Raw genomic sequence first — 72,089 nt, 5'->3', positions numbered from 1 at the left:
GATAAGGATACCTCATGCATGATTTACCGCTGGCTTATAGAAATAGTCAGCTCCCTGCCAGATGCTAGAAACGACCACGAGCGAGATGACCTCTATTTTAGTTTCACATAAAGCAAGAAGGTCAGACTTTTGCTCCCTAACCCAATTAGCCAGAAATAGGCGTTTAGTGGGACAATTTAAGCCCCTAACATTCCAACAAACAGTCTTCATGGAACAAAATATGGAAAAACCCGTGGTTGGTGGCACTGAGGTGACCTTCTTGGGGACCTAACATCGGTAGCCGAAAAAATTAACGAAGGCCTCCTTCTTCTTCCCTGACCACCAGCACTGACAGACGATCTCAAGTGACCATTGAAAATGCCCAACTGCTCGCAATCTGCTCTACCAGAGTTGCAGAGAGAGTCCCCAATAATCGCAGAAATAGCTGAAATCGTAGAATCCATATCAACAGCTATCGCTTGCAGCTGTGAAGATGAGAGAGAGATATCCAGCAACTTAGCTGCATCGACAACCGTGACACCCAGGGGTTGTGGACTAGGATGCTGCTGACCCTGTGCTGGACTAATGTAGGAGACCGTGTTTGGCGGAATACCAAAAGATTTGGTAGAAGAAAAAACCTCAGAGACATAATGCGATACAGGGAAATGACGAGGAACCGAGGAGCCAAGCACCATGCATCTGATTGCCATATTGGTTCTAACATTAAACACAATAAGATTGATAACCAGATAGTCATAGCGTCTGGAGGGAAAAATAATAAGGGACGATAGCAGATTCATCCTTTGTCCATCACGCGCAAGCCTGCCCAACCGCGCCTCCAAGCTGAAATGACAATTGGTACAAAGAGAAGCAGATACCAGGCCCCGAGCTTGAGAAAAAGCTGACGACGGAACTCCATTAGAGAAAGCATTGCTATCATGGTCAAATATTTGTGGGCCCACCCTAGACAGAGCTCGTGATGGCGAGGATGGCAAAAATTTTCTCAGCTTCCCACGAGCATGCCTACCCAACCGCGCCATCAGTCGGCCACGAGAATTAGCGCAAAAAGAATCAGACGTCGAGCTTTGTGCATTATAAATAGTGAGCGGCAAATCTCCAAGAGAGAAAGCATTGATGGCAGACCCAAATTTTTTGGGGCCCACCCCTGACAAAACTTGCAAAGGTTGGGAGATGCCATCAAAAGCTGGCGAAGAGTCTAACATAGCTGGAGCAATAGACGGAAAAGATAGCCCAAAGTGTTGCGGCTGGACCGGAACCCAGATAGACCCAATCTTGACAGCATTGAATGAAATCGCCGGGTTGTAGAGATTGCCAATCTGCACCCATGGCGAGAAGCATAATTTTTGAGAAGGCCGTTCAGGATTCCGACTTGCCGGATGACACACCACCCCAGAAAAATCTTTAGAGACTAGATTGGAAGGCCAGAGAGGGGATGTCATCGAGTTCTGGTTTGAAGGTCCATTTTCAAAACCTTACCGAGCAGTTACGTACAAATCCTTAAAGGGGACCCATCTTTGCAACGTCTTAGAACCACATATTTGGCCGCAATGTGGGATTAAACAATCGGTTCTTCATATTGATAGGGCTGTGGTGGATGTTGTATAGAAGGAGAAGTGAAACTCACAAGAACTGGACTGTCTGATATGAACTGAATCTAATCATTTTTCTGCAAAAGTATGGCATCTGATCAGAGATAAATTGCCAATCAACTCAAGTTGGAAGTCTATATGGAAGAACATTATTTTCCCGTGGGCAACCATCAGTACACAGTTCACGATTGACAACAAGCTCCTAACCCATGACAGGTTAAAGAGAATGGGGATCCCAATTGGTGTATCCTATGCAACAGGGGAGGAGAGACGGTGGATCACTTGTTCGTTAAGTGCCATGTAGTTAAAGAATGCTGAGGAAAACAAGGGAGCTATTTGGGAAGAAGTGGAAAGGGGTAGATACAATATAGTATATGTTTCAAAACACACGAATTTCTTGGCCAGGAACCTAGCTAAATTAGCTAGGTGGGGAATATCAAAATTTGGAAGGATCACCCCCCCGATTGGCACCCTCTTAAGGAGTTTTTTTTTTAATGCAATTTGCTTTATAATTGAATAAACTGGTAGGGGCCGCCTAACCCCAGCTTGCCTATGGAAAAAAAGGTGACCAAATGGCATATGACCAGCTGGAAAAAAACCTCTCTCTCTCTCTCTCAAGAAGGATATGCATAGCTTGTTTGGATCAGGATTTGTGCATTTGGCATATCCAAACAGTATGCATGTGAATTTTTTCCCTTTTTTTTCGTATTTGATGCATAAAAATCATGTAAAATGTTTTATCCCTAAAGACGGGGAAGGCTTTGCCAAGATTAAAAAGAAAGATTACTAACTCGTTCCTTTCTCCATATGAAAATAACTTGCTATGAACGGGTTATTTCGAAATAATTACTCACTTCGTCATTAAATAGTTATTGGACACTATGGTACTACTAAATTTCTCTTTGGAAGCAGGTGTTGGAATGGTGATGAGAGTGAAGATGAAAATGGGTGATGGGAGTGAAGTCACTAGATGGGAGCCCATCTCCTAAATCTGGGCTTCCAAAAAGCAATGGGTTAGGGCATTCAGTGGATCTCATATCCCTCAAATCCGACTCCCAAACAGAGCTAGTGATGACATAGAAAGTTAAGAATGCTGACAATGTGCCTTCTTGTGGAACCCAACTTATTAGTGCAAATGGGTTGTTCATCATTGCATGTGATCATACACCACGTTTATGGAATACACTCCGGCAACACATAGCAACCAACTTATTTCGCTATATTTTGTGGCGGGATAGCAATTGCTACACTCATGGGTAAGGAACCCCCTAGTGAGAACTCATGCGGAGAGGTTGTTTTGACCAAATCTGACCTCATGGGATGTGTTCAGCATGGCCAAAATAGTAGGAATGACTCTTGGATCTTAGCTTTTTCATATAAAAATATGTTTTTTGAGTTTTGAAAATTTGGTAGATTGTAGGCCATTGATCATGATCTAAAGGTCACCAATGGGGGGATCCGCTTGTTTGGTAGGAGCTATTAGTGCATGTCCCTATGTGTTGGGACGTTGCAAGTTCTCAAAACCCAATGGTATATTGTGTAACTCGAGGGGTGGGTGGGGAGGTTTACTAACCCCAGCTTGCCTATAAAAAAAACATGATCTAAAAAGGTCTGTTTCTACTAAAGTTAATATGTAGATCACATCTCAAATGTCAGACTTGAAAAAACTCAAAAAATTAAAAATATTACATTTTTTCACTAGAGGGTTCCTTACCCACGAGGGTAGCAAATATTATCCCTTTTGTGGCCGTCTTATACATACAAAATATTGTGATAATTCATATAAATGAAAATATCGTGATTTGCTGCCAGCAATATTTATCAATAAAAGTGCAAGAAATAATAAAATTTCTGACAAAAATTTGGGAGCCCTTTTCAAACTTTTGTTCCTATGGGCCAATATCAGCACATGCACACGAGCTTGCAAGATGGCACACACTTTCACCGCACGTTCTGTTTGCTAATTAGGGAAATTAATTATGTGAGTCATCTCGATTTAGTACTCGCAGCACACGAGCCCCTTGTTAATTATGGTAATTAATTATAGCTTATTATGAGTTGCACTCTACCCAAACACGTTAGCTGTTAATTGCAGAGGTTGATGATAACTTATCGCAATCTGCTACTGATCAAAGTATGAAGCTGCAATTTAGCTAAAGGGAGTTTACTCCCACCTTTTCAAAAGCAAGCGTCCACCCCGATTTTTTTCTCCTCCAATGGTGCAATGACAAGTTGCAAAAAAAGTCATTGGTCTATAAGTAATGCAAGGCAACATTATTGGCCTTTTGGAGGAAAGCCAACAACCACAAGCCATCGTGATGATTGGAGAGGTTTTTGAAATCTACCAGCCATTTGTGCTTAACAGTCTAAGTCCATGTCACAAGGATATTCCATTTTCACCGTCTTGCATCCTATATATATATATATTGTATATATATATATAGAGAGAGAGAAAGAGAGTAGTCCCTAGGTGCTAAATGAGTTTTTCTGTTCTTTTCATATTTTTTTTAGTTCCTACCCCATAATTGTGTTGGACATGATCGATTTATGAGGAATCCACAACTGGATCATGTGTTTTTAATGAAAAAATGATATTTGAAGACTAAAAAATTTATAAAGATTTTGGACGGTTAATTTTTTGAACCTCATAAAAACCAATCCATGGGTCTAAATGAAACACTTTAAGAACTTATTCCTATAAAATCAAGTACATAGATCATATCTGTATGATCCAAATAAAAAAAAATGGAAAAAACCCTGAAAAACTCATTTAGTAAGTATCATTTAGCACCTACCCATTACTCTCTCTCTCTCTATATATATATATATATAGTGATTAGTGGCTGCTCACATGTTAGGTGATAAATGAGATTTTCAGTCTTTTTTCATTTTATTTATAAATTCTAACAGTACAAATGTATCTATATACTTGATTTTATAGGGATCAACTCTTGAAGCATTTGATTCTAACACATGGGTAGGTTTTTATAAGATTAAAAAAATCAATGGTCTAAAATCTTTGTAAAATTTTGAGGCTTTAAATATCATTTTTTCATCGAAAATACATGATCCAGGTGTGGAATCCTCGTAAATTGACCATGCCCAACACATTTATGAAGTCAAAACTGCAAAAAAAATACCGAAAGAGAAGAAAAACCCATTTAGCACCTAACTTTTGAGCAGCTACCAATCTCTCTCTCTCTCTCTCTATATATATATATATATATATATATATATATATATATATATATGAGTAATGTCTTCCTTAGGCCCTCTTTTTTGTTAGGTCTAGGTAAGCCCTCTCAAAATCATAGTTTTAAGTATTATTTCTCACGTCTACATCGTAGATGTGATCTATAGTTTTTGTTTATTGGAAAAAGGCTTTTGGATCTCTAAAATTTGACCTGTATATAGGTTTTTTCAGTGATCCAAAATCAATGGCTATGAAGGTACCAGTTTTTCCCAGATAAAAAAAATATGTTTTTTTGTCCCAAAAACATGATCCAAGAGTCAATTATCTAAATCGAGCATGCTAAACACATCTAATGGTTCAAATCTATCATAAAACACCTGAACCTTATGGGACAAATCAGGGCAGAAAGAGAAATATGGCCTAATATGTTCACTTATCTCTCTCTTTATATATATATATATATATATATATATATATATATATATATATATAAAGAGAGAGAGAGAGAGAGAGAGAGAGAGAGAGAGAGAGAAACCTATGGTGTTATATTAATGCACTCGTTCTGCTCCATTTTTTAGTTCTGCCTCGTTAGGTCCTCTCAAGTTGTTTTTGGTGATTTTTTTAAAATCTAACACCATACATGTGATCTATGGTTTTTGTTTATTGGGAACCGACTTTTGGATCACTAGAAGCTAAGATCCCTGTCCCGAGGTCTATGCAGGGTATCGACTTGCACAAAGGAATGACACTCGTGAGAATTGAACCTTGACAGCCCGTCTAATGGCCGAGCCCCCACCACCCCACTATGCCAACCCCCTCAAGCTATAATAGTCCTATTAAAAATTTCACAAAAACTATTATACCTTGTAACTGCAGCAGTATCCATGTGACATACTTTAATTTTTTATTTAAATTTCTATTTTATAAAAGAAGGCAAGACTTGGCTAAAGTTACATTATCATCTGTTGGCTAAATCATAAGGCTTCATTGTTGGCATCAACCGTCACAAAGTTAACAAACTACAAGTTAACATGGTTAACAGACACGGGCACGCAATATTTCTATATACTATATATGGGATAAAGCATTAAATTAATGATCAGAAATAGAAAGAAAAAAAGAATGTAAATAAAGGAATTAAGGGATATATATAAAAGTTCGATGATGTGCCTCAAGTTTTGTTGTGACCGTCAAAAAAGCCCCACAGGCATGATCTACATGGTTTTAGACCATATCATGCGATATATAAGAACATTTTCAAGGGTGTAATTATAGTGACAAATATCGCGAGATTTATGAAAATCTTATGATAATATAGCAAGAAATTGCCTGAAAGTTTAAAACGGCAATTTCTCTCAAGTTTTTCAAAATATCATGCGATTTATGAAAAAAACATAAATACTGTGATTTAAATGGCTATTTATCATGAAAAAATCATGTAAAATTTTTAAATATTTATTATTATTATTTTTTATAGAAAATAATTTATTTATTTATTGCCGAGGTTTTGCCAAAAAAAAATGGGAGAGTTATAAAAAAAAATTTCAATTTCTTGCAAGTTTTTGAAAAATGAGATTTTGCCGATAAAAAACGTTTGTCACTATGGGTGTAATAAATAAATGGATCATAAAATCTTGAGACCCACATTTTATTTAAAAAAAAGAATCAAAGTATGATTTCTAGCAAACAAACTAAAAGAGATAAGGATATTATATCCTTTGCTCATGCCGAAGCAAAGTAGATGCCCTAGGGCATGGAGTGTGCCACGGGTTTACACCACAGGCATAGGCAATGCAGCTAGGTCTTTGGGTGGTGGTGGTTTCCCATTCCTCATGAAAAAAACTAGACACAATGATAGAGTTAGATTGAATGAGAGATGTTATTGACCTCATACGGGGCACACCAATACTTGAAGAACAATATTCAATTTTTCATATATATATATATATATTCCACTTCCTATCATCCCCTTCATACTATGCATATTAGATATGGTTTTTGGCAAATCTGACCATATGAATGTGATCCCTACCATTGAAAACATATAAATAAACTCTTGGATCAAACTTTTTTGATGTGTAGATATTAATTTTAAAAGGATCTAAAAATCAATGGTTTTAATTTTTTTTTATATTTTCATGTTATAAAATCTTATTTATACATAAAAAAACCTTTGATTCAAAAATCTATTCATATGTTTTCAACACATCTATAGTCAGATTTGCTAAAAAACATACCTACTGTACATATTTTGAAGGGGAGGATGAGGGGTGAGCGATTTAGTGGGTGAACCATCCCCTTTTCTCTCTTTCTCTCTCTCTCTCTCTCTCTATATATATATATATATATATATATATATAAAGCTAGAATAAGACAGTCAATAGAAGATTTGCTTGAAATATTGAGGTGGCATGCCAGATTAGATGTATTTATGTATTAAAGCGTGGAACATGAATAGGAAAAGCAAGAGTCGCAAAGAGGCTTGACCATGATACTTTAAGGCTTTTATATTTTAAAAATATAAAATTGGCTAGCGTACGGCAGAATATATATATATATATAACAATGTACGAAGAATACCCTTGATTTCATGAAAAGTTTCAAAACAAGGATAAGGCAGTCATTTTTCAAGATGTCGTGGTAAAAAATACCCACGGCTTTTCATGCAGCTAGCCGGGCTCCTTGGAATGAACCAGTGAAAAGGGTCCAAGAAAAGCTAAAAGAAAAATAAATTCGAATAACAAAAAAAAAAAAACTTGAGCAATGGAGACCAAGTAAAGCAAAAAAAAGTAAAATTGAATGTCAGGAAAAAAAAAAAACTTGGGTAATGCAATTCCTTAATTAATGGCTTGTGCACTCTCCTTAAGTCAAGCAAGAACCGACAGACTTTCAAAGTTGCTGAATTTCATGAGTTAAAGTTGATGATTTTCATGAAAGGCTCCTACAAGCCCTACCAAGCAAAACCAACCTAGATAGTCATGCAAATTTTGTTTTTCTGAAAACTTGGGAAAAAACCACCTCATTCATTTCTTTCACATTGGTGTGAAAGGACCCCAAGTTCTCAGCTATCTAGTAGGTGTAACTTGTGAATATCTCCAAGTTGACGGGTTGTCATGAGTTCGAAACCCGCATGGGGCATCCTTGGCCATAAGGTCGAAGCTGAGCGTAGCGTACTCGCTGGTGAGCAAGGGGAACCTTAAGGGTTTTACCAACCAGAAGACAGTCAATGTGCGGTCCATGATGGGAGGAGGATTGGCTTATGGGTGGGCAACAAACTGGCTCACTAATGGACCGGGCCGGCCCATTGGAAAAACCCCAGCCCACTGTCCACCCATTAGACCCGTGGGCATAATCGGGCCTAGAATATATATATATATATATATATATATACACACATACAAGGCCGCACAGCGCAGCCTGTGTCGGCCCTGGTTCGGGCCAAAACACAGTTTGGGCCTAAGTTATAGGCCCAAGCTTGACCTAGTACCCACCTCTAGATGGGTGGCAAGGTGGAGAAGTGGGGGTGTTTTCCTTTAGCCTAGCCAAAAAAAAAAAAAATCATTGGTGAAAAAGATCAAGATTTCCCTGCTTATCAGGGAGTACACCCAACTTGGGTCTCATGGTAAGGAATGCACAGTTGTGGGTTTTGAACTCTTTACACCCCTTCAGCTTGGCGATATTCACCAATCACCCCTACCAAATAAGCAGAGCTCTCATGGGAGATAGCTCTATAAACTTAAGTTTACTAATTTAAGGGTTTTTTTTCTTTCATGGCGGGGAACTTACTTAGAAATATGATCTATTCCTCATTAAATCCCGTATGGCAGCCTAGCCCACAAAAACATACTTAACAGGCTAATCACAGGTGCAATCCCAGTGAAAATCGAACACATGATGTATGGGTGCAAACAGGCAATTGCAATTTGACATAACCACATGGGAGACCCATGGTAGGCCTTACTAACTTAGATTTGAACCTAAAAATAAACAACAACAACTACAACTTCATCCCAAAACAATTGGGGTCGGCGATATGAACCAACAAAGAAAATCATTCTGGGTCTTCCACATGAACCTAAAAATAAACGTTAGAAAAAAAAACAAGCTCCACTGAGTCCACAAGCTTAAAGTTCATGCCCAAGATCTGACCCCAAATTAACCCGAGTTACTTCGGTGAGACCTAATGGTGCTAGCTCAGCTTGCCATACTTACGATCGCTGTCCTGTCAGCATAAAACTCCGAGAGCTTACCCTTCGACCCCAGGGAGTCTCCAAGCTTCTGCTTCCGCCGGGGTGATGCCCATGGAATTTGAACCAAGGCTGCCCGTCAAACTGCCTAGGCCCCATCCCACTACGCCTGGGTTATATTGTGCAAATGAGCATGTAACATCCAAGAAAGCCCTTTTACATGTACAAGCCCCAAAAGATGGCTCACCAAGTTGACACTAATGAAAGAGAGAGAGAGAGAGAGATTTGAGGCCAACTTTGTCAAGAGCCCTAGTTTTGAGAAAAGATAACCGTTAAACCATGTGGCTGCCCCCCAAAAAAGAGGAAAGCTTTAGCTTTTGAAAGAGAGCAATTCAACTTTTCATCTTCTTTTTGGTCCATTGTTCCCCACTTATTGTTTCAAACATGGTTTTGTACGGGTCAAGATAAGATCCACGAGATGTCCAGATTGGATCCAAACCAAAGCACCATACCCAAAAGTCAGTCTTGGTTCCTGTCATGGTGGGGGCTTTTGTACGCTCGAGGGTAACGTACTCTCAAGTAAGCCATTGAGTTTCTAATATTTGCATGGAATGTTATGTATCAGATATGGGGGTTTTGGTGTATAAACAGGTTTTTTCTTTTTTCTTTTTTTGAAGAATGATAAACAAGTTTTTCAAAGAAACCTAAAAATCAATGCATGGCACAAAATACACCAAAATTTCACAACAAAAAAATATATTGTTACATCAAAAGTCTAGATCCAAAGCATGTTGGCTACTTGACAAATCATTCCAAAGACACCTTCATGGCCAATGTACAAAATTATTGAGTGAAGAACACCCTATTTTCATTTTTTTTTCAATTTCTTTTGCAGATATAACCTTACATATGTGATCTGCATAGTTTGTTTGGTAGAAAACATGATTTAGATCAAGTGTTTGCAACATATAAACAGGTTTTCTAAGGACTTCAAAAATCAACGGCTCATAATTTGCCAAAAATTCATGACTCAAAGAAACATGTTCTTACATTTTAAAAAACGTGATTCAAAGTTCGATACTTAGCAACCAAGCCATGTTGAACATATCTATGCAATCAAATTGAGTCAATAAAACTTGAACCTATGATTTATACTTGAATAGTTTTATACCTTCATTAGTACCAAATATTTACACTGACTAAATGATATCAATGCATTTATGCAACTTGTTGATAGGGAAACGACAACCCTCTATTTTCAGAGATCCCGGGTTCTCGTATTCATTAATTCAAAGGTATTAAAGGGAATTGTGAGATTAACTCATTTTACATGTGTATAAATCCAAAATATTATATTCAACTTGTGTGTGTATAAAAGCGGGTAACATGGCCCTTAGGAGTCGAACATCGGACACTTGTTGAGTATCCGATCTCCGCAAAATCAGTGGAAAATGCTTCTTAGCAGTGGTCACTGCCGCTAAAGATTGTATTTGCCAGAAAAAAAGTGTGTTGTTGGTCACGGGCATTCGATTGTTTCGAACAACTTGAGTGATGGCCAGCTATTTTAAACCTTCACTTAAAAATCCCCAATAAGTGGGTTTGGCTTAGGGTGGGCAGTGCGCTCTCTCTCTCTCTGCCAGCCGGTTCATTGCCACACATACATACACCGGTGCCCACCTTAATTTGGATTTCTGAAAGAAAGAATTGTCAATCCTATCTATAGAAACCACTCATTACTTCACATTTTCTTAATATTTTTTTATTACTCAAGCCCTATATATATATATATATATGATTTATATAGTTTATTTAGTCAAAGACATGTTTTAGACTATCTAATTGTATGGCCTAAGCAGATTTTTTTAAGAGTTATAAAATTTCACAATTTATAATATTTCAAATTTTCAATATTAAGAAAATGATATATTTATGTTGTAACCATCCCATTCAAAAGTGCAGTTCCCAGTAAATGAACAATGTTGAATGCATTCATAGATTCAAATTGGCCAAACAAAGCTTGCACTTACGTGATTCAACTAGAAAGTACCATGTATATATTAGGTACAATCTATTAGAGTCTCATGATGCAAGTGTTTTGACTCAATCAAACTAAGTAGATGTGTTCAGCGTGCTCGAATTTGTGGAAAACAACCCTTGGATCATCTTGTTTTTTTTATTAAAAATCATTAGGTTTTTTTGCCGAAAAAAAAAATCAATGCATTTACAACCATTGATTTTTGCATTACCGAAAAAATCAAAACACAGGTCAGGTTCTAGTAGGGCTGGGAATCCGGTCGGGTTGGCGGGTCAGCATACCTCAACCCGAACCCGACCCGTTTATTAAACGGGTCGGCTGTGGCAAACACGAACCCGACACGACCCGCCAACCCATTTAATAAATGGGTTGGGTCGGGTAAACGGGTTTTCAGGTTCGCGGGTCGGGTTGGCGGGTTGACGGATCGGGTTGGCAGGTAGTCAGGTTGGCGGGTCGGGTTTGCGGGTTGGCGGGTTGGCAGACGGGTTGGCGGGTTGACCCACCCGCCTAACCCGTTTATTAAACGGGTCAGCCGGGTTGGCGGGTTGGCATACCCCCAACCCGAACCCGACCTGTTTAATAAACGGGTTACACGGGTCGACCCGTTTATTAAACGGGTTGGCTTAAGCCCAACCCGAACCCGCCTAAGAGTCGGGTTGGCGGGTCGTGTCAGAAATTGCCACCCCTAGGTTTAGTGATTCAAAAGCCGGTTCTCACTAAACACATGTAGATCACATTGAACTAAAAAATATATAAAAAAATAAAAGTTGCTAAATTGTTTGAAGAACGATTGTAGAAACTATATACATGGTGTATCGTCAGATGCCAGAGGTATCGGACTAGGTCAGACATGTGGCCGAGCACCGTGCATAAAAAAAAAAATTTTAAAAACAGTTTTTAAAAGTGACAAAAAAAAAATACTGTCAGATTTGTATAGGTCAGTTAACCGTATGGTGATACACTTGTCTCTCTCTATCTATGTCACTTGGTTATGGATGAGAGTGTGGCTACGACATGGCAATTTCAAAAAATGTGAGTATGAGGACACGATTTTATATATATATATATATATTGTATATAATTTATATATATATGTTATATCCAAAATATATATTATATACTGAAAATATAAAGTTATAAACTAAAAATATAATTATAAATTAAAATATACATAAAATAAAATAGCATGTCCAAGACATATGTTGACATGGAAACATGCGTGTCTACATGAGTCCGGAAGGCAAAATATAGTGTCCCTGTGACAGCTCTCTCTCTCTCTCTCTATATATATATATATATATATATATATAGAGAGAGAGAGAGAGAGAGAGAGAGAGAGAGAGAGAGAGAGAGAGAGAGGTACATCCGTTTATATTCACAACTAGATGTTTTTTTTTTTTTGCGAATAATTTTGTTTTTGTTTTTTAACCAAACTAAAGATGAGACCTGTCGGATGTTTATTTGTGGCATTTAGTGCTGGATAGCTAGCTAGGGCATACCTCGATAGTAGTGAAAAGGGATGGAACTACTTAAGTCACGATGGGCTTTAGAGAAATTATTAAAGCGTGAAAAAGTGGTAAAGGAAAATTAGTGGTCCCCCTCAAATTCGAATCTTCGGACGCAGATCGGTCGCACCACCCCTGCCTCTTGAGTGCACCTTTGACACTGCTCCGAGGAAAAGGAAAAAAATCGCCGATTCTCGAAAAAAAAAAGAATTCCGGCAGTTTGACGGATTTGCCCCTTATAACTACGACATGTTGAGTACTGAAAAATTACAGCTTTAATTTTTTTTTTTTGACAATGACAGAAATGTTCTGGTTCCCTTGAAACGACGTGTTTGGCATCTACTAAATGCCAATAGTGATTACACATAGAGGTAACAATGGGTTGGGTTTGATCAGAACCCGACCCATACCATGTCAAGATTTAGTGATGAAGAAGAAGGTCCGATTAGAATCTAGGTCGGATCTAAAGAGTCCAATTAATATATGGGGCGAGGAATGTGTTGTGAAATTTTATACCAGACTCAGGCCCGACCCAAGTTTTGACTAAGATCCGTAATTTTTCAATGTAAAAAAGATAAAAAAAATATTATTTTAGGGGGTCTGGTTTGTGAAATCCTTATAGGATCCAAGTATGGTTTTTATTTTGGTGAGTCCGATTAGACTCAGGTCCGAACCCGATAACATAAGGTTTGGGTTTGGTTCTACATGAGTCGGAACCAAACTTGACAGGTTATGTAAATGGGCAAGTCTTGGGTCGGATCTAGACATTAATGACGTCTGACCCATTGACATCCTTAATGACACACTAGCCAGCTAATGAACCATTTGATCTTAAAAAGGGCTGAAAAATAAGAAAACAAGTCGAGCCGCATTGGATTTGGGTACGTAAAAAGAACTTGTTCGAACTCATAAGATAGTCCCGACAACACTGTCCATCCGTGGTGATGGATGGCACGGATGCACCCCGCACATGTGTGCAATGGATAGCACGCAAATTATTTGTGCACTAAATGACCTTTTAACAGCAGTCAAGACCGCCACTGAGACTCAATTTAATATGACTTGTTAAAAGATGGTTTCCTGACCTTGGGTCTTGCTTGAGAAAATACATGCCATTACAGCTAACTAACTATATATATATATATAACATGTTAGCACGAGCTGTCTAGCTTAGACTAATTATGAGCTTGAATTAGGGATGGCAGTGGACCGGGGGAAAGCGGGGCCCTGCCCTGCCTCGCCCCATTTGGACCGAGGATGGAGGGCATGAAACAGGGATGGAGGCGGAGATGAAGGTTAAAATTCATCCCCGTGCGGGGATGGAGGCGGGATGGATGGACACTTTCCCTTGCCCCGTCCCATATTACTAAAAGACCCTGAATCAAAAAATAAAATCTTACTAATCCTAACACTATGTTTTATCCGTCAAAGTCGTCGTCGTCGCCTCTTTCCCTTCCCCATCTGCATTCTCGTTGGAGTCGGGTCATCGCCGACCATCGTTGGCCGATGCCATCTCTCCCTCCTTCCTTCTTCTCTCACTCCATTTATGTCGCCGCCCTGTGTCACTGCCGTGAGCCTCGTATGTGGTGCCACCTCCTCCCTCTTCTCTTTTTCCTTTCCCCATCCGTGGCCTCGCTAGAGCAGCGTCATCGCTGACACCCCTAGCAGACCCCTCTCCTCACCTTCTTCTCTTTCCCTTTCGTCCGAACATCGACCATCGATGATGCCCCTCCTCTTCCCATCTTCCTCACCTTCTTTTTCTTCTTCCCCTTCTTTCTTCTTCTCCCCTCTCTGATCTGTCGCCACATTCCCCTCTGTCCGAGCATCGACCGGAGGCAGCCACCACCCATTGCGGCCGATCACTATGTTGGCCACCCCTACCATTGTGTTTCCCTGCGTATCCACCATCGACGCCAGGATTTTTGATAAGCCACTACCCCTATCCAAATGCCCCTATTTTGGTAAGCCACTACCCCTACCACTGTCTAAAGCATAGTTTCGACTTTGAAATATATGCTAGCTTGTGCTTGCATCATATGATTTATGGCTTTGAGGGTTAACTAAATGGAGGAAGTTTAAGTAGTTGAATGTCTTCAGTTTTGTTGTGTTAATTGGATATTTCTATTGTTTGGGATTTTATGATTATGCACCATAGCCTGAAGATTGAAAAGATGTGATTCATTCCAGTGTGATCTTTGCACATTGTACAGTGATGTTAAATCAAATGTAAAACTTGAAGTATTCAACTAACAAGTATGTGTATATTCCACTGTGGCGATTAGAACACTTCACAGTGAAACATAAATGACATAATATTAGTAGTTTGCTTTTGAATCGTAATGTTAGCCATAATTAGTATCTGTATGTTGCATGTTATTTTTTCATAACTATGTTGTTAGAATAGAATATGGGTGGCAGTCGCCAAACTGTTATTTGAGCATGCCAAATTTATCCTTACAGTACAAATACTTTGGTGGTTTTAGAAAATGTTGGTAACTACTAATTGTTTAAATAGATATCCAATATGTGGGTCGATTCTTGTGAATCGTTAGGGTAAATCATGGTTGCTCCTGTTTGTTTTGTTTGTCCCTGAAGTCAAACCTTTAAGGGGGAATAACTTGATATGTGATGTCTAACAATGCCATATTGGTTTATGAGATTAGTATTTTCTTTTTCATATTGGTCATATTGGTTCAAGTTGTTACTGTTTCTGTTTGTTTCCTGCATTTCAATTTGGGTTGGTTTCGTGTATGAAATTTCTTTTAGCATTACATGTGTGTGTGTATGCGGCCAATTTGCCCTTGCCTACAATCACCATCATAATCATAACTACCATCATCTGATAGCCATTTTTCCAACCACTGACTGGATTTGTTGGACTCTCTCTCTAACACCTTTACATCATAATTGTGTTGTGGTGGATGTAGTTTTATGTGTATGTTTGTGGAGAAATTAATTAAAGTCAACATCTGATAAGTAGTCTGAAAATTTGCTTATAGTCCTTTTTTGTGAATGTTTTGTAGATCTATAAGTTGGTAGGCAGTAATTTGATATGGAAGAGAAAAAACCAATAACCAATAAATTAATTTCTCAACCTTTAAGTTCACATAGTATGTCTCAAGCTCCGGTAACACCAGTTGATAGCAACCATATTTCAATGAAAGATAATAAAGATCAATCAACTAATTCAGGTAAATTTGCAATTGAACAGACAAGTAGGCATAAATCATTTGTATGAAAACATTTCACTAGGAAAAAGATTGGTGGAAATGATAAATCAGAGTGCAATCATTGTCACAAATGTCTTGTTGGTGGTGTCAAGGCTGGAACTACTCATTTGCATGATCATATTAAGATTTGTCCTAGGCTTAAGTATAATAATATTAAGCAATATATTTTGGCTACAAACAAAGCTACAGTGAATGCCAAAAAAATAATAGAGAATTGACAATTTGTTCAAGATGCTGGAAGAAGAGATCTTACTATGATGATTATTCTACATGAACATTCTCTTAGTATGGTTGATCATTATGGGTTTAGAAAATATTTTAATACTCTTCAACCCTTGTTCAAAATGATTACTCGAAAGACTGTAAAGAAAGATATTCACAAAATTTATAATGTGGAACGAGATAAGACAATAAAGTTGTTAGAAAAAACTAAGAGTAGAGTTGCCATCACTACGAACATGTAGACATCTTCCTATCAAAAAAAGAGATACATGGCTATCATTGCATACTTCATTGATAATTCTTGGAGCTTGCAAAGTCAAATCATAAGGTACTTGTCAAATGTCAACATTTTTTTTAAATTCTTACTAACATGTTTTTTCAATATCAATATTTAATCACCTTTATTAAATTATGTTCAGGTTTTTATATGTACCTTATCGACATACTAAAGAAGTTCTTGCTGAGTGTTTGATGGATTGTTTGTTCGAGTGAAACCTTGATAGAAAGTTGATAAGTTTGACGATGGATAATTGCACCACTAATGATGCAGTTATAGATATTTTATTGGATAAACTTCTATTTGGTTCATTAATATTACATGGATGATTGTTTCATATGCGTTGTTGTGCCCATATTTTCAACTTGATTGTCCAAGATGGTTTGACTGTGATTGGAGAAAGAATTGAAAGAATTCATGATAGTTGCTTATTGGACATCATCTCCCATGAGAATACAAAGATTTAAAGAGTCTGCTCATCAAATGCATATTTAAATTACCAAAAAACTTGCGCTTGATGTTAAAACTCGATGAAACTCAACTTTTCTCATGCTTTAAACTTTTTTGCTTTATAAAGATGTTTTACTCGTTTGACATATCAAGATCCCCACTACAAGCGTTGTCTGATAGAAGAGGATTGAGAGGTGGCACAAGATAATTGTGAGAAATTAGAGTTATTTTATCGTGCGACTGAATTATTTTTAGGTACAAAGTATCCTACAACAAATGCCTACTTTCCAACTATTTGTGAGATTAGAGTTAAGATGACTAAATGGCTATGTTGTTAGAATGCTAGAAAAATTTAATAAGTATTTGAGTATAATTCATGGTATTATGAGAGTGGCCACTGTTTTAGATCTAAGATACAAGTTGAGCATGTTGGAATATTATTACAAAAAGATTTATGAAGATAATGAGGCTTTAAATGAAATTACGAGGATTAAGAATCATTGTTTGGAGTTGATTAGTAAATATGAAAAATAAGAAAACAACTCCAATAAACCTCAACTTTTTCCTCCTCCTCAATCAAGTATTGGATCCAGATGTCCACTAATTGATGATATTTCTGACTTTGATAAGTTTATACAATCTAAAGATATTGAAAAAGCATATGGGAGATCGGAATCGGAACATTACTTAGAAGATGGGATGATGCCAAGAACTCCAGATTTTGATATACTATCTTTTTGGAAGTCAAGTGGTCTCAAGTATCCTCTTCTACAAATGATTGCAAAGGATATATTTGCTATTCATGTCTCCTCAGTTGCTTCAGAGTCTGCTTTTAGTACAGGCGAAAGGGTGGTGAGTCCACATCGTAGCAGACTTCTTCCAACTACAATAGAGGCTTTGATATGCTCTCAAAATTGGTTGTGGGCTGAAGCACGAGGTAATGAAAGTTTATTTTTTATAATTAGTGAATGCTTATGTTATAATATATAACTAATGCATTATTTTGTCATTTATAGGTTCATCATAATTGAAGGATCCACAATGTTACACATTCTTAGAAGATATGGATGTGGTAAATTTTATTCTTTTACTCACCCTTTTATTTGCTACTATTACTTGTTGACAAAACCTATTTTGTTTGGTTGATAGGAAAGTGAAGTAGAAGATACAAATGCTATCAATGCTGATGATATTTAGAGTTTAATGAGCTAATGGTAATTCTTTATTTGCAAGTTCATTTAGCAAATTGCTAAATTCATTATTTTTTACTTCTATATTGTGACATGTGCATTAATTCTTGTGCATTAAATTCATCATTTTTTACTTCTATATAGCAAAATGTGAATTTTTTCTTTTTTAGTAGATAAATATGGTTACACATAACATATTGTTATAGCCAAAGGCAAATGAAAATGCCGACCCTTTGTCAACTTACAACTCTCACACTCTTGCACAGAAACTACAAACTTCAACTTTCTTAAGCAGATCGAAGTAACTAATTCCTGCAACTTAGAGCTGAAGATATGTCCCAGTCTCTGGTGCCACAAAAATGACTCATCCAAATCAGTTGCTTCCTGATGAACAGAAAGAATGTAACATTGCAGTTAAATTTGGTTATTTGACCAACACAAATAAGATCCATGGCTAAGGATGGAAAAAAAAAACTAAAGGAGACATTATCAACTTTAGAAATAAACATGAAAGACCTGTCGGCAGTGCGAAAGACACCGCTATAGGGATGAAAATCGGTTAGAATGGACTCATGGGTTGTCATATGACAGGATGCTCATGAGTCTATCAACCAACCATGGGTACTACAAAGAATACTTGCGTAAGCATGCTATTGCACCTGCTCCAATAGCTAGTGAGTACTACTCACATGATGAAGAGAACTCTGCACATGGGACACGCCAATCTGAGGACTGATACTACTCAAATCAGTTGAACTGGCCTTAAGAATAGGACTTCCTTCCTCAGTGGAGACAAATACAACTTTGCCTTTCTTCTTTTTGAGGAGTGAGCAAGAGTTCTTCATGTGCCCAAAACCTTTGCAATAATGGCATTGGATAGAACTCATGTCTCCACGGTCTTCTCTACCACCACCTTGACCCCCAAACTGATATGTTACTGCAAGCACACTTATATTGACATTAGTAAGTTTAACTTGTGCATGTGTATATGTAGATATATCAACCATTCTATTTTAGTCGTCAGTAGAATATGATTGCAGTACGAAAGAGGAGTTATATGAATTAAGTAATGTGAATCTAGCTAATCTATGTCTCACAGACACTTCACTTAGCATGTGTATACCATGTCAACATGGTGCAACACAGCAGAATACTTCACAGACACAGTCAAACTTGTATAGGACACAATCAATCAATGCTGTCAGAATCGTTGTGAATCGGCCCACAATTGATTCAAATCGGCAATTCAACCCCAAATCACCTCGAATTGGGCTCATGTGGGGTTGAATCTACCTTTTTTTAATATTCTTAATTTTTTTTAATATGTTAAGTTAAAAAACTATATTGACTGATACAACTAGCTTGATTCAAGTCTGAATCAGTTGATTCTTTGAATCGTTTTGATTCTTAAAAATTGATTCAGGTCTGAAATTGATACTGACAACATTGCAATCAATAGTGTCCTTATCTATTTCTTTTTTGCCATCTTGATTTTTTGTTTTGTATTTATTGATATGATTTTTCTTTTAGATTTTCCATTGATTACATATGATTTCACTTTTCAACTTAGATTTATTTGTAATATTTTTAATCATAATGATTTTGAATCGTTGTTGAAAAATTTGTACTTAGGTTATAGTCATGCTTTATTTCTTTAGATCAAGAATTTTTTAAAGGAAAAAATCATATACTGACTTTTATATATATATATATATATATGAGTTTGTGCAAGTTAATTTGCGGTCTCTGGAAGGCCAATGAACCTGTGACAACCACTAGCTAATAAACATTCTGAAGCTTTTCATATCTTAGTAGTTTTGTTGGATAGATTGTCTATTATTGATGTTTAGCTTCTTTTTATTGGCTTTAAGTGGCTGTAAATCCATTGCACGTGGTCTCAGCTAACACACTTTACTTTTTATTTGCAGGTTTTCATGGTCATTATATGCATCAAGTCTGAAGTTCTTCTTGATCCATCTGTGAAAAATAAATTCCTCGAATGACCAAATAGATTTTATGGAAACAAAATATTCCTATTAAGTTGTTCATGCCTCTAGGGAAATTAGATATACAATAGCGATGATTATCACAAAACAGCTTTTTGGATGCTGTTTTTGTGTGTTTTGTTGCTTGGTTGAATCATATCTATCTGATGATTGCATTGTGGTTTAATTTGGAAGTGTTTAAGGACTCCCTAATCCATATGGCCATTCTGCATTTATCACAACCTGAATTCTTTTCAAGAAAATGGGACGGGGACAGGGACGGGGCGAGGGCGGGGATGGGGGACGAGACAGGGGCGGGGATGAGGCGGGGGTGGGGATTAGTATTTTGAGACGGGGCGGCGGTGGAGACCTTGTCCCCCGCCCCACCCCGGTCCACTGCCATCCCTAGCTTGAATACATCAAGCTCAGCTCATTTACTAGCTAAGCTTGCTGGATTTGGTTGTTTCATGAGAGGGTCCAGTTCTGTATCTAATCTAATTGTGGAATTTCCAATTTAAATATGATATTAGATCTTAAAAAAACATGTCAAATGTGTTGGTTTTTATGTCAAAATAGATAAAATGTGTCACGTCAAACCCAGTTCAAAACATACTCAATTATCCGATTTCAGCCTAGATCCAACTAAACCCAACTTTATTTGTTCTAAATCTGATCCATTTTATAAAGTAAAGTTGATTAATCATATATGCCCAAAGTACCTTCAAATGGGTCGCATAAATGACCAGAATCCAACCCACTTGCACCCCAGTACCAATGTCACATGGACAAGTTAAAAAAGGACTTGCGTTTGCAATATCAGTACATAAAAGAGACAGAACAGCGAGTAAACTGGAGTATCCTTGTGAAACGTGAGTTACTAGAAGGTACGTATCCGACTCATGTTGCTAACAGGTCCCTTTATATATATATATATATATATATATATATTAGTGAGAAGCTACCGTCTGGATGGTACCCGATTGCTTGGGACCATCAATTTTCGGCGTTTTATTGAAATTCTGACCTTACAAATGTGTTAAAAATGATTGATTGACTAAAAATTGATACTTGTATCATTTGATTTTGATGTATAGATAGGTTTTTATAGGGTTCAAAAATCAATAGTCCAAAATTTTCATAAAATTTTAAGCTTCAAAATTTATTTTTTCATCCAAAATGCATAATCCAAGTGTCAATTTTTAGTAAATCAATGATGCTGAATGGTCAGAATTTAAAAAAAAAAAACTGAAAAAATTCTTAGTCGGTAGGGTTGGTATGTTTTCATTTCTCTCTCTATGTATAGATATTCATGAGAGGAGGGGATGGCCTTACCCATTTTTTTTGTTAGGTCTATTGAGACTACCAATAAATTGTACTTTCAAGTATTTTTTGCTTGACATGAGCTGTTAGATGTGTATTATTTGTTAGTCAATAAAAAACACGGTTTTTATTAAGATATTTTATGCTTAGAATTGTATTTTAAAGAAGTAAAAAAAGTCAATGATTTATATTATACTAAAATTTGAAGATAGAATATATATATTTTTACATCAAATCAATTTAAAAGAAAACTCATTTCTTATCTAATAAGCAATAATAAACACATATGACGGTTCAAATTAGACAAAAAATTGAAAGTACAATTGTGTCAAGCTTTCAACCGTTCATTGCGAAACGGGGTTCGATGTGCGTCTCTCTCTCTCTCTCTCTCTCTCTCTCTCTCTATATATATATATATATATATATATATATATATATATATATATATATATATATATATATATATAACAAATGGATCTTTGAATTTGTCAAACATCGACCATGCATTTAATTTTAGACATTGACCAATTTTTAAATTGCTCAGGTTTTTATCAAGAAAATAATGTTGGAAAAAATTAAATAAACTGAATAATTTTCATAAAATATACTAAATCAAACTGAAAATTTTAGCAATAAATTGCTAATAAAAATGAAACTTCGTCATACCGAGGTGGTATCCCATGTCGTAAGCGACATCCTGTGCCAATCTGAAGGCCCAGGTTCGAATCCCTCTGCCACATGGGGCTTAAGAGATATCTGGTAGGGGTCTGACTAACTTGAGCATGCCTTTCAAAAAAAACAAATGAAACATCATTATTTTTGTGATATATTTTCAACTATAAAATTATAATATTTGCAATATATTGTAATGTAATCAACATCTATTTAAATTTTGTGACAATTTTGTAATTTTTATTTTTTCTAAAATATTGTGATATTAATCACAAAATTATATGATTAATTTTTTTTTGTTCAAACAACTTGAGTGTTGATACAGAAAGATCGCTCTTGAACCCCACAGGAGTTGATAAACTAACACAACTATGAAATTATGAAAGTAGAAAATGTCATGAAAATAACAAAATTCATAGAAAAACTAATTAAAAACATTATAATTCATCATGAGCCCCCTCTCTTCGTCTTTACAATGAGTGTTTATGGCAAACAAAAGAGAAAATCATAGAAACCTAAATTCTACTACTGCAAATGTGAGACAGAGGAGATATTAACTAAGATCTAAAACTAAAACCTAAACTAAATAATTAGAAAAACCTTAAATAATAAAAAAATAGATCCTAATGGACCTTATAGGCTCTGTAGTATGACTCATACCCCTGCATCATTCGTGCAAATTTCTGTTATTTTTTTGTCTTTTCCTAGTTCTATCATTTTGCAGATACAATGGTGTTCAAGAGTGATCCTTAAGTTCACTGCATCAAATGCCTCAATGCTTTAATCGCGAGCATAGCTTGTGAAACAGAGGTGTACCAATGGTGGCTCCGCTTGTTTGGTAGGAGCAGCTAGTGCACGTCACCTTTGAGTTGGAACAATGCAAGTTCAAAACCCAATGGTATAATTGTATAACTGGTAGGGATCTGCCTAACCCAGCTTGGCTTTAATAAAAAATAGAAAAAGAATCAGAAGCTAGGCTTACTCCATGGTGGACAAGAGAGGCCTAAGGTTTTTACACCAATAAAAACAAGACTAAGAAAAGTGATTTTCTCTTATTATCTCATAAAAATAAAAGATTGAGTTGCTCCTGGTTGCTTGGAAGCACATCCCATTCCTATCATTCAAACATACCCTTGCCTCAAAATCAAAGTGACACCCATTGCCATTCTAGTTCATTAATTTTTAGAACTATCAATGACACTTTCGTCATTAACACTTGCTTGGTGTTCAAATTGCAAATTAGAAGCAGAATTGGTAATTTAAGAGCGCCACTCCAAATCCAGCAGTGGACATAAGGACCTGTTTGGAATCTATGAAGGGGGACATGAGTTAATGCATTTTGCAAAAAGTTAGTCAAACTACCACCGGGTGGCTGTTTGGAAACTGGTAGCTGGATGAGAATTAATGCATTTGGGATGTGAAGTGGCATTGTATTTACACTAAGGGCACATTTAAAAGCAAGAAAAATGTAAGAATGGAAAATTCCTATGAATTTTGAGAGAAACTTTTTCGCTGAGAGTTTTCTAACAAGTATACTTTTTGATAGAAAACATTCTTCCATGGAGAAGGAGATGGAAGAATGCTCCGTACCAAGAAAAAATTTATTTTTACATTCTCTACCACTCATCTCATCACCACCCACTATCTCACCATCACCATCACCATCACCACCACCACCACCACCACCATCAATCTCACCACCCTCCTCTTCCTCTCTCATTTATTTACATTTTTTCACTCTATTTTTGTCATGCTGCACAAACAAGCTAAAAACTTTTAGTATTAGGCAAGACTTTCTTTTTCTATGAGAGTTTTTCTCTCTTCCAAGCATGCCCTAAAACATGCAATTGACAGCTACCACCTTCTTGAAATGCCACTTTCCATCTCAATTACTAGTTTCCAAACAGAGCCTAAAAATTTCCACCCTTATTGCCACCAACAGGTGCACAGAAATCCCAATTCACCAGGGGAACTTTCGGAACTCTCTCCTCGGCGATCTTTCGTTTGTACTGGGCGTCGAGAAGGGACCCCGAAAATCTCGCGTGGGGAGTGGTTTTCCCGAGTAATGGTTTTGCTGACTACGAAGCGGACAAGGTGCCGCATTCGAGGATTTCCCTCCCAACTTGGTAAAAATGAAAAAGGGTAAATGCAATAATAAAGTAAAAGTGGTCGAAGGAAAAAGAATTGGAAAAATGAAAAAGTGTGAAGGTGGTAAAAGGAATTCTCACTAATTTCCATATACATAAAATTTTTTTTGTTTCTTTAATTGTTTTTTCTCCTTTTTCCAAAGGCTAAGGCTGAAAGGATGAGTATATAAGTACGTGAGTGTAAGCTAAGGAAGAGAAAGGGAATAAAGGCGCATACAAAACCTCATTATTGTGTTCAGGAACGGCAGAGAAGAAAGAAGAAGAAGAAGAAGAGAGAGAAAACGAGGTGGGTAGTGGGTGGTGACAGTTCACTACCTACAGATGTATAGAAAGAGTGAGACTGTTGCCTATTATTGAGAGAGAGAGTACCCTCAACCCAGATCAGTGAGAGATAGAGAGAGGTGGAGGAAAGGAGGGACCTAAGTGATTACCCTGAGAGAGAGAGAGAGACACCGCTGCCCATTATTGGTATAGAGAGAGAGAGTGAGATGATGGGAGGGTGTAAATTGAAGGAGGCAGCGAAGAAGCTCGCAATGTCGTGCATCTCGATCCCCAGAAAAGAGAGTGAGGATGAGCCCCCAAAGGAAAATGTGGGTCTTTTTTGGTGTTTTAGTTTTAGATTGCAGGTTTTTTTGATGGATTTTAGTGTTTGCTTTCTTCCCTGACTGTTACTGTTTTGGGGGTTCAGATCTGTTGCCAAGAGAGTGAGGCGCATGCAGAGGAGAATGTTGGTGTGATTTCTCAGGAGGAAGAAGGAAGTGGCTCAACAAAGGTACGCTATTATTCTCTTTATATTGTTTCATTTTCTGCATTTTGTTGCTGAATCAGGCCCATTTTTTCAGATCTTCTGAATGGCGTTTTTTCCTCAGAAAATCACTAGAATCTTCTCTGAGATTGTCCTGAAATCTTAGAGAGAGAGAGAGAGATTTTACGTTCTGGTAATGCAAAAGAATCTGTTAAGCGTATAGTGACGCTTAGAAATGTGCGTTTCCTGTCAAAAAGAAAAAAAAAAGAAATGTGCGTTTCCTGTCAATTTCAGAATATGAAAGGGTCTTTGTATATCCGATTTGGAAGTGTGTAGCTTTTTTTTTAAATCTGTGAGGCGTTTCAAGGAAAATTCCAAACAAACGGTTTAAATTTTTATGCAATAAAAAACTGTTACTTTTTTTTTTCTTTTGCTTTTTCAGACATTGCCAATCGTTATCTTGGCAACTCTTTAAAATGACGAGAATATACCTCTAAATTTATCTTCTAGGGGCATAATGGGCATTTCCAATATCTCAGTGGTATGAATGCTATTATTACGAGGGTCATGTATTCGGATTCCCGGATCTTTCCATCTTGTTCCATTACAAATAAAGATCTAAGCCACAAAAAAAACTGGTATAAATGAAGGGGTATATCTTAATTACTAAATGTCTTTTTTTCCTCTTTAAAGTATTCGGGGGGAGAGGGGGGGAGAAAGGCTCATACTTCCCGCACAAATTTTTTTTGAATAATCTAAGGAAAAACTTGTGGGTTAACATGCCTTCGCTTGTAGACAAATAATTGTTAGAAAAATTGAAGTTAGGCATGGATTTATGAGTAATGGCAGATATGATTACTTCTGCTCTTATCTAAATGACATTCATGTCTCCCAACAAGCTAAAAAGCAGTCACGCCTAAAAAAAGAAAAAGGTATGTCATTTCGCAATTGAAAGACTAAGGGACCTCGAGGACAGATTAAACACTGTTTAGGGTCTCAAGATCCCTTCCTTTTGAATAATTGAACGAAAATTTCTAGTGGGTGTTAGTCATTCTGACGAGTCTCCAAAACTGCTTAATCTTTTATTGATTTGCAAAACGGCTCCTGTTTCATCCTCTGTTCTTTCCCTTTGATGCTTTGTTCGCTTCAGTTGCAGAACTTCTGTGCTATATGCCTAGAGCCACTGATACCGGGCCATCAGACCATCTTCACGGCGCAATGCTCCCATGCATTCCACTTCCTCTGCATCTCCTCGAACGTGCGGCACGGCAGCACGACTTGCCCTATCTGCCGATCCCAATGGAGCCAGCTCCCTCGCCAACTCGGACCCAAATTTCCCCTCCAAGTCCATGAGAATGACCCAATCCTTCGCATCCTCGATGACTCCATTGCCAACTTTCGTGTTCATCGCCGCTCCTCTCATCGCTCAGCAAGATACGATGATGATGATCCAATAGACCCAAACCCCACATCTGATCATCCCCGCCTCATCCTCACGCTCATGCCCATACCACCACCACCACCACCACCACCACCAGAGTTTTCTCCCTGCAGGCCTTCAGCTTTGCAAGTCATCCCGCTCCCCACACTTAGCAATAACACCAATCACACACCCGGTCAACCAATGCGGACCATGACAGAGATAACACCACATCAATCAAACATTGTTCCAGCTGCATCAATGTTCAGTACTTCACCAAGTGGGCAGAAGCTGTATCAGTACTCCAGTAAAGCTTACCTATCAGTAAGACTTGCAGTTGCACCTGCACTAGATCTTGTCATGGTTGCCAGCTCAAATGGTACACAGTTGAGACTTCTCAAACAGTCCATGGCTTTAGTAGTATGCTCGCTGCGTCCGATAGACCGTGTAGCTATAGTTACCTGCTCCACTACTGCAACCCGTGCCTTTCCGCTTCGATGCATGTCTGCACAAGGTAAGCGAGCTGCTCTACAGGTCATTGACCATCTCTTTTGCATAGGTGATGTAGACCATGCTGAAGGACTGAGGAAAGGGATGAAAATACTAGAAGATCGTGCTCACCATAATCCCCACTCTCGCATCTTGTTGCTGTCTGATGGCCCAGAAGAGCCTTTCTCATGCCATGACATACAATTTCAAGTGCCAGTCCATCATTTTGGGTTTGGGTTTGGTTTCAATTCCACAGATACATGCATCAAACATGAGTTTGAGGATTTCTTGGCTGGGTTGCTTGGGGAAGTGATCAGAGAGACAAGGTTGAGAATTGGAGAGAAAGGGCTCATGGTTTGGTTGGGTGATTTGAGGGGGGGAGAAGAAAGGAGAATCTTGGTAGATATAGGTGAATGTGGGATAATTCCTGTTGGTTACAATTATGTGGAAGGTGTGGAAGGTGAGGAATGTTTGAGAACAGGCGAAGTGATGGTGCGATTTGGGGAGACCAGTGATGGTGATTTCTCAAGGAGGGAGATGAGTATTGGTGGAAGAAGGAGCAGTGTTGAGAGGTGGGAGTATCATGATCCTTGCATGGCCAGAAGATGGGCTAAACACTTGCATGGATTGTTATAAAATTCAAGTGAAACTGCACATTCATATAGCTTGCTTTTTCTTATGGACTTCTCCATTTATGATTCTGTTCTCATTCTCTTTGCTTCTTGTTCTAAATCACAAGCTATGGAAAGTTAATGCAGACACGAGTTAAGAGCAGAGACAGTTCAAACTGCATTAAGCACTGAAGGTGGCATTTTTAAAGGAGCCACCCAAACAGATGCACAACGACAGCACCATCAACACAGAAGTGATTCAACTGCAAAAAGCTGGAATTGGTGACTGCCATTCAGGATTGCTGAGACCAGCCAAGTTTATTTTGGTTTCCACAAGATCTCTAGCATTTGAAAGAAGAATTTTCTTTTTGTTTTTCTATGGTGACAGCTTTTTTTTATTATAAATCATAGTACATATATTTTGGTGCACAAAAATTTGCTTGCCAAGAGAAAAGGTAACAGCAGATGCAGACAGACCCATTCAGAACATGCTTACAAGACAAAAACACACTTTCTTTGCCATTCATTGTCAGATGGTAACATATCTTTTGGCCAGCAAAAATTTACTTTGCAAGGCAATGCACATCTCCATATGGTTCAAAATTGCAGCACATTGACTCAGGTCACCACATCAATGAATGTTCTTGAAAATAGCTTGCTACATTTTGTTGAGTACAAAAGCAAAATAATAGTTCCAGTTGATCCCCTGATGATGGTTGTAATTCTCACCTGTAAAGAATTTCTTGATAAGCTGCTTTCTGTTAAGATCAAGCATTCTCAAACCCCATAACTCGAAATACACCTGCAGTAAAGACCCAACAAGATAGCATTTAATAAGCCCAGAACAATCCCAGAGAAATCAAAATCTGGTGTGCGAATGGCAAACCTTCATCAGCTTGATATTTGTTCTTGTCATCACCCGCATAAGCCAAGAGATTGTATTTAGGATTCCATTCTACACTGTTCATAGCAGCTCTGCAAGGAATCTGATGTACCGTCCTCCCAGTCTGAACATTGGACTGTTCAAACACAACAGAAACACTTTTGAGGGCACAGTTTCCTGGAACCTGCACAATTCAGTATATATATATATATATATATATATATATATATATATATATATATATATATATATATATGGTGATGGATACTGTACAATGTCAATAAATAGATCTTCACTAGCTGAGGCGATGTATTCTCCTGTGTGGTTGAAACTAACGGTCCTTACTGGCCACCTGTGAGAAACAGAGAAGGATCACTGGCTGCATGACTTGCTTCAAAGAAAACTAGCACAGCAGCGACTAACAACCCTACAACCCTAACCAGCATTGGCAAGCCAGACCAACATGGACCCACTCCAAGTCCCAGGTGGATGGGACCTGGAATTTGGAATCTAATGAAACTAAGCAAATTGTATCTGAATCAGTCATTTTTGTCTTATTGAAGTCTGAAATAAGACAACACAATTTAAACTTTGTTGAAACTTACTCAAGTTTTGTAAATGTTTGAACACAAAGCATCTCTGACATATCCCAAAGGCTGACCAGTGCATCGGCACTCCCAACGGCAAAGTATCTGTCATATCAGAAAAAATTATCCAAAATAAAATAAAAAGTGCTTTAGAGTGTTGCTTATAAATTGAACCTTCCCAAGCATTTCAATCCTTAATTTTGAGTTTACACACAAACAGCAAACATGAAGTATTGTTCAACAATAAAGCAACATAAATAAAAGCAAATGGTAGGAATATGAAATATAGCAGACCTTCCTAAGGGATCAATGGCAATGCAGTAGCAACCAGCTGTATGTGCAACGAGGGTGTGAAGCGCTCCAAGGGATGGATAAGCTAGCACCTCTACAGTACCTGTGTAAATTTTCAATTGTTAGTTTTCATAAATTGGGGACAATCCACTCATACAAAATTCACTGAAGCAACACCAAACAAATGATAGAAGTTCTCCCTTGCTAACTTAAGGGCTTAACAGCCACTAGAAAGCCTAGTCAACTGCAAGGTGAAAGACCATAGATAGAATACTGAATTCGGCTACTTTACCATTTCCTGTAGTGAGAAAGAAGACCTCCCCTGTCGTGTCCCATGCAATCTCATTGACCTGAACATAAGCATAATATGCAGGGCTTTACTGTCATAAGGATATTTCCAAAGAATAAGCATCTTGTTTAGAAAGAATCAGAGTGATAAGCATGATGAAAAAACTGGAAGTAAAGTCATAACAAACCTAAAGTTAATCTCACAATGAAAAGTCATATGCAGCAAATCCCCTTTGTGGAAGAATCTACTTTTTTTAATTACGAAAAAGAAGAAGAAAAGGATTGCTAGGGAAATACAAACCAGTCTGCAGTGTAATCCAGACAAGGCACAGATAGGGTTACCTGTGTGGGAAAAATGAAGACATCTCATCTATAGTTCGCCTAAGTGACTTACATGTGAGGTTATCTTGAGTGGATGACAATCACAGACATGGTTTCGTAGACTTTTAAGAACAGAGAAGAGCCAATGGGACCAAATGAACAACAACTGCAAACTCTTGAAAGGAGAAAAAATCAAATACTTATTAAATAACTATGTTGTTACTCACTTCATAGCTGAACTTGCGTTTGTGGATTGGTTTAAATTTACGAACATCCAGTATTGTCAGTTCATCATCCTGCAAGATAAATAGACACTTAATGAGCTCCTGCATGACAATACAATTGGATGCTAAGAAAGAAAATATATATTACTAACAATGAGTCTGTATCATGGTTGCCAGTTGAGGAAGCGGGAGCGGGAAGCGATACGGGAAGCGGGAGCGGGAAGCGAGGCACTTTCAAAATTTTAGGAAGCGGGGAAGCGTGGGACCACTTAGGAGCGATTCGGGAAGTGTCTCGGAAGCGACCTAGGAAGCGTCTCGGAAGCGACCTAGGAAGCGTCTCGGAAGCGAGGGGGAAGCGAAAAAAATAAAAATAAAAAATATAAAATACAAAAAATTTAAAAAAAACAGGGGAAGCGAGGGGGAAGCGTGGGGGAAGCGAGGGGGAAGCGTGGGGGAAGCGTGATGGGAAGCGCACTTCCCATTAAAGGGAAGCGCGTCCCCCATTAAAGGGAAACGCGTCCCCCATTAAAGGGAAACACGCTTCCCAAAAAAGGGGGACGCTTCCCCCCACGCTTCGGAAGCGCGACGTTCCGCGCTTCCGAAGCGCGCTTCGGGGAAGCGCGCTTCCCCTTTTAGCTAGGCGCTTCCGGTAACCCTGGTCTGTATAGCTCCAGAAGGAATAGTGTAATGACAAAATGCACCACAGCTTGCTCTTAATTATGATGGAAATAAGGTGACAGATTGCAACACATACCCTGTTCCCAACAGCAATGTGTGTACCATCAGGTTTAAATGTGATGTTTATATTCTCACCACTAAGTTCTACTTGTTGAGTGCATTTTCCACCTGAAATAACAGGCCAGAGATAACATCAACATTTATCTAATAACAACAACATAAGTTCAGAATACAACTGAAAAATCAAATTACACACCTGAAATATCAAACTATTTGTAACCCAAGGATTATGATACAGCTTTCATTAATATGTCATAACTTTGTGTCATGATTCTGCAGTTTCCAATGCTTTCAAAAGTCACTTCAATTTTCCATAGTAGTCATTCCCACATACTTTGGGAGATCTCCATATTTTGGGGAAAAATTAGCTTCCAAACATTGATGACAAATTTGTTACATTTTTTGTGTTTCCTAAAAAGTGAAAAGCCATGTGGTATGTCTTTTCAATAGAAATATGTAAGTGATTACAAACCCTATTATGACTGCACACAACCTATAAAAATAGAAAACAACCAAAAAGCAAATACGAAGTGGACAGAAATCCATATGGAAACGAATAGGGAAATGTTGTTCCATTAGACAAGAAGCAGGCTTCCCACTATTGCGAAGGTGCTGCATCACACTTTCACACTTCCGTTTTTCTGGGGAAGCATGATGTTTACAGCTTTAGAAGTGCACCCTTTGCCAGTTTTGATATCTTGATAGAGCTAAAATGAATAAAAGATTCCCATTGAAAGTTCCATTTCCAAATAAATGCACATGCATTTACACATATGTGTTTGTATGTCGAGATTGGGGATAATACATCTTGAATAGAGGATGTGGGTTACAGAACTTATGTGTGCATATGTGCATTTATATTATTTGAGCTAGGCGTAAAAGTTAGTACATTATTGTTTCTATTGAAACTTCACGATGCTAGATAAAAGTATAAATATGTAGTTCTTTGTGGTTTGCAGGTTGGGATATTGAAAACTAGTGCACTAGAAACCCATAGGATAGAAGATGTTCACAAATGATTCAAAGTAAAGAACTTGGTAAACATGGTCAAGAAATTATGTAGATCTTTTAGACAACAAAATCAAGTTAAGTAGACGTGGTCCATTTTGTTAAAATGTAAAACTGTACATATATGTATATATAATAATATTATATTATTATTATATATATAAATACATTTTTAATTTCTTTCTTTTCTGTATTTTTTTTCCTTTATTTTTATTTTTTTGTCTTTATGTCATCTAGTTCAGTTTGAACTAGAATGACTGTTGCTAGTCAAGTCCTGTCCAGACTTGACTAGCAATAGAGCTGTTGGACTGACACATTCCAACAGCTCTAAATAGAGCTGTTGGACTGTGCCCAACAGCTCTATTGAGTCCTCTTTCAGCTGTGTATATAAAGGGGTGCAACCCCTCTTGTATTTTACCCCAATGCTTCTTAAGCAATTGGTTTTTCATATCAATAAAGAATACATTTTTATTTTTATTTTGTTTCCAGTTATACCCTTTTTAAGGGTTGTGCTTTAGTGTCATTCTTGACACTTGCTCTTGTTAATCAAAGCACGTGTTTCGAAGATCCCCATTTCATTTCATGGTATCAGAGCCGCGGAAGTACTAAATCTTGAGGAAAAGCTGCCTCGATTTCCGTGCCCGTTTGCAAAAGTGTTCGCCACTTGAAGAGAAGTGTTTTATCACTTCATTGGAGAAGATTTCACATCTTGTTGTATTGTTTTTTTTTCTTTCTTTCTCATTTTCCTTCTTGTTTCTCTTCTATCCCTATTCTTTCTCTCCTTGTAATCGATGGATGACAATGATAAAGTCACCATCATGCCTATGAAACTAAGCGATACGAACTATGTAACATGGGCTTCAATCATGAAGCACCATATATGGGGAAAAGGCTTATGGGGGATTGTGGATGGTTCCGATTCGGAACCTAAGCTATCTCTTACTAAAAAGGAGGGAGATAAAGAGGTCCCTCTATCGGAAGAAGAGAAAATCAAGGCTATTGCCTCATACGAGAAGAAATGGAAAGAATGGAGAATATCTCATGCGAAGATAATGTCATGGCTTATCAATAGCGTTGACATTAAAAAATGCTCAAGTCTTGCCAAATTTGATCATGCCGATAAGGCATGGGAATACCTTAAGAATATGTATTCCCTTAAAGATATTGCACACGTGTGCAACCTCCAAGAAAAAGTTCGAATGATGACACAAGGAGACAAAACTATTCGTGAATATTACAATGGGTTGTCCGAACTTTGGGAAGAACTTTCCCTTTTAGAACCAAAGTGGCATTGTGCCGAAGACATCGAGCTTCGTCAGAAACAACTCGATGCTGAACATTTTTACCAGTTTATCACTGGATTAAGGCCGGAATTTGAAACCACTAAATCGGCCCTACTTCACCGGGGAAAAATTCCTTCTATTGTTGAAACTATTGAAGAGTTAACAATGGAAGAAAACCGTCTCCGGAAAGGTTCTTTAAAAATTGAAGATGATTCCGTTTTAGCCGTGTCTAGACCAGGGAATCATGTTCGATCATATAGGCCTCCTCACTTTAACCGACAAAATGGTGACTATGATAAGAAGAAAGTTATTTGTCATCACTGTCATGAACCGGGACACTACAGGCCACAATGTCCCAAACTTAAGGAGCTGAGAGAAAAAAGAGCTGCAATTGCTGGATCGGAGCCTAAAGATCAGGATGCACCAGTTTCCCTGGCCCAACTAATGGAGATTCTTCAACCTCTCATCAAAGGTGCCTCTTCCTCATCTGAAGCTTCAACCGGCGCAGCAGCCTCATCTTTTTCTGATTTAGGTAAAATTTCTTGGCTTCTTGACTCTGGTGCATCTTTTCATATGACCCCAAATAATCAAAGTCTATCCAAATGTGTTAAAAATAAAACAAGTGTGTCAAAGGTCTTTACTGCTGATGGGACTTCTCTTGAAATAGAAGGAATAGGAAATTTTGAAAAAATTTATAAAACAAAAAAATTTTTTATTCCAGAAATTAGACATGTTCCCAAATTAAATTTAAATCTTTTATCTGTATCTCAAATTTCTGATTATGGGTGTAATATTTCTTTTTCTTCTCATGGTTGTTGGGTACAGGATCGCCAGTCAGGCAAGCTGATTGGGGAAGGCCATAGAGAAGGAGGACTCTATTACATGGATTTTTTGGAAAAGACGAAGAAAGCTTTTTGTTATAATATTCAAAAAATAGAGTTGGAACTGTGGCATAAGAGACTTGGTCACCCACATATAGCCAAAATCCAACATTTTCCAAATCTAGGAAAATTTTGTAACTCTGAATCATTTGATTGTAAAGATTGTATTCTCGGCAAAATGAAAAGATTACCATTTCAGAACAAAACTTTTTTCTCTTCAAGACCACTTGAATTAATACACTCGGATGTTTGGGGTCCTGCACCAGTAATTTCTAAAGGAGGATTTGTTTACTATGTTATTTTTGTCGATGATTTCTCCCGACATACGTGGATGTACTTTCTCAAACATAAGTCTGAAGTATTTTCATACTTTCAAACTTTTCATAATATGGTTAAAAACAAATTTCAAAATGATATTACTATTTTTCGCACAGATTCAGGGGGAGAGTTTTTATCCACAGATTTTCAAAATTATCTTAAATTGCATGGCATCACACATCAAAGATCTTGTCCTTATACACCTCAACAAAATGGACTGGCAGAACGAAAACATCGCCATATTATAGAAACCACTAGAACTTTATTAATAGCAAATCAAGTCCCTAAAGACTTTTGGGCAGAAGCTGCCTTAACTGCCACCTATCTCATTAATAGGATGCCATCTTCTTCGTTACAAAATATCACTCCCATTGAAAAACTAATGAACATTTCTCCAGACTACTCTAGATTAAGAATATTTGGGTGCAAATGTTTCATATTTACTGACAAAAATGATAAACTTTCCCCTCGTGCGATTCCCTGTGCCTTTTTAGGATATGCTGAAAACCAGAAAGGTTATAGATGTTTTGACTTCAAAAATAATAAACTATATGTGTCTAGAAATGTTTCCTTTCTTGAAAAGGAGAGCTTCTTTGATTTTAGAAAATTAAAAGACGTCACTGAGTACTCCTTTTTGCTAGATCTAACATCAACATCTGATGAATATGACCTTGATTGTAACTTTGATGATGATCAAAGAATTATTGATCTTAATGTTGAAAATGAAGAAGTTCATAGAGATACTAGTATTCAATATTCCAGGCGACAAGAGTCTAATACTCCATGTGCACTTGAGAAATATTCTAACATTCCAACTAGACAATCATCCCGAATCTCGAGGCCTCCAGAAAAGTTTGTATCATACGAGTCTTTCTCACCCACATATAGGGCAGTTATTGCATTAATTCACTCATATGAAGAACCATCCACATATTTTCAAGCAAAAAATGATATCAAATGGATAGAAGCCATGAAAGCTGAATTAGATGCACTTGAAAAGGCTTCTACATGGAATATTCAAGATCTTCCTCCAGGGAAGAAAACTATAGGATGTCGATGGGTTTATAAAATTAAAACCAAGAGTGATGGTACTCTTGAAAGATATAAAGCCCGTTTAGTAGCCAAAGGTTATGCCCAAGAATATGGGATTGATTATGAAGAAACCTTTGCTCCGGTGGCTCGTATGACTACTGTCCGAACCTTAATTGCCTTAGCTTCTATCAAAAAATGGTCTATTTTTCAAATGGATGTCAAAAATGCTTTTTTAAATGGAAAGCTAGTTGAAGAAGTATATATGGAACCCCCTCCTGGTCTAAGTATTCCTAAGGGTAAAGTCCTTCGCTTAGAAAAAGCCCTTTATGGACTTAAACAAGCACCAAAAGCTTGGTATGATAGGTTTAGTCGTGTTATGATTGATATTGGTTTTCAATTCTGTTTAACTGACACTGCTTTGTTTATTAAGAATTCTGATGCAGGGATCATTGTGCTTCTTCTCTATGTGGATGATAACCGGAAGCGATAAACAGGGAGTTAAAACAATCAAAACACTTCTTAAATCTCATTTTGAAATGACTGATTTGGGCTTGTTGAGATATTTTTTAGGCATTGAAGTTGCTTATTCTCCTAGAGGATATTTATTATCTCAGACTAAATTTGCTTTTGATATTGTTTTCAGGTCTGGTATTACTGATGATAAGAAAGTTGACACTCCAGAAGTTGTTAATGTTAAAATGAAGATTGATGATGGAGAACTTCTTGCAGACCCTACTCCTTACAAACAGCTTGTCGGGGCACTTTCCTATCTATCCATTACCAGACCAGATATAGCACATGTTGTTCATACAACAAGTCAATTTCAACATGCTCCTACTTCTGTTCATATGGGAGCAGTCATGCGTATTATCAGATACATCAAGTCCTCTCTTTCACGAGGACTTTTCTTATCTTCCTCCTCTTCTCTTGATTTAATTGCATATACTGATGCTGATTGGGGAGGTGATCCCAATAACAGACACTCAACCACTGGCTTTTGTATCTTTTTAGGGGAATCATTAATCTCGTGGAGGTGTAAAAAGCAGCAGAAGGTATCTCTCTCATCCACCGAAGCTGAATACAGAGCCATGGCAACCACGACCATGGAAGTAGTTTGGCTCCGACGACTGCTTGCTGACATGGGAGTTGAAGCAACAAAGGCTTCACAAATGTGTTGTGACAACAAAAGTGCGATCTACATTGCCAGTAACAGAACATTCCACGAACGCACCAAACACATCGAAATGGATTGTCACTACGTCAGAGAGGAATATCTACACGGGATAATTGATCTGCCATATGTCACTTCAGAATATCAGTTAGCAGACTTCTTTACAAAGCCTCTCGCTGCTCCCCGATTTCACTTTCTCTTAGACAAACTTTCGCTCATTGTACCGTAAGTTTGAGGGGGAGTGTTAAAATGTAAAACTGTACATATATGTATATATAATAATATTATATTATTATATATATAAATACATTTTTAATTTCTTTCTTTTCTGTATTTTTTTTCCTTTATTTTTATTTTTTTGTCTTTATGTCATCTAGTTCAGTTTGAACTAGAATGACTGTTGCTAGTCAAGTCCTGTCCAGACTTGACTAGCAATAGAGCTGTTGGACTGACACAGTCCAACAGCTCTTAATAGAGCTGTTGGACTGACACATTCCAACAGCTCTAAATAGAGCTGTTGGACTGTGCCCAACAGCTCTATTGAGTCCTCTTATATAAAGGGGTGCAGCCCCTCTTGTATTTTACCCCAATGCTTCTTAAGCAATTGGTTTTTCATATCAATAAAGAATACATTTTTATTTTTATTTTGTTTCCAGTTATACCCTTTTTAAGGGTTGTGCTTTAGTGTCATTCTTGACACTTGCTCTTGTTAATCAAAGCACGTGTTTCGAAGATCCCCATTTCATTTCACATTTAGTTATGCTGTTATGAGCGTATTGTTGCTGTAGCAAGCCCTCATAATTATCTAGCTCCTACATAGATTATGTGATGGTTTAAAGGAAATACAAACACCATCAAGCACAAAACTAGAAACACTGCTGCTGTACTATAAACAATGCAATTCAAAACCCAAAGGCACTTGGTTTCTTACTACGAGCATCCCACAGGCGTACAGTCTTGTCTCCTGATGCAGTTGCAATCAAATCAGCATGTTTGGGGTCCCAACATAGTTGATCAACACTATCATTATGCCCTTTTAATTCGATGTCCTTGACCTTCCCCTACAAATGTATGAGATAAATAAACAGACAAATGAGTACAAGTGCAAGCATACTTATATTTGTGTAATGAGAACAACATGTCTGAAAAAACCACAGCGATCAGATGAATCTTAATTTTCTGAGATCTATAAACTTAGCCAATTTGAAGTCATTAAGCTTATGCATATGCGCCATGCAATTTTCCCCTTTTACCCAGCTTGTACAACCGTTTGTATTTCTTGATAGCCAAGCCAGGGGATAACCTCCTTTGGGATTTGAACTCAACACCCCTTGGTCCACCATAATTTTTGACCCAAAAATCTTCTATATTTGTATTTCCTCCAGTGACTTACTAATTCATATATGGATTATTTATATAACTTTGTAAAATAAGAACAGTTTAACTCCAACCACATATTTAAGCCCCCACAACATCAGAAAGGGTTTTGGAAGAACTTTCCATCCACCAGGGCCTTTTGGCACAAGTTTTTTCAAAGAACAACCCACACATCCAATAATTGGTACTCACCTTTTTCCTAGAGAAAGCTAACACTGACTTTGTTCATATGGCAGCTGGCATTATCCTATATATAAACAGATCTGGACAACAAGTTCCAAGGTAGTCCTGCAACTTTATTGCTAAAACCTGGGATTTCTAATCATTCAAAAAAGTCAAAGTAATGGTCTTTCATGACATTACACCACAGTTTCTATATTTTATTCAAGGATTTCTCTGGTTTCGTGAACAAGTTATTTAGAAATAGTTCAAGAAGCCTGAAGCAATATGGATATTTGGAGCCAAAGCACGGCACTCTTAAGAATTGTGAATTCTGTGATTTATCAAACCTACAAAGGAATTTATTTAAATTATTAGATTGACTGTTACCTTAGAACTGGTACAAATATGATATATCCCAGTGCATGTTCAGTTTGAATGATCATTAAGTCAAATAGTTCAACCTCAGTATCTGTTACTACAGCAAGAACAGAACTCAACGGCGGCCATCTAACAACAAGTAGAAGTTTGATATCCCAGATGACATTCAGTTTGGATAATCATTAAGTCAAATAGTTCAACATAATTATCTGTTACTACAGCAAGAGCACAACTCAATGGTGGTGAAAAGTCGCACTATGGAAAAAAACACCTGGAGTTTCTCCATTAAAATTCTAAACTCTTCATGCAAGATTTAGTTCCCTCTTGCCTCTGGTGAATGTTCAAGAAACAGTGCATCTTCTTATTCAGAACTTTTTGTCACACATGCAGGTTGCATGTCTGTTGCTTCAACATCTAAGGCTGGAATGATCATTTATATTTCACCATAGAAAACATTTGTCATAAGACCCACTGCATAGAGTCTATATGTTTGTATGGACATCTATCACATTGGTCCTCAACAATGCAGGTACTACTGTGGCCGGTGCAAATGACGTTGAGATGGAAGATTCTCCTCATATTTTAAGGGTAAGAAGAAAAAAGAAAAAGTCAATTTCTTGATATCACAGAAGACGCTGCTAGACAGCTAGATATGTAACTTACCAACCTAATCTAGAGTTCATCCATATAAGAATAAAGCCTATTTCCCAAGACTGATGTGTTTGGTCAGCTGGTACCAATTCATTAATCATAATTAACAAACATGTAAATTATGGTTATTTTTTAGCTAACAAGTGTCTTATGCATCCACAAGCCTCCTTCTGTCCAGTGAACTTCTATTTGAAGCCCTTCCCTTGCACCTATATTCCAACTGATGAAATGGAGTGCTGGAGAATAGAAAAATACCTTTGGTGGCTCGAGACAACCCTGGACAACTAGCTGACTATGGAAGAGTTGAACGCTCAATTAGGCATTGAAATCCCAACTGAAACAGGCCTAAGCACTCACATTTTACCCTTATTTAATATGTTGCAGCGCCTTGAAACTACCCTAATGTTCGATCAAATGTATCTTTTCCACCCCTCTTAGCAGTATAAATTGTATCACCCGCTTGGCTGATCATCAATGCCCTTTTTCTACCTCTCTTAGCAGTATCACTAGTTTTTCACTTGATTGCAAATTGTTCAACACAACCAACAAACATATTGCGAAATCATGATAAAAGAGGAAGAAATAAAATGTTGGATATGAGCCATCATATAGTATGAGCTCCATGGTCATTAAAGATTAGAAAGAACACACAAAATATGAGCAATCATGCAATACCATTACTCAAACATGAAATGAACTACAACCAATTCACGAACTACCAACAAACAATAAATGGTTGCAATTACCAATTTATTCCAACTCCAATTCGGGAATACAGAAAAAATAGAGAAACAACAAGGTGGAAGAAGAGATTAGCAATAGATAACGGGCAAAGAGAAGAATAGGTAGAGAGAGAAAGAAGGAGTCACGTGGCCATGGGGTTCAATGTGCCAAACGCGCGCGGTCTGGTCGACGGAACCCGACGCGAGCTTCGTCCCCGTGCAATTCCACGCCACAGAGTGCACCTTCTCACAAACACAGAGTTCAATCATCACGATGGTTGCATATATATATATATATATATAGAAAGAGAGAGGGCTTTACCTTCTTCTTGTGCCCTGGATACTCTCTGGTGTGAAGGCCTTTGAAGGGGCCAACGGGCTCCGCCATCTCTCTCTCTCTCTCACCCTCTCTCTCTCTCTCTGTAACCTGCAGACAAAGAGAGAGCGCCCTCAGGGGGTGGGCAATGGGCCGGGCTGTCGGGTGGGCTAAGTCATGGCCGGGTTTGGGTCAAAATTTTAGGCCCTTACAGGTCGAAATCCAGCCCATTATGTACATGGGTCAGGCCGAGGCCTGCACTACATAATTAATTTTTAGTAGCTAATGCATAGTAATTACTATTTATTTAATTAGTTGCATTGATTATATAAAAAATACATAGATAATTAGATGAATACGTTAACCTTTCATTTAATTCATTATTTTTCGTATCACATAAATTAATTTATAAACTTCATTTTATTAGAAAATAATCTATAAATGAGTTTAAGTCAAGCTGAACCGAGCTGTTGAACATTGACCCATTGGGCCAATGGATTGGGTCATAAGTTGCTTTTTAAACCCAAACCTGTTAAGAACCGAGCCATCTCTTAGCCGGGTCGCACTTAAAACCCTATAGCCCGAGCTCTAAACGGGCCTTGGCCGACTCGATACCCACCCCTACTCCAGAGTAGCGGTGTCAAGGGATCCTAGGGCAGGGTATGACCTAATCCTGATCCATAATCGATCCGATAGGGCCAGGGGTTTGGTGACGACAAAGGGCCCAATTAATTATCTAGGTCGGATACGTAAGGTTTGATTAGCATACAAAACCGGATATGGTTTCTAGATTTTATAACAAACCTGGATTGGACAAGTGTCCTGATTAAGATCTGCATTTTTAATGTAAAATGTATACAACAATAAGATTTACTGGGTCTGATTTGTTACCCTTATAGGACCTGGATATGGTTTTGGCTTTGGTAGGTGCCACTCAATTTCGGTAAAGGTCTGACCCATTGACACCCCTGCTCCAAGGTCAGGTCTATTGCTACAACCAATGAGTAGGGATGCAAACAGATCCGATTCGGATCAGCTAAATATATAGGAAAGTCTTATTTGGATCGAGTCGGAACAGCCAAAAAATCATAAAAGTAGCATACCCTTGTGAGCCGGTTGCATCCCTACCAACAAGGCAATCCTTGTGAGCCAGACCCTGTAGCACCAAGGTAACTAAGCCTATAACTATAAGCCTGCCCATACGTATAAAAACTAATCAAATTAGATAAATCAATTAAATACAGAAATAAAATAGGGTTTTTATTTCGAGATATTAACAGTAGAAGCAAATATATGGTGATAAAGCCAAAGCGATTCTAAAATTAGGATGTTTTTTAGTATATTGCGATTTTCAAGGCATTCTTAACTTGTCAAATTATTTCATTTTATGATGTTTTAGAAAATATTGTGAGATTATTTTCCTATATAAACAAGCTGGCTTAGACAGACCCCTACTTAGTTGATTGATAGATTTATAGATTGTCAGCACCGTGGGGTTCGACCGCGTGGCCGTCCGGGTGGTTATGAGGGTGTTGAAATGAAGCACCGGAGTGTCTATAGCTTTTAGAGGTGGGCTAAGTAAGGCTGGGTTTTGTGAGGGTTTTTCTTCATAAAAAAAAGATAAATTTATGATTGTCAAATTTATAATAAAATGAAAACTAATTCGTTGGTTTTTATTATAATGTGATGACATTCTTTTAAGGGGACACTTGTTACTTTCAAATCAAAACATGAGAAAGAAGAGGTTTTTTTTCTTCCTGATAGATGCTCAAACAAATTTTTCCTGAAATTTATTTGGTGGGGCAGACAATGTTTTATAAAAAGTTGTAACACCTCAATCCGGGACCTATGAGGTTCAGATTTTAGGGTATTACTTTTCAGAGAGAAATACCAAAATATCGCAGAGAAACATAGCACCAATTTTTTTTTTTTCTAAAAAAACATCATTAACTAAATTCAAATAAAAAAATCCACATAAACCACAAAGACTAATCATTCAAATAAGGTTTTCTTCTCTCAAGTTCAATAAGCAAAGAAAAGAGAAAATTGCTTTATCAGAAGATGAGGCAACCTACCTTTTACTGAAGGCGGGTAGGGTCCTACATCAAGTTCTATCTCATAAGTCATCTGAAACCTAAAGTTGTAATAATTAAAAAGGGATGAGTCTAAAACTCGTTAAGAATTAAATTATAAGCAAAATAAACTCAAATTAAAATTGTAGTGGGCTCTAAACCTCTAAAAGTACATTTGCTTGCTTTGATGAGGTAAGGGGCATCCCTAGGCTTGTAGGTTTCAATATTTGGCTAGATCTCCATGATTTTTTTTGGATAATTCAAGGAAAAACGCTCCTATCATCGACCACACATTGGCTGACTTTCCATTAGTAAAACCATCGAGGTTTCCTTGCCCACCAAAGAGTAAACCCAGCTTCGACCTAGCAGCAAGGAACACCATGTGGGTTTCTAACTTGTGACATCCCGTCAACTTGATAGCATTCACTAGTGACCCCCATGAAATAAGTGGACCTCTTGTGGGCTTTGGTCGTCCCATGATAGGTGATACCTTTTGGCCAGGGAGGTGGATCCTATAGGAAGCAGATCAGGTCATGCTGAATATGAGTGTTTTTTCTCATGCCGACATCGTGGTTGTCTGTTTGCATTTTGGATGAATGCCACGTGGTTTTGTTGACTTTTGAGCTCGGATGGCCACGATGTCGGCAAGAGCAAAAATGCTCATGTTCAGCATGACCTGATCTGCTTCGGATCCTTTGGGGCTAAATATAGTCATTTTAAGAAACAATTTGTGGAGAAGGTTCTCTCTAACAAGGATATTTCTTGACTGGCCAGTTTGATCACTTGATTGACAAATAATTTTAAAAAAACCACCTAAATTATCAGCTTTTCACAATAATAAGCCTAACATTTGGGTTAATGCATTCAACCGACTACTTAATCCCAATGCATTTCAATTACCCGCCGGAGGTATAAGATGACACTTTATGTTCTTGATAAAAACAACTCATCTTAGGTCATATTATGTAAAAATCATTAATGAAGGCATTTTAGTTACTGTTTGACACTTTGATTACACAATGTTCAGACGAGCCATTTTAAGATTAAGCATATCTTTGAGAGAGAAATTATAGCAGGCAGCTAAATGTATGTAACAACTGAAATGTTAAGCAGCCTTTTGTAAATAGCTGATAAGTTAGGTGTCGCTTTGTAAATTATTTTGTAACTGTCAATTAGCAAGGCCACATTTACATCCATTGCATAAGATATGGTCAATCAAAAACAAATCAAGATAATTTGGCATAGCATTGCAGAAGGTAAGGTGAAACAAAATGCTATACTGAAATCACCATTTCATCTCTCTCTCTCTCTCTTTGAACAAGGCAATGGTGCAATGACAGCCCTAGGTTACCATTACCAGACCGGTTGAGTAGGCCTAATGTCTAACCCTAAGAGCCCGTTTGAATTGTTAGGTGTAAGAAGGAAGGGAGAGAAAATTCAAAGGAGAAACTTGGTTGTTTAGAGAAAGTTGTCTTGATGAGGTGGAATAGTCTCATATTGCTTTTGCTTGAGTTTTCTGAGGGCTTTATAAGCAACTAGTGAACTCATACACTTGTTCCTGAGAACAAGGGAGTGGGATGATCACCACACACACGCGCGCGCGCGCCCGCCCGTTGTGCCGCACCGGGCCGGGCTCGGACTCGGGCTCGGGTTTGAGTAATTTGCCCTTTAGGGCCATATCCAATCAAGACAAAGTACCTTTTTACCCAAAGTTTCTTTGGATATTTGGATTCGGTAACAAATTATGGGAATGGATAACGGGTCACGACTCCTCGTATTCCGTGCCCGTTATGGCTCTTCGGATTCCGTAACGGATCTCGATCTTTCGAAGTTCGTTAACGGATCACGTCTCCTCATAATCCGTAACGGGTCCTTCCACGTTTCATAACCGTTCGTGGGTTATAAAAGCATGGTAAGGGCTGGGGTTACGCACAGACAGAGACAGACGCATTTCTGAAGCTCTGCAATTTCCCATCTCCCCTGTTACTCTCTCTCTTTCTTGAGTTTTTCCTGAAGGGTGTTCGGCAAAATTTGGTTCGTGGAGGTTGTTTTCGAAGGACGATCCACCGGAGTGCACCGTTCGGTTCGTCGTGGCTATTGTATCCTGGGGGAAGGACGCCGGACCCTGATTTGAACTGTATGTGGGGGCAAATCTTCTCTAAGGGGAGTACTTTCGTACGCCTTAGCCTGTTACATAATCTAAACATGGTTCTATTGTTTTTGTTATGTTCTCTGCTTCTGTTTGTTCTTATGTTGTCGTCTGGATTTTGGTCTGATACAGAAAATGCCATGCTTGCTCCCTGTTTTTGTTTCGATTGTTTGTTGATCATGTTGTATACACTATTGTATTTACTGTTTTCTATCGTGTATTATATCATGATGACGACTGTGAAACTGTATGATCCGAAATATGATCCAACAGTCTTAGAGAAGATTCGAAGCATGTCGACCTCTTCCGGTTTTGTACCAAAAGTGGACATGTCCGGTATGCCGGAAAAGTTTGTCGGTCAGAACTTCAAGCGTTGGCAGCAACGCATGAAGATCTGGTTCATTACGATAGGGCTGTTATCGGTTCTGGAAATTGACTGCCCTTCGGTTTCTGATACTGAGCCTGACCCTGCTGCAATCACTACAGCAGTCCAGTGGAAAGAAAAGGACAATATATGTCGTGGCTGCATATTGTTGGCTCTGTCCAACACATTGTTCGATGTGTACTGTTCTTCGTCTACCACTGCTAAGGGTCTATGGGATCAACTCGACAAGAAGTACAATACCGAAGACCAAGGTCTTGAAAAGTACTCTGTTGTCAAGTTTCTGAAATATCAGATGATACAAGGCAAGTCGGTCACTGAGCAGGCACACGAGTTTCTGCTACTGCTCCATAGTTTGGCTGAGGCTGAAATGAAACTTCTTGAGAAGTTTCAAGTTATGGCCATCGTAGAGAAATTTCCTAAGTCTTGGGTAGACTTCGATATGTCTCTCAAGCACCGTAGAGGGAAGATTTCCCTAGATGATCTTATGGTAGCCATTGCCATTGAAGATGAGCATAGAAGCCAGAAACAGATCGTGATGCCAACTGAACCGCCTAAGGTGAACATGATGACCGGAGCTTTTAAGGGCAAAGGACAAAAAATCAAAATCTGCAATTAAAAACTAGTTTAAACCTAAGGCCAAAATCCAGAAAAAGGCAAAGAACAATCTGTGTTGGAACTGTGGGCAGGTTGGGCACTGGGCTAAGGAATGTCCTTCCAAGAAGGCCAAAGCTCATGGGACCATAAACGGAACGCCTCAAGTCAACATGGTGACTGAGGTAGTTGGGACCAGTACTGGGTATGTTTCTGTTAACCCACAAATCTATCACATTTATGATCCAACAAAGTAGCTGGTTGACACTGGGGCTAATGTGCACGTTTGTGCTGATAAGTCTGTCTTTGTCTCATACTATGCTGCTGCAGGCAAATCCGTGACTATGGGCAATTCAACGGCTGCAAAGGTGTTAGGAATTGGATGCGTGGATCTGAAGTTTCCTTCAGGACGAGTTCTATCTTTACACAGAGTGCACCATGTGCCTGTAGTTAGAAGGAACATTCTAAGTGGTTCATGTCTTGTTAGAGAGGGTTATGAATTTAACTTTAAATGTAATAAAGTTGTTATTTTATATTCTGGAACTTTTATTGGCAAGGGGTATTTAGATGATGGTTTATTTAAACTTCGTGTTGAACATGTTTACAGTGATAAATTAGAAAATGATGTTTCTTTTGATTCATTGTCTAATGTTGCTTATAACATAGAATCATCTTATTTGTGGCATAATAGATTAGGTCATGTGAATTTCAATTCTTTGAAACGCATGATGAACTTGAAAATGATTCCTGAGCATTCCATTGATAAAACTAAAAAATGTGAAATTTGTGTGCAAGCAAAACAATGTAGGAAACCATTCCATACGATTGTTAGATATTTTGAAATATTGGATCTAGTGCATACAGATATCTGTGAGTTTAATGGAGTGTTAACTAGAAATCATAAAAAGTATTTTATCACTTTTATAGATGATGGCACTAAATACTGTTATGTGTATCTGTTTAAATCAAAAGATGAAGCTTTTGATAAGTTTCTTATTTTTAAGAATGAAGCAGAAATACAAACTGGTAGAAAACTTAAAAGATTGAGGTCCGATAGAGGGGAAGAATATACCTCCAATAAACTCGATGAATATTGCAAGTCTGTTGGAATAGTTCATGAGTTTACTGCTCCATATTCTCCTCAATCCAATGGGATTGCAGAAAGGAAGAATAGAACCCTAACTGACATGATAAATACTCTACTTGGGAGTTCTGGATTACCTACCTATATGTGGGGGGATGCTCTGAATACGGCTTGCCATATTCTGAATAGAGTACCTCAGAAGCATAAGAATAGTAGCCCTTTTGAACTCTGGAGAAATAGGAAAGCTAGCTTGAAATACCTTAAAGTGTGGGGGTGCCTTGCTAAGGTACTTGTCCCAGAGCACAATAGGAAGAAGCTGGGTCCTAAAACAGTAGATGCTGTCTTTTTGGGTTATGTAGAGAACAGTTATGCCTACAAGTTCTTAGTAATTAAGTCTGAGATATCTGACATAGATGTTAACTCTATTGTAGAGTTTCGAGAAGCTACATTCTTTGAGGATGTATTTCCCATGAAAGTTGGTGTACCTCAGAATCTGTCTTCTTTAGATATACCTTCAACTTCTGGTTCCATTCCAGATCATGTGGAAAGGATGACAGATATGGGGGTAGAACCATCTTGTTCCCATCCTAGACCCAGTGAGTCTGAGGAAGTGGTTGAACCTAGAAGGAGCAAGAGACCAAGGATTACCAAGGATTTGGGGAGTGACTTTATCACTTACCTTATCGAAGATGATCCTCTCACTTTCCGAGATGCAATGGCTTCAACTGAAGCAAAGCATTGGAAAGATGCCATTAAGAGTGAAATGGACTCCATTGTCTCTAATGGTACTTGGGAACTGGTTGACCTCCCTCGTGGTAGTTCCACAATTGGGTGCAAATGGATCTTTAAGAAGAAGTTGAAACGAGATGGATCTATTGACAAGTACAAGGCAAGACTGGTTGCCAAGGGGTTCAAACAAAAAGAGGGAATAGACTATTTTGATACCTATTCTTCGGTTACCCGGATGACCACTATTAGAGTGCTTATTGCACTGACTTCCATTTATGATCTTTCGTTCCATCAAATGGACATGAAGACCGCTTTCTTATATGACGATCTTAAAGAAGAGATCTATATGGATCAACCTGAGGGTTATGTGGCTCCTGGGAATGAAGATAAAGTTTGTAGACTTGTTAAGTCATTATATGGACTTAAACAAGCCCCTAAACAATGGCATGAAAAGTTTGATAATATTATTTTATCATTTGGCTTTGTTGTCAATGAATCTGATAAGTGTGTTTATTGTAAAGTTAAAAGTGATGGTTGTATTATTTTATGCCTGTATGTAGATGATATTCTACTGTTTGGTTCCAATATGGGAAGTGTTAATGAGACAAAGTCGTTTCTTAGTAGCAAGTTTGACATGAAGGATATGGGTGTTGCAAATGTGATCTTAGGCTTAAAGCTGGCTCGTTCAGCTGAAGGGTTAACCATTTCTCAATCTCACTTTGTTGAGAAAATACTTATGAAATTTGGCTATAACCAAGGGAGATCTGTAGCAACTCCATATGACCCTTCTATCCCTCTTCATAAGAATACGACTGGTGTTCCTGTGTCTCAATTGAAGTATTCCCAGATTATTGGAAGTTTGATGTATCTTGCAAATTGCAAGAGACAGAATATTTCATTCTCTGTGACAAAATTAAGTAGATATACAAGTTGTCCAAATCGCACTCATTGGAAGACATTGGACAGGGTACTTAGATACCTGAAAGAAACTATTTCCTTGAGTTTGCATTACAAGAAATTCCTTGCGGTTCTTGAGGGATATAGTGATGCGAGCTGGATAGCCATGAACTCTGGCAGTTATGGCGTGACAGGGTATGTATTTACCTTGGGTGGCGGCGCAGTCGCCTGGAGATCAGTAAAGCAGACCATCTTGTCTCGGTCTATTTTTGAGGCTGAACTCTGTGCTTTAGATGTCACAGGATTGGAAGCTGAATGGTTAAAGGGACTTCTTGAGGAACTTCCTTTAATCTGCAAGCCAATTCTTGCGATATCTGTGCATTGTGACAATATGGTCACTATTGCAAAGATTAAAAGCACAAAATATAACCAAAAGCAGATAAGACATATCCAAGTCAGAATAAAATCTGTAAGGGAACTGGCGTCTCAGTTAGTGGTTGTTGTGGACTATGTTGAATCCAAAGAGAACACAACTGATCCATTAATGAAAGGACTAGATAAGTCGTTAGTCCTAAAATCCAGAGAGAGGATGGGACTGAAACCCATCAGTAGTTCATATGCAGTAGCAACCCAACCTATCTGAGTGGAGATCCCACAAAGTAAGTTCAATGTGGTAATAACAAGCTGTAGGGTGAACTGGATAGCACCTTATTAAATATGATACCTTGTATCTGTGTCTGTTCCTCTGTTTACTCTAGAAAGTGTTGTAGCTGCAAGTTAAGGAATAGTTAAAACTCTGAATGGGTTCAAAGCCTTATAGGTGAGATGTTAGCAGTGCATCTTTGGAGAAGCACACCTATGTGAGTGTGACTGTGTGGCCGCAGTTTAAGGAATTGGGTTATTCCTGAAGTCACTCATGAAACAGGATTCGGGAGCATGGCCTTTAACGCGCCGCCCCTAAAGATTACAACCAGAACCTTTATCGTGTTGTTGTTAATGGACAATCCTACACCTAAGGTTCAAGTTCAAAACTTCAGTTCACTTCGTTATTGTGGGGGTAAAGTTAGTCAACTAAGGTAGTGGTTCAAACCGGAAGGTATCATTGTTGAAAGTATGATATGTCCTGTTGCAGATTGTCTCATTTTGCACCTTGGTTTCCTCCCGTTTCATTCTTTGAATTTGTGGGGGAATGTTAGGTGTAAGAAGGAAGGGAGAGAAAATTCAAAGGAGAAACTTGGTTGTTTAGAGGAAGTGGTCTTGATGAGGTGGAATGGTCCCATATTGCTTTTGCTTGAGTTTTCTAAGGGCTTTATAAGCAACTAGTGAACTCATACACTTGTTCCTGAGAACAAGGGAGTGGGATGACCACCACACATACACGCGCGCGCGCGCCCGCCCTCCGTGTCGTGCCGTGTCGTGCCGAGCCAGGCCGGGCTCAGGCTCGGGTTCGGGTAATTGGCCCTTTAGGGCCATATCCAATCAAGACAAAGTACCTTTTTACCCAAAGTTTCTTTGGATATTTGGATTCGGTAACAGATTATGGGAATGGATAACGGGTCACGACTCCTCGTATTCCGTGCCCGTTATGGCTCTTAGGATTCCGTAACGGATCTCGATCTTTCGAAGTCCGTTAATGGATCACGTATCCTCAGAATCTGTAACGGGTCCTTCCACGTTTCATAACCGTTCGTGGGTTATAAAAGCGTGGTAAGGGCTGGGGTTACGCACAGACAGAGACAAACGCATTTCTGAAGCTCTGCGATTTTCTATCTCCCCTGTTGCTCTCTCTCTTTCCTAAGTTTTTTCTGACGGGTGTTCTGCAACATTTGGTTCGTGGAGGTTGTTTTCGAAGGACGATCCGCCGGAGTGCACCGTTCGGTTCGTCGTGGCTATTGTATCCTGGGGGAAGGACGTCGGACCCTGATTTGAACTGTATGTGGGGGCGAATCTTCTCTAAGGGTAGTACTTTCGTACGCCTTAGCCTGTTACATAATCTAAACATGGTTTTATTGTTTTCGTTATGTTCTCTGCTTCTGTTTGCTCTTATGTTGTCGTCTGGATTTTGGTCTGATACGGAAAATGTCATGATTGCTTCCTGTTTTTGTTTCGATTGTCTGTTGATCATGCTGTATACACTATTATATTTACTGTTTTCTATCGTGTATTATATCATGATGACGATTGTGAAACTGTGTGATCCGAAATATGATCCAACATGAATGACGAACCCTTTTGAGTGAAAAGATCAGGTGCAATATGTTGGAACAAATAATTGTGCATTAAGCACCTGATCACACTCCATCAGGCCTTGGGCCATGCAACTGGCTGATGGAGTGTGGCACAAATTTTGTGCCATGTGATTGCACTCATGCGGACTCCCTTTTGAGTTCTGGTTGCACTCATTCACACAAGTGTCTCCACAACTTATCAAGAAGGTGAGGGGTGCCTCTTGTTGGGTAGGAGCAGCTAGTGCATGTCACTTTGTGTTGAGATGTTGCAGGTTCAAAACCCAATGATATAGTTGTATAACTGGTAGGGGTCTGCCTATCCTCAGCTTGCCTTTAAAAAAAAAAAAAGTGTGTCCACAACATAGTTCAGATATGACAATGGCATCCCACCAAAGCAGGATGCAAGTAATGTGTCCTACACTGGCAGGACTCTTATATCTCACGTTTGATGCCGGGCCCACCAATAACAGGACACAGGCACAGATAATTGTGTCCAGCCATTGGACTTCCCTCTAAGGCTTAATCAAAGTACTTCCACTAAGCTCAATGTGGTGCGGCAACTGACACTAAGAATAGGCCAAAGATGTGTGCCTAGGATTCTCTCTTGACATAATGGCCAACAACACTGCAGCAGAGATATGTGGTTGTTCAACAATAGTTCACACACACACACACATACAGCTGCAGCAATGGATCATGCAAAGGATCTGCTTCTGTTGTGCACTCACTCACCTCACCTGCAACAGATATTCATCTCTTCTATCAAACACACACGACGTGATAGCACATGGTTGCTCTTCTCAATTCACCTGCATCATAAATTATTGACCCCAACTGTTCAACTAAATGTGTTGTCCTTTTTGCATTGATTGCCATCACAAACCATTTAACCTATTTGGGCAACCAAACACCCCATTACCTAAAGTGCAGCAACATTCCAATATATTAAAAGTGAAAAGCATGGGCTCTTGGCCTAGGATTCCCTTCCATAATTGAGAGAGAGGCACCATTCTTAACCCCAATGTAAACAGTGGCCTCTGGTAAGGTCAAGTGATCACATGCGTGCACAAAAATGATAGAACATGCCTACACATGGTGGCACGTTCGCATTCACACGTGTTTTACAGTGTTTAATAAATGTGAGTGATGTTCCCTGAGGGCAAGGGGTAAGCCCGCAGAGTTTTACCCAGGACAGCGACCTTAAGGCAAGCAGAGGGCCAGCACTAGGGGTGGCAAAACCTGACACGACCCGCCAACCCGACCCGCCAACCCGCCTCTTAGGCGGGTTCGGGTTGGGTTTAAGCCAACCCGTTTAATAAACGGGTCGACCCGCCTAACGCGTTTATTAAACGTGTCAGGTTCGGGTTGGGGGTATGCCAACCCGCCAACCTGGCTGACCCGTTTAATAAACGGGTCGGGTTCGGGTTGAGGTATGCTGACCCGCCAACCCGACATGATTGCCACCCCTAGCCAGCACGGCTAGGTCTCTGATCACAAGGGTGGTTTCTTCGTAAAAATATCAAAAAAAAAAATTGAAGGATGTGGTCACGTGTATTTTGAGTTTGGTTTGTATGACACTTAAAACCTGGTTAGTTGTTAACTCAATTTAAACCTAAAAGACTAAGTTTGACATCCCTCTGGCTCAAACTTGGTTTCACTAAAATTTCAGTTTTTTCAAAGCTGTTTTTTTTATAACTCAAAGAAACCACACCTGGCACGAAGACCTGGTCGTGTTGACTCAGCTTGTCATACCTACGATTAGGGGTGGCAATCGGGTCGGGTTGGCGGTTTGGTGGGTCGTGTCGGCGGGTCAGCATACCTCAACACGAACCTGACCCGTTTATTATACGGGTCGGCTGTGGCAAACACGAACCCAACCCATTTATTAAACGGGTAACCCGACACGCACGGTTAACTCGTTTAATAAACAGGTAGGGTCGGGTAAACGGGTTGGCGGATCGGGTTCAGGGTTTTACATTGAAAAGTTTACGGGTTGGCGGGCGGGTTGGCAGGTTGGGTTCGGGTAAACGTGTTGACCCGACCCGCCTAACCCATTTATTAAACGGGTTGGCGGGTTGGCATACCCCTAACACGAACCCGACCCGTTTAATAAACGAGTTAGGCGGGTTGACCCATTTACGACATGAACCCGTTTAAGCCAAACCCGAACCCGCCTAAGAAGCGGGTTGGCGGGTCGTGTCAGAAATTGCCACCCCTACCTACGATCGTCAAACCGGTGTAAAACTCCAAGGCTAGAACTCCTGCCCCTGAGGCCTATGGGGAATGTCTGCTTGCTCAGAGAGGTGACGTCCATGGAAATGGAACCTTGACCACACGTCTAGTGGCCAATGCCCCACCCCTATGCGCCAACCTCCTTGGGCTATTTGTTCAAAGCTGGGTTCCACCTAGTTTTTGCAAAATTGAGGGGGATGGCAGTTTTTTCAATAAAACCTTAGATTTTAATGTACAAACTTAAATTATGGGTTTATTGTCATACTGTTGATGTCTAGTAAGCATTAATTTTAGTAGTTAATGAGCATGGCCCATTTTCAATTGGAGCACCAACTCTTTTATGAGATGAACAAGTCCTTAACAATTGGTACCCAAGTGATGGTGAAATTAAAATGCATTTTGCATTTTTTTTTAATCATAAAACCATGGATCACAGTATTATTTTTAGACCCTTCCACTTTTAAACAGGTGGGAGTTGTACACTATGTCACAGATATTACTTGTTATCAATTTATCACAAAACAATAAAGTCTCGATCTAATCATGATAAATGCTAAATATCACCTTTACCAATGTTATGACCTTGACAGAATTGAACAGTTTTTATTTTACAAATTTATTTTTATACCATTCTTTTTTTTAATTGTATTAAGACATGTTACACAAAATAACTGAATTTATCACAATTTTCTTCCGCTGCAACAAAATCCCGATTCCAATATTTGTGATTTTGTTGTGCATTATGCATTAGACTAAAAAATAAAAGTAAAAATAAAAATAAAAACAAACAATTTTAATAAAAGGTTCTTTTATCTTCTTCTTCTTCTTTTTTGGTGGGTGCGTAACAGTATCCGCCGATATGCACCTTATTGGCAGAAATTCGATACGCTACAGGCTTGAATCGGCTATTTTTTAATAATTTTAAAAATATCAAAATTACTTTTTTAATATTATTTTTATTATTTTAACACGTATCATGTTATGATTAATACGTTGTAATTTTTTATTATTTTTGGGCCGATACAGAACGATTCAGTTGAGTAAGGGTATGGGCCGATACAGCTGAATCGGTGGCCCAAACTGACAACATTGTGCGGGGTGGTGGTGGTGGTGGTGGTGGTAAGTTTGTACATATGAACCAGGACTTGGAATAATCCGGATTCATTGCGTACACTAAATTTTGTGGCCATCTACATCAGTCAAGTAGCTGTAGGTCCACATGATGTTCAAATCAAACAGTTCACATGGATAGTCTTAATTTCATTCATATGAGCTAATGGGACAAGATACACTTTCTTCCTTTGAAAGGAAAGAACAATAGGATATGATAGCCTAGCCCAGGCTCATGTTCAGCATGACCTGATCTGCTTCCTATTGGGCCTGTGTTTCTGTGTGTAAAAAATAAATAAATAAAATGAGAACAAATGACCCAGTTGCACTGGGCCCAATCTGCCCATGCATACCCCATTAACCAGGCATGCTTAAAGATTAAATTGGGCATAACTTTATGACTAGAGATATGTTTGCATTTTAAAACTACAAAAATTCGAATATCTAAGATTATCCTATTTTTAAATTTGTTTGAAAGCCAACATTATTCTTTAATGGAGAGATACACCTTTAATGATGTCCCCTCTCATCTTTAGTATTTTTTGAGTATTATGCCGGACTAGATCGGGTCAGGCTGCCTGCTATTCTAGTGTGGTTGAACTGGGTCCAGGTGCCATTGGGCCTGATTTAGAAATGGCCAGGCTTGAAACAGGCTGGGTTAGGTCCATTGTGAAAACTAAACAGCGCAGGCTCAAACCCAGCTTCCTTGTCCACTGGATCATGATTAGGCCCATTCTGTCGGTTCTGGGACCAAAAGTTGGGCCCCAACCCGTCCCAAGCAGGGTATCCGAGATGTTGCTTCTATGGTGGTATTGTACCAACATAGCTTACCGTAGTACCCGCTTGATTTTTTATTTAAGGAAATTTAAGCTCTAATCTAACATTTGGATCCTGCCTATTTTATTTATTACTTTTATGTACTAAAGTTGACACAAAGAATTTTAAGGTCTATTAAACATGATAAAACCTTCTGATATAGTAAACAGTTAGATTTTAGATCTATGCAAACAAGAGTGTACCATCCTATGGTACAACACCATATATTTACACGCGCACACACACACACACATATATATATATATATATATATATATATGCGAATGACAACCTCCTCACTGGAAACCCTCCCAAACCTCTCCAATGAAATTTTTTTGGCATTCTTTTTTTTAAATTCTAACCATATAGATGTGTATTTACTATAAATCGACACTTGGATCATGAATTTTTGATAGAAAAAATGGTATTTAGAGCTTAAAAAATTTATAAAAATTGTACACTGTTTATTTTGAAGCTTATAAAAACCTACTCATGTATCAGAATCAAATGCTCCAAGAACTAATTTTTGTAAAAACAAGCATATAAATCACATCTATATGTTCAAAATTAAAAAAAAAAATACCAAAAATCTATTAAAACGTCTATTGCGTCCATTGAAAAGGTTTGAGAGAATTTTCTATTGGGGAGGTTTTCATTTCTCAATATATATAGAGAAATAAATTGGTAGTTGCTCACAAGTTAGGTGCCAAATGATATGTGCTAAATGGGTCTTTCTACCCTTTTAGTAGTTTTTTTTTTTTGCAGTTTCGACCCCATAAATGTGTTGGGCATGATTGATTTAGAGGAATCCACACCTGGAACATGTGTTTTCCATGAAAAAAATGATATTTGAAGCCTTGAAAATTTACAAAGATTTTAAACCATTGATTTTTTGAAACTTATAAAAACCTACCCATGTGCCAGAATCAAACGCTTCAAGAAAAGATCCCTATAAAATCAAGGACATAGATCACATCTGCAGTGTTAGAATTTAAAAATAAAATAAAAGAGACTGAAAAGCCAATTTAGCAAGTTCATTTGGCACCTAGTGTGTGAGCAAATCTCTCTCTCTCTGTCTCTCTCCCTATATATATATATATATATATAAACACTAGGATATGAGAACTCATGTATGAACCGTGATTTTCAAGAGAGAAGTAAAAATGCATATGGGACCCACTGGTACTAACCTCCATGGGTATGGAATCTATGGATCATCATACTAACTTTCACCATAATATGGGTGCGTGATCTTGCATCCAGCTGGATATGGATATGGATAATCAAATCTTTGAAAATCTAGATTGCGTCCTTATCTGACTATATCCAACTCATAAAAATAAACTACTGTGAAATCTAAACATATCCTATCCATATTTTTGTCATAATGCATATCTTTTGCGAACATTAGTTAAAATAAACTGCAGCGAAATGGGTTGTATATGGAATACTCCAGCTTGATATCGGTGGACCTGGATCTGTACAATTCATAACCCGTATCCATGTTTCTTAAATGGATGTGAATGAGAAAATAATCGCAATACTATGTTCAACCCGTATTCAGACTTATTTTTAAGTGGAGCTAAAGTTTTGATATGGACCCGGGATATCTGGATCTGGGGCTCGGTCCTTTTTTTTATCCCACCTGGTTTTATCTGGCCATGCATTTGGATACTGTATCGGATCCTACTAAACCCAACCCGTTTACAAAATTTCCAGCCCGAATTGGCGATAATGTGCACGGACACGAGGAAAGTTGTAGAAGAGGGGTAGGTGGATCCGTGGAAGGGGGTATAATGGATTCTATGCAAATCTTAAAATGTCATTCATATCCCATTTCATTTTTACTTCTATTTATATTGGCACCATTCTGAACAGCCACTATATATGGCAATATTTACACAACATGCTTCATAGGATATGGCAATGCATGTCATGTGTGAAAATTGTATGGATCTATCTTAATGAAAATGGACCTAGGTCTGTGTTGGATTGAAGATTTGAGATCCTAGGGTCTCAAATACATGGGCATCTGGCCCAACCCTCCTTCTCCCATCGGACTAGAGATTCGTGTATTTTGAATGGTATCGGAATCACGGTTTTGAACCGAGGTCCGAAATCCCATGTTTGCAAAACTCTAATCTAGCATGAACTCCATATCAAATCAGACCATTTTGAAAAACCAAAGTTTCCAAACTCCTTTTAAATATGCCCCAAAAGGGTTTGGCTTGACCCGGCCTAAGCGGCGAGATCGGCAGTTTAGGTTCAAATCTCATGGGTGTCATCTCTTGCCCAAGCCTAAGCGTGGCAACTCCCTAAGAGCAAAGGGGTAAGCCCACAAAGTTTTAAGTGATCATAAGTATGACAGGTAGAACCAGTGCGGCTAGATCTCTGCTCTTGAGAGCGGTTTCGCCATGTAAATATATATATATAAAAAAAAACTCTAAATATATTGGGTCTCTATTGAAAATCAACACTCTTTTTCTTTGAAAAAAAAGATTCATGTGTTTGCATTGTCGTCGTCGCAGTAGGCCCCACAAAAATACCCCATAATGTGTGTCTCCACACACAACGACTTTGCTTTCTAGGCTCTATAAGCAAACACTCTCCGCCGAAGCCCCCTTCACTGAATTTGACAACCATGGAAGTAAAGGGAGTGGGTGGGGTCTAGTTGAAAATATGGTTCTCTTTTTGGCTAGGAAAGGGAATCCCTTGTTTGCATTCTTGAGGTAGAAGCCACAAAAACCGAATAGGTGCCATACATTTTCGCAAAATCCCTCTGGTTTCCAAGGCATGCAAATGCACTCCATGAGAAAAACAAAATCCAGGTAAAAACTTTCTTCGCTTCTTCCATGCAAAGAATGCCAGCTTGACGTGAGAAAGCACTTTGCTAATGCTACCAATAGTACAAAACTGATTCCATTATCACTATACCCTGTAATTTGTGTTTGTTTGATCCGTTCATAAGGGCAAAATTGTCATTCAAATATGAACTCACACAAATGCGAGAAATAGAATAAAACCTAAGGACATGTTTGGAATCTACACTTTGGGATGGCCGTTTATGCAATTGGTGTTCTCGAGGCCAAATCTTCGTCAAACGCGGATGGTGGTAGGGATGGCGGGGGATGGAGGGACAACGCCCCCCCCCCCCCCGCCCCGCCTCACCCGGTTTGGACCAGGGGATGAAGGGTATGAAACGGGGATGGAGGTTGGTATGAAGGTTAAAATCTATCCCCATGCGAGGATGGACTTATGCTTCCCCCCGCCCTGTTCCGTCCCGTCTCAATCCCTGTGCCCCGCCCCGCCCTGTCCCCCAATCCTTTAAGGAATGACTATACACTAAGGGAAAACGGGGCCCGCCCTGCCTCACCCCGTTTGGACCGGAGGACATGAAACAGGGATAGAGGCGGGGGTGAAGGTTAAAATCCATCCCCATGCGGGGATGAAGGTTCAGATTTTGAAATGGGGCGGGGGTGGAGACCTTGTCGCCCGCCCCGGTCCACTGCCATCCCTGAATGATGGTCCCGACTCCAGTTTGGAATCTCCGCTCTAGGATGGACATTTATGCATTTGAGATAAGGAAGTGAGGCCCTTTCTCCTTTGTATTTACATAAAATGATGGATTTGGCAGCTACCGTAGCTGACAAAGCAGCTGTCACTTCCTCAAACGCATAAACTTCATAAACGCGCATCTCAGCTACACATCCTAAGGTTTTGTGTTTAAAATCCTAGGGTTTCAAACATTCAAAGACAAGTCTTCCTTAGGTTTTAAATATTGAAGACAAGTCTCTAACTCAAACAAAAACTTGATTGCTTGCATTTAGGGGAGGGCATCCGGCTGGCCCAGCCGGGCCTAAGCTCATTTAGAGCTTGGCCTATCGGGGTTTAAGTGTGGCTAGTCCATGACTCGGCCCATTGACCCCTTGGGACAATGTTTAGCGGGTTACTTCAGCTTGGCCCAAATTCATTTGTACATTATTTCTGAATGCGTAATTCTTAAATAAATAAATAAATCAAGTCTCATGCACCCAACCAATTATCTTTATATTTTTTACAAAATTAATATAACTAATTAGGTAAAATAGTAATAATAAATAACTTAACTTTTCATGTACCCCACTAATTATATTTTTAGTTTCAATAAAATTAATAGCTTTTGGTCACAATATCAATTGACCACACATTATAACAAATTTGACCAATTGATTTTTTTTATAGTTTTGCCCTTTTGTTGCCTTAAAAATTAGGCACCTTGATTAAGACCACTTGTGTACATGAAAATAAAGCACCATGTAAATTGTCATCTCAAAAAATTAGGCACCAGGCTTTTGATCAATATGCCTAATTTTTTAGGCAACAAAAAAACAAAATATTAAGAAAAAAATTAGTCATATTTGTTATATTCTCTATTTCGCAGCCAGTTAATATATTGAACAAAAAATAAACACCATCTACATCATTGTCTGTTTTTTTTTTAAAAGTTGGTGTATGAAAACTCTGAAAAGCGTTTGGTAGGGAAAGGATAGCTACATTATGCTACTCGTCTTTTGCATCTGTGTGTGTGTGTGAGAGAGAGAGAGAGAGAGTAGTGAAGAGCAAATAAATATTTGCAAAGTAACTCAAACAGTCACTTATGTAAATTTTCAAAATGTTCGCCGTTTTAAAAGTAAATTTTCCGTATGATATCGCCAATCAGGCAATCATAAAAGGGATATATATGACCTTTTAGAAATTTAAAGGGACATTGTCAGGTCGAATTAAAGACGAAAATTACGGGAAGCGCACTCTTCTCTCTCTCTCTCTCTGTGTGTGTGTATCTGCTGCAGGGTATAAATGGGAGCGATCGTTGCACACAAAGAGGGCGTGAGAGAGCAAGGAGGCACGCGTAAGCACCGCCATAGTATCTGGCGGAGAGAGAGAGAGAGAGAGAGAGAGAGAGAGAGAGAGAGAAAAGATGGAGATGACTTCGGTTGGGCGGTACATGGCCTACTCACCGTCGCCGTCTCCGGCGCCTCATTCCCCTCACATCTCCGGCATTCGCTCCGCCACCGCGGCTCTCGTAGAGCACGACAAGTATGCCATCTCCTTTCTCTCTCTCTCTCGTCAGAAATTTCGGGACTTGATGGACTAGATGAGTGATTTTTGCTCTGATCTTGATCATTCTCGCCCTAGTTTTTCTCTGGGATTTTTCCTCCTTTAGTTTTCGACGTGGGAAGAATCGGATCATCGACATGGAAAGACTCGGATATCATGAATCGGATGATGGATTCTTCTTTTTCTCTTTTGTTTTTTTGTTTGTTTGTTGAGCTTTCAGCATATTTTCTCTTGTTGACAGAAAAAATATTTACGCTCACACGTCGTTTCGTAGATTTGACAGGAAAAACAATGTTTTTTAAGCTTATTTTTGTTATTGATTTTCTCTTTCATCCTCGTATTTGTGTTGCCTACGCGAAAATGTATCGTTTTGTGTATCGGATGGATGATTTTTCTTTTTTCCTCTTTAAAATTTGGCCTAGATTGTGTTTCCTCTTTATCTATGGAATTTCCGTGCAAAAGTCTCTGCATTTCATGGTTTGCATGATCGATTTTTTTCTTAGTTAAACTGCGCGTTGGATCCTGTTTTCTCTCATTTTCGTAAGGTCATGAAAAATGGTGGAGTTCCATGGATCGGACGATTTTCTTTCTGGTGTTTGATCTTTGCGCGTGCAGTCTCTTTTTTGTTGGAAAATTTGCTCGGAATTTGCAGTCTTTTGGACTCCTTTCGCTGCTTATTTTAGGCTTTCATTTTGCCTAATATTTTTCAACTTTATTTTGTTTTGCTTTATGGAAACACTTGATCCTATTTCCTGGTTATAATTTATTTCTATTTAAATATCTCCCGTTGGTTAATTTTGAAAGTGGCCATCTTGATCTATTGCTTGTCTCCTGAAATAATTTTCTTAAATTTTCAATGAAATGGAATGCAGCGGTTAATCCACTGCTGGCTTTGTGTTTACTTGCACAGATTTTCAATGAAGTGGAATGCATGCGGCTAATACACTGCTGGTTTTGTGTTTACTTGTGATTTGACTTGTGTATTATTTTCTTTGTCTTTTTTAGGTCTTTTCCTTGTTGTTTAAGTTTCGAATTTAGTTTTCCCCCTTCGATGGAGCCTGTCGATTCAGATGGGATGGATGATCAATTATTATCATTTTCGTTTTCTTTTCCTTTTTTTCTTTCTTTTGTCAGAGACTTGTATATGCAGGTTTTTTTATGTATCCATTACTCATTTTATTTAACACTTAGCACCTCTTCTATGGGGTAATGTGGTGATTATGTTGCTGGTATGTAGGAGTTTTAGTTTACTGCATAATGGATGTTATGCTTTTGCATTATCAAATTTCTAAGATATTCTCAAATTGCTGATTTCTGAGAGATCAGACATGCAGACAGAAGAAGAAACATATGTATCCTATTTAGTACAAATTATGTCAATATTTTATGTACTCATTCTTACTTAGTGGAGCCAACTATTGGCAGATACCTGTCTGATTTGCTGGCTGAAAGAGAAAAACTTGGACCTTTTATGAAAATTCTTCCGCACAGCTGCAGGGTCTTGAATCAGGGTGAGATATTAGTTTTGCAAATGATCTTATCTCATGGAACTTGGTTATTGTTCTTTGAATCTTGAGTGTCATTGCTTACCAATAATTTGCCACTTGCCGTCCTTTTATGTTGCAGAGTTATTTCTGTTATTCTGATTTGATGCTGATTTTACTTTGAATATTTATATATTGTGCATTCTTGAAGTTTGAAATCTGTTGGATGATGTATAAATTTTGACATGGTGGATGTTAATGTATATACAGTGTTTGTGTTTCACTATCATTTGTTTAAGATAATTGTTTACTCGCATTTGATTAGTTTCAACTGCTGTGGATTCCAGAATTGAAGAAAAATGAATCAGCTAATATGTTAAGGAGGAAATAGGAAGAATGACCAGTGGCTTTGAAGGGGATGTTATAATCATGGGGGCATTACTGGAGTAAATTATTTTTTGGCCCTTGGTTAAAATTTCAGTCTTGAATTCAGAGATCTGAGGTGAATTATAACTCCCTATTCGTTCTGATTGAAATTGATCAGAAGCCAGGACATGGAATGCTGGGGAGCACCAACATGCACATTACTGTTGGGATAACCCACAAACTACCGTCTTATATTTGTATAAAGGTGCGAACATGTGAGAGTAATTGTTAATCAGCTAAATCCATAGTTAGGTGTTTGCTTCCTGATTAACAGTGTTATTAAAAACGCGCCTCAAGGCGCAAAAAGCGCGCCTCGCCTCAAGGCGAGGGGCTTTATGCCTTGAGGCGCACATACAAAGCGCAAAAGCTCCAAGGCGTGCGCCTCATGCGCCTTGAGGCACACACCTCGAGGCGAGGCGCGCCTCAAGCCAAGGCGTACACGCCTCAAATGTTTTAGTCAAATGAGGGTCAAAGCCCTCATTTGACCAAAAAATAGGGTTTTTTTAATCAGTTTTAACCAAGTCGAGGCATTTACCCTCTGTTCTCCCGCCTGCTCTCCCTCTCTTCACGCTCCTCCTTTGCCACCGTCGCCCACGTCGCCACCACTTCCACTGCTGCACCCGGTCGCTCTCCCTCTCCCAGAGGTCAGGTATGTTGTTTTCCCTTTCATTCTCTCTCTCTCTCTCTCTCTCTCTCTCTCTCAGAAAAGGAGGTTTTCCAAATTGGAGCAATTCAATCAGGAGCAGAACACCAAATTCCTGTGAAATATGACTGATTTAGGCTAATTTTGGCGGATTGTTGTGCTGTCAACTTGCAACCAGCTTGCTTGAGTTGCCCGTGTCAATCCATGCAACTATGTGGTCTACTAAGTCTTTGTTGCCATCAGGTGTTGGCAGGAACCAGGTGGTTTTGATTGTTTTTGAACGAACTGGATGATGTTAGTGAGCTGGTATCCATTCATAGTAGTGTCGAGTGATCTTGGTGGTCATGTTAGGATTGCACTGAGCTTGGCCTGCTCAGCCTTGTTCATTTGGGTCAAATCCAATTAGAGATCAGACTCAGGTGTTGGTGCTGACCCGAGCTTGAAACCATGACAAACAGAGCCAACAAGTAGATCTCAAGTTGGATTCATATGAAAAGTATTGTATCTTTTAGCATTGTTAGTAATAGGAATCGACATGCTGGATCACCCCTTTTCAAACCACATACTCCATTCAAATGCTCTACGGCATTGTGCATGACATAAGAATCTTGTAAAAAAATATATAATATATGTTTAAGAATTGACTCACGAAGTTGTGCTCCCTTTGCACATGCTCATCTTGACAACCCTTCATGATCAGCTCGTGGCTTGGCTAATTGAGCCCCTTTTATGAGATCTTAAAATTAGCTGAATTGGACAAGCCACAGGCTGCTCGACTCATTCCCATCCCTATATTACAAGATAATAGTAGCTATAGAAAATGGTGACATCAAACATGGTTATTTTATAAAAATAAGCAGAGAGGCAGACCATTTGCTAATATTTTGGGATGCTCATGCCATTGTTTTCTCTACGTATCAGTGTCTTTTGTACACTTTTTACATTGGTATAAAAAATTTAATATAATCTATGTGATGTGGTCCCTTCTACTAGGCTGTTGTTTTGGTGTTGAACTCATACAAATACCAGTCACCAATATTGACTATATTTTGAAGGTATCATGATGTCAATGTTTTTTTCTGCAACAACTGATAAAAATGTGAATGCATTAATGTTATTTTTACATGTTAATCGCATATTTTTTCAGTATTTATTTGAGATTTTTTATTTCTTGTTGGTTGTTGCTTCATCAATAGAGAATTTTTTAGTTATTTATAATTTTAGATAGTTTTTTTAAGTTAGTTTTTTTTTTAAGCTTACACTTTACGCCTCACCTCAGATTTTGGTGGAGCGCCTCGCTACGCCTCAACGCTTTTCACAACACTGCTGATTAATAATGCATGGAACATGAACGCTAGAGGGCCACTATTCTTAGGTCACATATGGGTAGAGAACCACATGATTTGGTGAATGGGAGAATATAGTATACTGGTTTATTTGCTTCTTATTCATAAGCTACATTCATAAAATTAACAGAATGATTTAGTATTAGTGTTCTTTTCTTTGCTGTATGTAGATTTTGTTTTCCACTTGTGTCATGTGAAAATTGTTTTCATATCTTTTAGATAATTAATTTAAGGTTTAACCAATATTTATATGTAAGGATAATGTGAAATCCTGTTCTTTTTTCGTTTCTTTTTTTTTGTGGGAGATAGAGAAGGTGGAGTTACCTATTAATCTTAAGTTGTTGTGTCCAAACCATGCAATGGATGTGCTCCAGCTAGTCTATTAGGAAAGAAAATCTATTCATAAATAAGTTATGCTGACACAAATAAAGATCCCAGTTCAAATAAAGTTGAGACACTTAAGTAGTATAAAATGTAATTAAAAACTTCGAGGCATGTTGAAGTGAACAGTGGTCCCCAAAAGCCTCTTAAGTGCTACAGAAAATATTAGGATTAGTTACAAAGTGATTAGTTAGCAATTTAGCATTTGATTCCAGCTTCCGAATGTAGCAAAGAGTAACAGAGAGACCATGTTCCACATATTGTTCATTTAGATGTTAAGGCTCAAAACAGTATGGTACAAAACACCAATTCTTTGTCAAATAGTTCTATGAAGGAAACACCATCCATGTTTTAATGTATAATTGGGATGAACATGAAACCCATATGATTTAAACTAGAAGATCTGAAGGTCTCTTGCTATGCTGTTGTTTCAAGAGGAGAAATTGCATTTTGTTTTATCCACTGAGAGATTTATTATGTGAAGCTGGTCATGCTTACATTGGAAAACAAGCATGCTCAGTTTTCTTTAGGAAATGAGCTTTCTGGTGGGATATAGAAGTGGAATAACTTCCTTCAAGCAAGTGATGGCTGAAAACTGGATGGGTGTTTCTCAATTCTCAATGATTGAATATTAAAAGGTTGGATCACCATTTATTTTCACCAGAAATTGGCATATTGACACTTGTCCTCTTTCCTTTCTTACTATATAACAGTGAGGAGATGCCCTGTAACTATAGATTTCCTGCCCACAAATTAGACAGGCTCTCCACTTCTAGTTGAATAAGAATAGAGGGCGGAAGTATGTGAAATCCATGCTGTATCACTAGTGACCTGTCAAATAAGAATAGAGGGCGGAAGTATGTGAAATCCCTGCTCTATCACTAGTAGACTTGACTTTATCTACAACACTTGCTGAAAGTCACTTGATTATCCCCAACATGACCTCATTGGCTCTTGAACAGTATAGAAAAACTCAAAACCATGTTAGCAATTTGGCATTAGCCTTTTTACTCTTGCTTTATGATAGCAATTTGTTTCTTACTGCCAGTTGACTGGATCCAATGCATGAATGCACGTGAATTCATTGGTCTCAACATGACTTCTCAGCCATTTTTTTGCTATTTAGTAAATTTTCCTACTTGAAATAGAAGGGTTGCATTTTTAATTTTTAAGCTTTTATACCAACATAAAATAGTCGCTGTAGATGTGAACCATCGAATAAATGCGTAGAACATGGGATGCTGCCAGAGTTTCTGTGGGTAATATGAGGTGTCAGAGTTATAATTGTATATGCCATGATTACTAGAAGCTTGATGTTAGAATAGAAGCTCACTAAAGAAGTACGAAGTCTGATGCCTCCCAAAGTTGGGAAGCTTCTCGTGAAAGCACTCATAGCATACATGGAAGCGTGATTCTCTTTTCTGGACTAGCATGATAGATGACAGACTATAGTTGGTAATCATGAATCCTCATTGTTTGAGCCGCAGTACCTGTGAACATTTTTTTTTACCATTTGGTGGTTGTGGGTGCCTCCCTCTCCTTTGTGTGTGTGTGTGTTTGGTTAGTCATAGAAAAATAAGAGGAAATCTAGTTGCAAGGCTTCATTTATTTTATGCAAGTGATGGGAAGAAGAAAATGGACATAAATGAGTAGCATCCTTGAGGGTTGGTCACCATCGACTGTTGATGAGAATGCTAAAATTGCTTTGGATGTGGATGGTGGTGGTAGTTTTTCTTAAATGCACTTGTGACGTCTCTGCTCACTGTTACACAGTACATTTGAAAATACAAAGAAATTCATTTTTAAGTACTTTATTGAATGTGGGGGCATTTGGATGGCCCTTTGACCTTGGAAAAAACACATTGCTGAAAATTCAGGAGAGGAGCTATATTTGGGCCAAGAGCATATTATGCAACAGTGTTTCATACTCCATGGATTATTTGGTGTATCATGAGTTTGTTTGGGCATACAAAGGCTAGACATGGCATGGATTACAGACACTTGGTTGTGACTATGTAGTGAGTTGAATGTATGTACGCTCAGTTACTAGTAGCAATAAGTTGTGACTCATGCCTTGTGTGACCTTGGCATTAATATTTAACGAGTTCAATTTATGGTCAATTTGGAGTTGGGAGGTAAGTATCAAGACAGGATGCTTCATTGGGTAGCTGTGGCCAGCCAGTTTGGTTCCATATCTTCTATGGTTTCATTTTGAGAGCGTTTTCTTAATCTAAATAATTGTGTTTATCATGAGTGGTCATGATCTTGTGCTTCTTTTGTCATTTAGCTATTCCAGGTATCATGGTTAACTATTTTAAGGTCAATCACATGAACTTGGATGGTAGTTTACAAGTGATTATTGGTTTTCTATTCAACTCTACCAAACTGGAGTTTTCTATTTGGAAGTGGCATGACAAAATTTTTGGCAACAGTCATGTAGTGTTTTTTAAAAGTACAATCCAATTAAAGAACAGCATCAAATTATGTGAAACATAAATAGTACATTTACTACATTTCTTGCTTGCTGGGGGAGTGATTGTTGCTGGTCACAGCCATCCTATTTTAACCAGAATAGGACTTGACATGCTTACAGCAGACCTGGTTTGGGTAGTATTTTAAATGGGTTCTGTGCTTCTGCATCCTGTTGTTATGCCAACCTGTTCTAACTCTGTATACAATTATCTCATCCTCTACTGAAAACTAGCTTTTGTTATCAACATTGTGACTAGTTGATATTGCACCATCCCAGATTTATAGAACATGTCAAGTTTTAGACTTCTTTCAAATTGATTTATGAAATAGTTCATTTTGAATTATGATGTTATCTATTTCTATTGCACATTATCAGTAATATGTAGCCTGCTATATTATACTGTCTATGACTACTTTCTGATGTAACTAAATGATGAGAGAAGCACAGACTTTCCTGCAGATATTTTTCAACCAAAATTATATTTTATCTGACACTGATGTTTGGGAAGTTTACAAGTGTTTTAGAATACCTGATGCGTTCAATGGAGACCCTTCATTCTCTTTTCCCTTTTTATAAAGCTTTTTATTAACCTATGGATGGTTTTTTTTGTTTTTTTTCTTCTTTTTAAACTTGTCCCACATGATACTTCCCTGATGTATCCATTTTTACCAGCTAATTCTTGAATACATGCTGACTGTTATCTCTTATTGAAATTGAAATTTTTGAAACAGAAATATTGCGTGTAACTACACTGTTGAGGAATGCATCGTTTTTAGATCAGACTGGGCTTGAACATGCTAGCCCACTGACTTCTGGAGGATTATTTTCAAATGGTGGAGCAGATAGGAATGTATGGGCAACAACATTCCAATCAGAAGTACGGATACTAACCATTAACATAACTCCTCTTTCCTGCTAATTTACTCGCTTCAGTAAGATTCCAGACATTTTCATACTTTAGTGCTAACTTGAATTCAGTTTTGGATAGGAGTTCTCACGTTTTAAGTTTGCTTCTATTTGATTGACTACTAGAATTGACAACTTTGCTTAGAAAACGTGAATTACTTTGAAATTTTAGATGCATCTGGGATCTACTCCTTTGATGGAACGAGTATTTAACTAATTAATATTCTTATTTCGGATGAATAAAAATGATTGTCATGCCCTGTCAAAAGGTAAGAAGTGAGGGTATTCCATGTATTGAAGTTAGGCAAAAGGTAGATGCAGTTCAGAATATCTATGTTGTTGGATGAGCATGAGCACAGTCTAATGGATCTATGGACTAGATTAATGTTCTAATTTATTGCTAAGATGCATCCTGAGATGCTGCCTCTTTGATTTTGAGCAAAGAGGAGAGTATGTGGAAATGGCAAAAAACTAAAAAGGAGTCGCAACATAGTTTGTTTTGTATGTGTATGTAACCTAAGATGGTCAAGGGGGTTAGATTGCCATGAACTACATGTAGGCTTTTGTTGGGCCATGTTGATGCAGCAAGCCAGGGTGACAACCATCTCTGACTTGCTCTTACTTTAAGGTGGAACAACAATGTTGAATCAGCTGTCTTTGGGGCTCTTGCTCCTTGCTTCTTGCTGACAGGATGGGTAAGAACCTAGTCTCTTGTTAGGAGTAGAGCATTGACATTTAACGTCATCTGGTTAACCCCTCTACAGGATACGATACTGGTGGACCTGGTTTTGCTGCTCTGATACATCTGTCATAACTCCGGAATTATGCTTTTGCATATAGATTATAAAGACCTTGCCACTCAATAAGACAATGTAGATGTTTAGTGGTTGAATAGGCTAAGAGTGGACAATGAACGTAGTTGGTATGCCTGATTTAGTAATCACTGATATTTTCATTCCTAAATCTGCCAACTATCCTGTATTTTTTCACCTTTTACTAATTTAAATAGTAGTTACTACTTGATTTTGCTCAATTAAGTTTACGCAACTAGATTGGCTTCATTTGCTTCTGTTAAAATTTTGGCTTTTTCTTCCATTTTCTGCTTTTTCCTATTCTTCTAATTCTCCTTGGACTTGTTTTGCAGAGGCTAGGAGGAATGATGCAGTCACCTAGTCATGGGTGGCTTAGTGCACAAGGATGTCCATCAGGCATTGTTTGCAAGAAATCATTTAGGATGGACATTCCTGTGGACAAATATCCTAATGTAAGTGATCTCTCTCTCTCTCTCTCTCTCTCTCTCTCTCTCTCTCTCTCTCCTGAGAATTATGTTGTTGATGCAGTACAACTTTGTTGGGCGCCTGTTGGGTCCTAGGGGAAATTCTCTTAAGCGTGTGGAAGTTACTACTGAATGCTGTGTCTTGATTAGGGGTCGTGGTAGTATCAAAGATCCAGCTCGGGTAATTATATCTTTTTCTGCATAACTTTCCTATCCATGTTTTATATTTATACTTGGTAGCAGAATGCAAAGACATTACCGCTGTAGGACACCTGCTCGAAATTGATAAACTGAAACTTTCAGAAGAGGTAACCTGGTCTTGGTAGCTGCACAAAAAGTAATTTGATGCCAAATTTGAGCTTTTCTTGAACTTGGATTTACTTGAGTTGATGTGGTGCGTGACCTGGTTTTAAAGAGTATTCGGAGTGGTATTATGAACTTTTTTTGGGCCAACCAATGTACACTTAGATAAGCTTGTGGTTTTCTACAAGGGGATAAACATTTGTACTGTAAATTGAAGTATTTAAATCAATTCATCCATACTGGCCAAAAGCATATTGTATCCTGTGGATAAATGGTATCTGAACAATCCTCGGACAGCTGTTCATGAATCTTATAAAAGATGAACCTGTAGCTCGGGGACAATCATCTCATTGCCATGCATTTTTCGACAGGAAGAGTTGATGAGGGGGAAGCCAGGTTATGAACATCTGAATGAACTACTGCATGTAGTTGTAGAAGCCGAATTGCCGGTTGAAATAATAGACGCTCGCCTGATGCAAGCACGTGAGATCTTGGAAGACTTGCTGAAGCCTGTGGTATGTTTTGTTGTTATATTATTACTAATTCTGATCTTCTGGTCATGTACTCATGTCACGTTGAGCTATTCTACAACTCTCTGCAGGATGAGTCTCAAGACTATTACAAGAAACAACAGCTCCGAGAGCTTGCTATCCTGAACGGAACGCTTAGAGATGACAGCTCCCAAATGTCGGGATCTGTTTCTCCCTTTCACAACAGTCTAGGGATGAAGAGAGCGAAGACAAGGGGGTGAAGGTGGCATTATGGAGCCTCTGATCTGTTATTTACTGCAAGCTACCATTTCCGCAAGAAGCTGTGTCATCCGTTGGTCACATTGTTGAGTGACTTCAGATGCCGATACTTCGAGTCCTGAAATCCTACCTTGTTGGTGTTAGTCTGCTACTTATCAGGGTGATGGTGATTGTGGACGAGACCGGTTTTGGTTGTCGGTGCTAATGCGTAGCAAGAGACTGGGTCATTAAAAGTGACATGCTTTTGTGGTATTGTTGTAGTTGTTGAGAGTTACAGTTTTGATGTATTTGTTTAGTGTCAGAGACGCATAAGTGTGCCATTTGTGTACAAAAGAGAGATGCAAGATGCCTCTATGAGTAGCTGGTTTAAGTTTCGGAGGCCGAGTAGCGAACTGGCAATTCTTTCTTGGGATTCTCTCAAGAACGTGGTGTTAATTTTCTATCATATGAGATCGTGTGTTAATTTATCGCCTAACTTGTCATCTTTGATATTCTCCTATGTTCCTCTACAATTTCATATCATAGGAAAGGCTGGCACGGGTTTCTCTTGGGTACCCAACTCAGATCATGCCCAGATATCTGGGTATCATCATAAAAAATGTTGCCTGAACTGACCTGATTTTGGGGAAAAAAATGACCGATGTTCAAAATTGCAAATATCCGACATCTTTAGGACTTTTGCAACTCTGAATTGAGGCGTTATTGCCATAAAATTGTACCACCTGTCGGTTAGGTTTAATTCTCGCTTAAATTTAGAATAGCTGTTACTGAAACCACAAAAATTACAAATGTTTTACACTTTCGTAATATATTTACAAAACACTTCTTGCAAAGATCTTATTTTTTTCTATGTATTTCTTAAAATCACATAAATGCAAAATCATTTACTACTAAATTCATAAATATATTACTTAATATATTGAATAATCTTGCATAAATTTATTTGTAAACCTCTTTTTATCGTAAATATTGCATTTAAATATTTATAAAATTATGATATTTTTTATAAATTTTTTGAAACATATATAAACCCGTTGTGATCTTCAACTTGTTTATTTTTGCATAATATAAGTTTTTTTTTTGTCTTTTATCTCCAACTAGTGATTCCCATCATTCCTTTCTTTCAACTATTTTTAACTTGTTTGCATATATCATACTTTTTCATATATACTTTTTAAAATCTTGTGAAGTATATTTGCAAAAATTTTATTGATTGATAAAAAATTGATAATTTTGTAAAACTGTTTCTTTATGTATAGACAGATTAACATAAAATTAAATATAGTTTGTATGCAAGAAATCAGACAACTTAAAGTAACCATTACAAAGTTATATTCAATACGTGTGTTTCACTACAAAGTTATAATCAAATTTCAATTACAAAGTTTAACTTGATCCATTCAATTACAAATATAAGTTTGATCTATCACAAATGCGCATAATTATTCACAGCTCAACTAGCTGGACAAACTTTGTTGGTATCTTTTTAATCGATAGCTCTGTTTTTTTATTGTCTTTCGCACTCTTTGAAGTCATTTTCTTGATGTACTTGTAAAACTTGATCATACAATTCTTTATGTATGTGATATCTTGTTGAAAATAACCCTTTATTAGCAATAACTAACTATAACGAACATCTCAAACGAGTGAACAACTAATATATAAACACATACCTGCGTGAAGTTCAATCTCAAGTTTCTGCAAAAGTACTATATATATTGTATGAAAAATATATCATAGTTGTACCTGTAAAATGATGAAATACTAAGTAAAATATATGTACATTTACGAAATGAGTTAACAAACAAATGCAAAATAATTATTCATTCTCTTGTTGAGGAATACCTTTCATGGTCTCTGTCGTCCAATCTTTGTAATAGTCAAATTCAATTACGCTAAAAAAAATAAGCCTATAACATATATGTACGAAAAGGGGATAACAAACATACACAAAAAAGTGAGTACATTATTGAGTAAGTTATATTATTGTACTATTTGTTTGAGATTTTTATCTATAAAATATGTGTTAAGCGTAGAATTGTACAGCCTGAAATCCTTTTCGTTCATGTTCAGTTTTCAAAGAACCAATGTTCGTTGTCCCAGTTGAAAGGAATTAAGAGTTGCAACATAAATTTAGTGCAACGCCATTTCGCACGTAAAAATTTATTTGTAAGTTATCGTGAAAAGTTATGTAAAAACATATCTTGTCAGCATTAACAAAATGATACGGCAAGACGTTGCTCTCCTAGCAGTCAACTATCCCACTTTGTGCCCTTTACTTGTGACTATTTGTTGTAAACAGACAAGGTCTAGTAGTTAATTTGAATTAATCAGTAGTAAAACAATATAAACATCGTCTTTCGAACTCACAAAGAAATACAAGATAAGGTAAAGGGTCTTCGATAAGTAGTCTCTTTCTCTATCCTCATTGTGAGCCAGTTGAAGATTTTTTACGAATCGTACTAAATGCTACATGGTAAATCCAGTGTCTTAATAAAAGAACAAACAAAACATGTAAAAGTAACAAAAAAATAAACAAAAGAACGTGCAAAACTAACTTACGTCACTTGCCAAGAGAGTTTTTTTGCCAAACTCATACTCTTTCGATTCTTAACTATTCTTTTTATAATTTTTTTTCTCATTAACCTCTTTTTAACAACAAAATAAATTATATACGATTAATATCAAATATATACACATAATTTAAGATATTGATTATACTTGATGTACGACCAATTGTTTATTGTTGTTCGAACTTCAACACTTTTGAATTCCTTTATGAGAACGTGTACGACTATATATATCAAACTACTT

The 72,089-nt window shown here is 38.1% G+C and overlaps 2 protein-coding genes and 1 pseudogene across 3 annotated transcripts; 2 read left to right on the top strand and 1 right to left on the bottom strand.

The window, feature by feature from the left end:
- The first annotated feature begins 24,493 nt into the window (after window positions 1–24,493).
- Window positions 24,494–28,027, top strand: LOC149812610 (E3 ubiquitin-protein ligase WAV3-like; annotated as a pseudogene). The gene is made up of 4 exons (XR_016428365.1): window positions 24,494–24,592; window positions 24,691–24,774; window positions 25,898–26,325; window positions 26,421–28,027. The product of XR_016428365.1 is annotated as an E3 ubiquitin-protein ligase WAV3-like (transcript).
- LOC149812609 (THO complex subunit 3-like) lies at window positions 27,931–40,026 on the bottom strand. The gene is made up of 11 exons (XM_089992179.1): window positions 39,905–40,026; window positions 39,730–39,825; window positions 37,224–37,353; window positions 30,616–30,707; window positions 29,865–29,933; window positions 29,321–29,378; window positions 29,032–29,131; window positions 28,756–28,842; window positions 28,424–28,502; window positions 28,154–28,286; window positions 27,931–28,069 (listed from the first exon to the last, which is right to left on the bottom strand). The coding sequence occupies exons 1-11, from the start codon at window positions 39,968–39,970 to the stop codon at window positions 28,035–28,037; spliced, it is 945 nt and encodes a 314-aa protein (XP_089848305.1). The 5' UTR covers window positions 39,971–40,026; the 3' UTR covers window positions 27,931–28,034.
- A 19,022-nt stretch (window positions 40,027–59,048) lies between these two features.
- Window positions 59,049–69,750, top strand: LOC149812608 (KH domain-containing protein At5g56140-like). The gene is made up of 7 exons (XM_089992460.1): window positions 59,049–59,267; window positions 60,714–60,799; window positions 66,773–66,918; window positions 68,092–68,211; window positions 68,288–68,404; window positions 68,898–69,041; window positions 69,128–69,750. Exons 1-7 carry the CDS (start codon window positions 59,149–59,151, stop codon window positions 69,275–69,277), a joined length of 882 nt encoding a protein of 293 aa, XP_089848586.1. The 5' UTR covers window positions 59,049–59,148; the 3' UTR covers window positions 69,278–69,750.
- The last annotated feature ends 2,339 nt before the right edge of the window (window positions 69,751–72,089 follow it).

Source organism: Nuphar pumila, chromosome 16 (genome assembly GCF_984573655.1).
Source record: "Nuphar pumila chromosome 16, dmNupPumi1.hap1.1, whole genome shotgun sequence".
In the NCBI taxonomy this organism is placed as follows: domain Eukaryota; kingdom Viridiplantae; phylum Streptophyta; class Magnoliopsida; order Nymphaeales; family Nymphaeaceae; genus Nuphar; species Nuphar pumila.
The sequence above is the reverse complement of the archived record's forward strand: the minus strand, read 5'-3'. Positions and strand labels throughout refer to the sequence as shown.

Excerpts from the sequence above, each read along its gene's own strand:
- LOC149812608 (XM_089992460.1), top strand. The coding sequence starts at position 59,149 with ATGGAGATGACTTCGGTTGGGCGGTACATGGCCTACTCACCGTCGCCG. Across the intron at positions 59,268-60,713 it reads GCTCTCGTAGAGCACGACAA|ATACCTGTCTGATTTGCTGG; the intron begins GTATGCCATCTC and ends AACTATTGGCAG. Across the intron at positions 60,800-66,772 it reads CTGCAGGGTCTTGAATCAGG|AAATATTGCGTGTAACTACA; the intron begins GTGAGATATTAG and ends TTTTTGAAACAG.
- LOC149812609 (XM_089992179.1), bottom strand. The coding sequence starts at position 39,970 with ATGGCGGAGCCCGTTGGCCCCTTCAAAGGCCTTCACACCAGAGAGTAT. Across the intron at positions 30,708-37,223 it reads ACGCCTGTGGGATGCTCGTA|GTGGAAAATGCACTCAACAA; the intron begins GTAAGAAACCAA and ends CTGTTATTTCAG. Across the intron at positions 29,934-30,615 it reads ACATTGCTGTTGGGAACAGG|GATGATGAACTGACAATACT; the intron begins GTATGTGTTGCA and ends TTTATCTTGCAG.